We start from the raw sequence: 72,089 nt of genomic DNA, 5'->3' as shown, positions 1-72,089 counted from the left end.
TCGACCAATCCCTTCCTCGGTTAATCGAGCTCTGATTCGTTGATAATCAAAAAAAAAAAAAAAAAAGTTACAAATGTCATAACGCCGGCGTTATGACATTTGTAACAAATTTTTTTAGTCAGCACTGCACTTTTGCAGGCGACACTGTCCTCCATCTGCCTCCTCTGCCAGCTCCCAGCAGGAATATGAAGTTACAGTGTTGTGATGTCATACATCCGCCAGGAACTCGGATTGGTCAGTCGGAGCTGACCAATCAGAGTTCCCGGCAGGGAATATGAAATCACCGCATTGTAACTTCATATTCCCCGCTGGGAGCCGGCCGGCCGGGGGGCGGAGGGCAGTGCCACCTTCACCTCCGTATGATGTACAGACACCATCAGTTAGGGCATAATGTGATCTAAAAGAAGGTTATTTTCCTTACTTTGCTGGTCCAGCATGATTGATGTACAGGGCTCCATGCTGAGAGCCGGTAAGGCCAGGAGGAGGCATGCCGCTGTAAGAGTCGGCCGGCCCCTCCGGATGTTCACCGGCATTACAAGACAGCATAAATATAACTTTTAACAACCGTAGGCAAAGTAAGGAAAAGGACCTTCTCTTATGCCCTAACTGATGGTGCCTGCACCTCCATACCTCATAAGGAGGGGACAGTTTTGCTTTAAATGCTAAGTCAGTGTTTCCCCACCAGGCTGCCTCCAGCTGTTGCAAAACTACAACTTCCAGCATGCCCGGACAGCCAAAGGCGGGGTTGTAGTTTTGAAATTGCTGGAGGCACCCTGGTTGTTAAACACTTTGCCAATTAACCCCTTAAGGACCAAGCCCATTTTGACCTTAAGGACCAGGCCAATTTTATTTTAGCATTTTCGTTTTTTCCTCCTCGCCGTCTTAAAATCGTAATTCTTTTATATTTTCATCCACAGGCTAGTATGAGGACTTGTTTTTTGCGCAACCAGTTGTCCTTTGTAATGATATCACTCATTTTACCATAAAATGTATGGCGCAACCAAAAAAATACTATTTGTGTGGGGAAATGAAAAAGGCTCAGATTAGACTGATAAATAACTAAGCTCCATAGTTCAGAGCTCTACAAATCCCAAGAGCCGAGGCACGTGCTCTCTATCACCCAAAGTGCAAGAAAAGGTGCAAACGTGTCACACTAAAAATAAACGTGCAGAAAGGAAGCGATCTTTCGCTAAACCCTTATCCGACAGGAGAGAGGCCCCCCAACAAACCTACCCTTCACCACCGGGCCAAAAGGCACCTGCAAGGATCCACTTTTCACTGAAGCTACTAAGGAGCCGAAAATGCTCCTGGCTTCAACCTAGGCGTTAGCCAAGGTATCAGCAGAGGATACTGGTGGCATCTTGACCAAAGCCAAGATGCCCAGGGGTTGCAGGGAGGTGAGGAAACTAATGGCCACACACACCTCCCCTAGACCGCCAGAAGGGCTACTGCATCCTGACAATCCTGTGTACAAACAAAAACACGAAACGTGGCACAGTGACAAACAAAAATAATAAATAAGTGGACGAGTGCAGATATACTGCCCGGTCATCAAGACGGATCTATAAAAATTTCCCTGATCCTAGCCAGAAGGCTGGGATACCAAGGGTGAGTGCCAAAAGTGAAGAGTATATGGTTCTGTGCTTTCACTCAGTGAGTTATAACACCCAGTGAGTTTCGTCACGTCAGGGTCACCACTCCCCGAGGCACAGAAGTACCTCGGCTCTACACCCCCCCCAACCTCATGGCGAGACCTGGAGGAAACAGGTCACATCAGGGCAGCTGTCGAGCTGATTCCTCAGAACCAGCCCCGGTATACCTGCCCCCTCCATGCAGCATCCATCCTACATCAATGGCCAGAGACTAAACCACTGATAAGAACAGATACTACACTTGATCTGTTCCAAAAGGCCAAGAAGCCCCCTCCCATAGGCTTGCATTGAGGGGGCAGAGCGTGACTTCACACGGGGACGGCGCCGTGATCGCCAGTCACCGGACCCAGAGCGAACATGCTCCGGGGGCTGATGGTAATGGGGTCCTTAGCGGCTTTAGCGGGCTGATGGTAATGGGGTCCTTAACAGGTAAAACAGGACAACGCGTTTCGGCACTCGCTGGTGCCTTCCTCAGGTCTACAATAATAGGTTTGTGTAGTCCTGGCCAGGGTTCCTGCAGGCGGAAAATCCCGCCTGCAGGAACCCTGGCCAGGACTACACAAACCTATTATTGTGGACCTGAGGAAGGTGCCAGCGAGCGCCGAAATGCGTTGTCCTGTTTTACCTGTTTGACTTCTTTTTGCAATAAAAGTTAGTCCTGCGTTAGTGCCGGCTCAGACCTCTGCTTCATTTGACCGCCGTCGTCACACAGGAGCGCTCTCAACAAACCCTATTTTTTTCACTCTCTACACTGACTTAAATGAGTTAAAGAGGGATAGCATGTGTGGGGACAGTGGCGTAGCTATAGAGGTCGCAAAGGTTGCCATTGCGACCGGGCCCCTTAGCACACGCCCCCTCCCGTAGACTTGCATTTCGGGTCTGGAAGGAGGTGTGTGGGGGTTGTTAATTTCGGGTCCGGAGGGGGAGGTTATATTTGTCGTCCAGAGGCAGAGTTTGTATGTACTGTATGTATGATGTGTGTGTATGTACTGTATGTATGGTGTATGTATGATGTGCATATATGTACTGCATGTATGGTGTATGTATGATGTGCATATATGTACGGTATGTATGGTGTATGTATGATGTGCATATATGTACTGTACGTATGGTGTATGTATGATGTGCATATATGTACTGCATGTATGGTGTATGTATGATGTGCATATATGTACGGTATGTATGGTGTATGTATGATGTGCATATATGTACTGTATGTATGGTGTATGTATGATGTGCATATATGTACTGTATGTATGGTGTATGTATGATGTGCATATATGTACTGTATGTATGGTGTATGTATGATGTGTATATATGTAATGTATGTATGGTGTATGTATGATGTAACAAGATCGTGAAACAGTTGGGCTGCGACCGCCGCAACTTTCCTTTGTTCCGGTACCATCTTATTGCGCATGCCACGTGAAACGCTGCTCTCCGCCATGTCTGTAACTTCCGGCTCTCCTTTGTGCAGACTGAAGAGGTCGCTGTGCAGGGTTCCCTTTATACTGGGCTTCGTCAAAATGGCTGCCGGCCGGAAGGACGTCATTGGTGCAACCCCGACTTCCTGTCCCCCCGGAAACAACAACTGCGATTTCAAGTTCCCTTTCGGCTGTGATACACGCACTTGATAGCACGGGCTTTCTTCGCGCGCTTTTCTGGCAGCGGGTTAACTCTTGCACTGCTGACCGGACCAGAGGATTGTAGCATACATTCACTCCTTACTTTACACATTCCTGCAGCAATAAAATTTTCACCTCCTCCCTTACTTTTCGCGTGTGCTCTCTGCACGCTACACCATACACAATCTTCCATACAATTATATGGTGCTTCGTAACACATGCGTACAGTCTTTCATACTGGGGGAGTACACTTTACTTGGTGGCAACAGCTGGAGGCACATACACGTATCCTGTTTGTGGGATGCCAAAAAGCCATGTGATAGCCTGGGGGATGTAGGGAATGGGGAGTGTAGCTGTGCAGTAATTAAAGGGTGCTTGTTAACCCTTGCTATTCGTGATGCCAGGGTGAGGGGTCCTCAATAACGCTTGTCCTACCGCCACCCTTCCCAAGAGCCATAGGGTGGTAGAGAAGAATAGATTGTCCACAACCGGAGAGTTTTCTGAAACAGTATTAACTTTTACTGAAGGTTTACTGTAAGCTTCAATAACATAACAGTCTTTAAGCATAACAACGGCTCTCCTTGGAGATTGACAAAGGTTGGGACTTTAGCATTTAGAGTCTCTTAGTACTGTGCGTTATTCCACTGGATTTAGTTGCGGTCCAGTAGTCACGCTAGCATTAGCGGGGATTTAGATTTGAACTCACGGTTTTGGTACAGCTGAGGCTGGCAGGTTTTTGAGGCCTAGCGTGTCTTTGAAAGTTGCGTAGAACCGTCCTGTTAGTCCGGCATCCACGAGAGCAGCAACCCAAGAGAGCGATAATTGGACGCAGCTCCCTTATATGGGCAGGGGCTGGACTAGTGCTAATTTGTCCATTCTGATGTCAATCATCATTACAAAGATTTGTGGCTAACACGTGATCCAAGGACCGCCTAAGGTCCTACAACATACCATAGAGGTGACCAGTATGGTCACATGACCGAAGGTCCTGCGACGCCAAACAAGGTAAGTACTATACATTACTATAAAGTATATATAAGTATTAAATATATACACATATATTATCTGTCACGATTCGGCTGGCTGGAGGTGGATCCTCTGTGCCAGAGAGGGATTGGCGTGGACCGTGTTGGTGGACCGGTTCTAAGTTGCTACTGGTATTCACCAGAGCCCGCCGCAAAGCGGGATGGTCTTGCAGCGGCGGTAGCAACCAGGTCGTATCCACCAGCAACGGCTCAACCTCTCTGACTGCTGAAGATAGGCGCGGTACAAGGGAGTAGACAAGAGCAAGGTCGGACGTAGCAGAAGGTCAGGGCAGGCAGCAAGGATCGTAGTCAGGGGCAACGGCAGGAGGTCTGGAACACAGGCTAGGAACACACAAGGAAACGCTTTCACTGGCACAATGGCAACAAGATCCGGCAAGGGAGTGCAGGGGAAGTGATGTATAAATAGGGAGTGCACAGGTGAACACACTAATTAAGCCTGCTGCGCCAATCAGTGGCGCAGTGGCCCTTTAAATTGCAGAGACCCGGCGCACGCGCGCCCTAAGGAGCGGGGCCGCGCGCGCCGGGACAAGACCGACGGGGAGCGAGTCAGGTACGGGAGCCGGGATGCGCATCGTGAGCGGGCGCCTCCCGCATCGCGAATCGCATCCCGGCTGAGAGAGACATTGCAGCGCACCCGGTCAGCAGGTCTGACCTTGGCGCTGCAAATGCTAGGAGGTTGCGAGCGCTCCGGGGAGGAGCGGGGACCCGGAGCGCTCGGCGTAACAGTACCCCCCCCTTGGGTCTCCCCCTCTTCTTGGAGCCTGAGAACCTGAGAATAAGACTTTTGTCTAGGATGTTGTCCTCAGGTTCCCAGGATCTCTCTTCTGGACCACAGCCTTCCCAATCCACCCAAAAATTTTTTTTTCCTCTGAGCGTCTTGGAGGCCAGAATCTCCTTCACGGAGAAGACGTCAGAAGAACCGGATACAGGAGTGGGAGAAACAAGTTTGGGAGAGAAGCGGTTAATGATGAGTGGTTTAAGGAGAGAGACATGGAAGGCATTGGGAATACGAAGAGAAGGAGGAAGAAGGAGTTTGTAAGAGACAGGGTTGATCTGGCACAAGACTTTGAAAGGACCAAGATAGCGTGGTCCCAGTTTGTAACTGGGGACACGAAAGCGGACATATTTAGCAGAGAGCCATACCTTGTCTCCGGGAGCAAAAATGGGGGAGTTCTTCTTTTCTTATCGGCAAATCTTTTCATCTGGGATGAAGCCTGTAAAAGAGAATTTTGGGTCTCTTTCCATATGGTGGAAAGATCACGAGTCACTTCATCCACAGCGGGCAAACCAGAGGGCAAAAGAGTAGGGAGGGGGGGAAGAGGGTGACGGCCGTACACCACGAAAAATGGGGACTTAGCAGAAGATTCGGAGACTCTGAAGTTGTATGAGAATTCGGCCCATGGTAGAAGATCTGCCCAGTCATCCTGGCGGGAGGAAACAAAATGCCGTAAATAGTCACCCAGGACCTGATTAATTCTTTCTACTTGCCCATTGGATTGGGGATGATAAGAAGAAGAGAAGTTTAATTTAATCTTGAGCTGTTTACAGAGGGCCCTCCAGAATTTAGACACGAATTGGACGCCTCTATCTGACACGATATGCGTGGGCAATCCATGAAGGCGAAAAATGTGTACAAAAAATTGCTTTGCCAACTGAGGCGCTGAAGGAAGACCAGGAAGAGGAATAAAATGTGCCATCTTGGAAAATCGATCAACGACCACCCAAACAACTGTGTTGCCACGGGATGAGGGCAAGTCTGTAATAAAGTCCATACCAATCTGTGACCAAGGCTGTTCGGGAACGGGCAGAGGATGAAGGAGACCAGCAGGCTTCTGGCGAGGAGTCTTATCCCGGGCACAGACAGTACAGGCCCGCACAAAATCAACAACATCCGTCTCCAGAGTCGGCCACCAATAAAAACGAGAGATGAGTTGCAAGGATTTTTTGATGCCCGCATGGCCTGCGAGATGGGAGGAGTGTCCCCATTTGAGAATCCCGAGACGCTGACGTGGAGAAACGAAGGTCTTCCCTGGAGGAGTTTGCCTGATGGAGACTGGAGAAGTGGAGATCAGACAGTCCGGAGGAATGATGTGTTGCGGAGAGACTTCTACTTCAGAGGCATCAGAAGAACGAGAGAGGGCATCGGCCCTAATGTTCTTGTCAGCAGGGCGAAAATGAATTTCAAAGTTAAAACGGGCAAAGAACAACGACCACCTGGCCTGGCGAGGGTTCAGTCGTTGGGCAGACTGGAGATAGGAGAGATTCTTGTGATCAGTGTATATGATAACTGGAAATTTTGATCCCTCCAGCAGATGCCTCCATTCCTCAAGCGCCAATTTAATGGCCAGTAGTTCTCGATCCCCGATGGAGTAATTCCTCTCCGCTGGAGAGAAGGTTCTAGAAAAAAAAACACAAGTAACAGCATGCCCGGAAGAATTTTTTTGTAGAAGGACAGCTCCAGCTCCCACTGAGGAGGCATCTACCTCCAATAGGAAGGGTTTAGATGGGTCAGGTCTGGAGAGCACGGGAGCAGAAGAAAAGGCAGACTTGAGATGTTTAAATGCGTCTTCCGCTTGTGGAGACCAGGACTTGGGATTGGCATTTTTCTTGGTTAAAGCCACGATAGGAGCCACAATAGTGGAAAAGTGTGGAATAAATTGTCTGTAATAATTGGCGAACCCCAAAAAACGTTGGATAGCACGGAGTCCGGAGGGGCGTGGCCAATCTAAGACGGCAGAGAGTTTATCTGGGTCCATTTGTAGTCCCTGGCCAGAGACCAAGTATCCTAGGAAAGGAAGAGACTGACATTCAAAGAGACATTTCTCCATTTTGGCATAAAGTTGATTGTCCCGAAGTCTCTGAAGAACCATGCGGACATGCTGGCGGTGTTCTTCTAAGTTGGCAGAAAAAATCAGAATATCGTCCAGATAAACCACAACACAGGAATATAAGAGATCACGAAAAATTTCATTAACAAAGTCTTGGAAGACGGCAGGGGCGTTGCACAGGCCAAAGGGCATGACCACATACTCAAAGTGTCCATCTCTAGTGTTAAATGCAGTCTTCCATTCGTCCCCCTCCCTGATGCGGATGAGATTATAAGCCCCCCTTAAGTCCAGTTTGGTAAAGATGTGGGCACCTTGTAGGCGATCAAAGAGTTCTGAGATAAGAGGTAAGGGGTAGCGTTTTTTTACCGTGATTTTATTAAGTCCGCGGTAGTCAATGCAAGGGCGTAGGGAGCCATCTTTTTTGGACACAAAAAAAAAATCCAGCTCCGGCAGGAGAGGAGGATTTGCGGATAAAGCCCTTTTTTAAATTCTCCTGGATGTACTCTGACATGGCGAGAGTCTCTGGAGCAGACAGGGGTGGAGTAGTACCCGGGAGGAGGTCAATAGGACAGTCATAAGGCCTGTGAGGGGGTAAAGTCTCAGCTTGCTTCTTGCAAAAGACGTCAGCATAGTCCATATAAGCCTTAGGAAGACCGGATACAGGGGGAACCACAGGGTCACGGCAGGGAGTACTGGGAACCGGTTTAAGACAGTCCTTGAGACAAGAAGTACCCCAGTTCTTGATTTCTCCTGTGGACCAATCAAGGGTTGGGGAATGGCGTTGAAGCCATGGTAATCCAAGAAGAATTTCAGAAGTGCAGTTGGAGAGGACCAAAAATTCAATTTTTTCGTGATGAGGTCCGATGCACATTAGGAGAGGTTCCGTGCGGTAACGCACGGTACAGTCCAATCTTTCATTGTTAACAGAATTGATGTAGAGGGGTCTGGCGAGACTGGTCACCGGGATGTTGAACCTGTTGATGAGAGAGGCCAAAATAAAATTTCCTGCAGATCCGGAATCCAGGAAGGCCACAGCAGAGAAGGAGAAGGTAGAGGAAGATATCCGCACAGGCACAGTAAGGCGTGGAGAAGCAGAGTTGACATCAAAAACTGTCTCACCTTTGTGCGGAATCAGCGGACGTCTTTCCAGGCGGGGAGGACGGATAGGACAATCCTTCAAGAAGTGTTCGGTACTGGCACAGTACAGGCACAGATTCTCCATGCGGCGTCGTGTCCTCTCTTGAGGTGTCAAGCGAGACCGGTCAACTTGCATAGCCTCCACGGCGGGAGGCACAGGAACGGATTGCAGAGGACCAGAGGAGAGAGGAGCCGGGGAGAGAAACCGCCTCGTGCGAACAAAGTCCATATCCTGGCGGAGCTCCTGAAGCCTTTCGAAAAAACGCATGTCAATGCGGGTGGCCAGATGAATAAGTTCATGCAGGTTAGCAGGAATTTCTCGTGCGGCCAGCACATCTTTAATGTTGCTGGATAGGCCTTTTTTAAAGGTCGCGCAGAGGGCCTCATTATTCCAGGATAATTCGGAGGCAAGAGTACGGAATTGGATGGCGTACTCGCCAACAGAAGAATTACCCTGGACCAGGTTCAGCAGGGCAGTCTCAGCAGAAGAGGCTCGGGCAGGTTCCTCAAAGACACTTCGAATCTCCGTGAAGAAGGAGTGTACAGAGGCAGTGACAGGGTCATTGCGGTCCCAGAGCGGTGTGGCCCATGACAGAGCTTTCCCAGACAGAAGGCTGACTACGAAAGCCTTAGATCTTTCAGTAGGAAACTGGTCCGACATCATCTCCAAGTGCAGGGAACATTGTGAAAGAAAGCCACGGCAAAACTTAGAGTCCCCATCAAATTTATCCGGCAAGGATAATCGTAGGCCGGAAGCGGCCACTCGCTGCGGAGGAGGTGCAGGAGCTGGCGAAGGAGATTGTTGCTGGAGTTGTGGTAATAGCTGCTGTAGCATCACGGTCAGTTGAGACAGCTGGTGGCCTTGTTGCGCTATCTGTTGCGACTGCTGGGCGACCACCGTGGTGAGGTCGGCGACAACTGGCAGCGGGACTTCAGCGGGATCCATGGCCGGATCTACTGTCACGATTCGGCTGGCTGGAGGTGGATCCTCTGTGCCAGAGAGGGATTGGCGTGGACCGTGTTGGTGGACCGGTTCTAAGTTGCTACTGGTATTCACCAGAGCCAGCCGCAAAGCGGGATGGTCTTGCAGCGGCGGTAGCAGCCAGGTCGTATCCACCAGCAACGGCTCAACCTCTCTGACTGCTGAAGATAGGCGCGGTACAAGGGAGTAGACAAGAGCAAGGTCGGACGTAGCAGAAGGTCAGGGCAGGCAGCAAGGATCGTAGTCAGGGGCAACGGCAGGAGGTCTGGAACACAGGCTAGGAACACACAAGGAAATGCTTTCACTGGCACAATGGCAACAAGATCCTGCAAGGGAGTGCAGGGGAAGTGATGTATAAATAGGGAGTGCACAGGTGAACACACTAATTAAGCCTGCTGCGCCAATCAGTGGCGCAGTGGCCCTTTAAATTGCAGAGACCCGGCGCGCGCGCGCCCTAAGGAGCGGGGCCGCGCGCGCCGGGACAAGACCGACGGGGAGCGAGTCAGGTACGGGAGCCGGGATGCGCATCGCGAGCGGGCGCCTCCCGCATCGCGAATCGCATCCCGGCTGAGAGAGACATTGCAGCGCACCCGGTCAGCAGGTCGGACCGGGGCGCTGCAAATGCGAGGAAGTTGCGAGCGCTCCGGGGAGGAGCGGGGACCCGGAGCGCTCGGCGTAACATTATCATTTGAGATAGACTTGAGGAGAGGTGACTAGGGGCTGTCCCACCTGAGGAACCCTACCTGAACGTAGTTACTCTGACTTTGGGGACCTCTACACTAGGTACGGTATGCAATACGGTATCAGGACACCACACAGTATTATAGCTCCCATAGGGGGCTATAACACTGCACACACTGATCTTTTACGCTGATGCCTGCAAAGCCATAGCTTTGCATGGATCAGCGTTCTAGGGGCTCGATTGCTCAAGGCTGTAGCTCAGGCTTGGAACAATCAAACGCAGATTTTATCGCGATAGTCCCGATCAGCCGTACTGAGCTGCCGGGAAGCGTTTACTTTAATTTTAGATGCGGCGATCAACTTTGATTGCCGCATCTAAAGGGTTAATAGTGCGCGGCAAAACGATCGGTGCCGCACACTTTTAGGCCAGGGTCCCTGCTAATGATAGCCGGGACCGACTCGGTGTGATGCAGGGTCACGGTGTGGCCCCGTTTTAAACACCGGGAGCGGGCATACAGGTACACCCTACGTCCTGAAGGAGTTAATATATTTCACTTTTATTCATGTATATGACATGTGATCTTACCCTGATGATGCTATATATATATATATATATATATTAAGTATATGTAGTAGCTATTATTATTATTTTTCACTGTTTTTGAATATTAATTCTTGTATTGCTTCTGATTTGTGTTTAGCACTGCATGGCACTTTATTTGCATGTACTTGCACTGTTTGGCACCCTGCATGTCACTTTAGCAATGCACTTATTTTAATATTTTACTTTCATTTCCTTATTTTAATGTTTTGTATACACTTATGCACTTTAGTGGTCCCCATTATGTATTTTGGCATCATAATTATATGTTCCAAGCCTGGTTATACTTACCATATTACCATGCTATGTCCGTATCCTATTTCCTTCACTTAATATGGCCACGTCGCGATCATGACAGGATGAGGGCATGCGCGCGATCCTCTGCTGTATGTCGTGATATGTTCCCTAACCCGGTCATTGCTGACTTGCACCAGTTACTCCTACAGCATGATGACCTGGTGGACACGCCACGTCATTTATATACTGGACATGCACAGTACTTCCCAAGATGGCGACCGGGCAACGGAACCTCTGAGCGGTTACAGCTGCAGGTATACAGGTACTTGCTTATTTTTCCTGCTTTCCTATTGGCTGTATGGGTATATAAATAGCTAGACTTTCTTACTTGCCACATATTCCCTGAGGAAGCTCTGTGTGAAGCGGCGTTGGGGTGGCTCTCTGTAGTGGTAAGATGTCCGCTAGATGCATGCTCCTTGTGCTGTGTTTGCCAGCATATGTTCATGGGCCATTGTTATAAGATTTTTTCGGATCACTAATCGGTTGTTTCCTGTTATGTGATCATATATCTTCCTTAGCCCTTTTCTTTGGCTGGCAGTTCAGCATACCATACTATGCTTTCTCGTATAACCTTTTTGTTTGTCCTTTTTGTTTTGGAGTGATTGTGCATTTGCTATTAGTACCTATAGTGTGTATCCCCAGATATCCTTGTATGATTGCTAGTATTTTATGTCCAGCTATTACTTGTTTATGTGTGTACACATTACTGAGTACATGTCATTATAGAAACCTCTCTGCACTAGATATCCACCTTATTTCCCATGATGCCTTTGTAGTCTGTCTGCTACTGTTCCATTTTAAATGATTTTATGATTGTTTTTGTTCACATCAATAAAGATTCTACACTTTTTGCATTATTCTGTCTCAGTGTGTGTTATTTAATATGTTTATGTACACACCGGACATTTACTATTTATTCTGACATTAGAGCCCTCTCCTTTTTTTGGCTTACATAGAATAAAGATAAGTGCTCTGCGTAGAAGCAGAAGCCCCCAAAAGTTAGAAAACAAAGTTTCTTTTCTCCCCAAATTTTTTTTTGCTTCGCCGTAGATTGTGTGGGGAAATTGATTTTTATACAATTATACAATTAAGTAAAATTGGTGGCTCAAAAAAAACAAGTCCTCGCATGAATCTGTAGGGGGAAATCTGAAAGTGTTATGATTTTTAGAAGGTGAGGAGGAAAAAACGAAAGTGCAAAAATGAAAAAACCCTCAGTTCTTAAGGGGTTAAAGGGGTACTCCGGTGATTTTTTTTTAATCAACTGGAGCCAGAACGTTAAACAGATTTGTATATTATCCACAGAAGAAAAAGAAAGCAGAGCACTCGCCAGCGTCCTCTCTTGCAAGCAGCTTTATTTCAGCGTGCAGATTACAACAATCAGGTACAGATCGGGGAAGTGCAGACAGGGGAGTGCAACTGTTAGACGCGGGGGTATCCTCTAGGTGACGGGCCGTTGCGCGCCGAAGCACTTCTGCAGATCGGGAATGATCTGTGAGGTCTGTGACCTCATCATTCCCGGTCTGGAGAAGCGCTTCGGCGCGCAACGGCCCGTCACCTAGAGGATACCCCCGCGTCTCACAGTTGCACTCCCCTGTCTGCTCTTCCCCGATGTGTACCTGATTGTTGTAATCTGCACACCGAAATAAAGCTGCTTGCAAGAGAGGACGCTGGTGAGTGCTCTGCTTTCTTTTTCTTCTGTGGATATATGAGATTCTGTCTCTTTAAGCATGGTAGCACCGTCCTAGTACCTCCAGCTGTTGCAAGGGGAATTACCAGGTGCCCACGGGCTTCCTATCTAGTGGATACAATCTAGTGGTGCCGAGCTATCTTTTATTGGACTGTGTAAGATTTGTATATTACTTCTATTTAAAAACCTTAACCCTTCCAGTACTTATGAGCTGCTGTATGCTCCAAAGGAAGTTCTTTTATTTTTAAATTTCTTTTGTCTGACCTTTGTCTCTCTGCTGACCCCTCTGTCCATGTCAGGAACTGTCCAGAGCAGAAGCAAATCCCCATAGCAAACCTCTCCTGCTCTGGACAGTTCCTGAGACAGACAAAGGTGTCAGCAAAGAGCACTGTGATCAGACAGAAAATAAATTTAAAAAGAACTTCCTGGGGAGCATACCACAGCTGATAAGTAGTGGAAGGTTTAAGATTTTTAAATAGAAGTAATTTACAAATCTCAGTCCGCACAATAGGTTACCCGTCATTGCCCGGCTCAAGCACTCCAATAAATCCAATCGCTTCAACCTGTAGCAATTCCGTTCACACAGTGACTAGGTGGTGCTCACAGTGCCCAAAGAAGGTAGAAAATTTCAAACCAAATATCCAGCAAAAGGAAGAAATACACCGGGCAACTCACCATTAACTGCTTGTGTGTCTTTATTGGATAAAACGGTACATCAGTGCGGCAGACGCTCGTGCAGGGATCCCTGCACGAGCATCTGCCGCACTGATGTACTGTTGTACTGTTTTATCCAATAAAGACACACAAGCAGTTAATGGTGAATTGCCCGGTGTATTTCTTCCTTTTGCTGGATATTTAATGTACAAATCTGTTTAACTTTCTGACACCTATTGATTAAAAAAAAATAGTTTTTCACTTGAGTACTCCTTTAATGGCAGACATCAGAGTGAGTGCTTCTTGTATTCTCAGGCTTTTCTCCTCATGTTCTTAAAAAAGGATGGAGATGTTAGCAGAGAGCACTGAAAAGAAATTCAAAAAGAAAAGAACTTCCTCTGTAATATACAGCAGCTGATAAATACTGGAAGGATTAAGATTTTTTTAATTGAAGTAATTTACAAATCTGTTTAACTTTCTGGCACCAGTGGATTAAGAAAAAAAAAATGTTTTCCACCAGAGTACCCCTTTAACTGCTGAGGTAAAGATGTGACACAATCCTGGGTCATTTAAGCCCCAACTCTGAAATAGCTGGAAGTCCCACCCACCTGTAGACAGGCTCCACCCTTTCTGGGACTATTACAAACTTTGGTTTATATTATTGTTATTTTTCGATAAAACCCATGTCCAGAAAAGTCATGTCTCACAGGATGTCTCTTCTGTTCTGTATAAAGAATAATGTCTGAATTCTCCAGATACAAAAAGAATAGAAGAAACAAAGAGAAGTCTTCATACTTTGTGTAATCACAGGAAGAAAAGCGTAGTGACTCACCCTTGATTGGAAGATAAACGACTGCAGGTATGGCACTCCGTGGGCATCCAAGTGGAGGTAGAAACGGGGAGGCAGAAGATGTGACGGGGGGAATCCGGCGTCGGGCCACAGCCGTATCGCACCGTTTGGTGCTTAGTCAGGCCCCTGCAACGTCATCATGCTCTCTCTGTAGGTTTTTATCAGCCAGCATATCACGTGAATCAGGTAAGTGGGTGTAACCCAAACTTTTAACCCTGTATGTGCTCATAACAAAACTGTGTTAGTGTAAAAATCTAAAGGAGAACAAAGAAACTATCATGTGAGCGGGATCTAGAGGAAGACATAGAACATGATTCCTTTTTTATCATTGAGACCAAGCGGTCCCATTGCGTTTAATCTCAGAATCCACCTGGATTCTTTCAGTAATAAGGTTTGGTGCTTATCTTTACCTGGAAAACTTTTTTCAATTCTTTCTAAACCTCCAAATTTTAAAGCAGTGGTGTCGCCATTATGGGTATTAACTACGTGTTCAATAAACTTAGATGAACCTTTACGGGTGACAAGGGATCTGATGTGTTCTCTAATCCTGTGAAATAGAGGACGTTTTGTTTTTCCTATATAGTAAAAGCCGCAGGTACAGACTATGCAGTAAACCACATAGCTGGACCTGCAGGTAATAGGCTGTTTTAGGAATATGGTATATCCGCCAAGCTTTATAATTTGACTTTGTAGGTTTAAATGACAAAAAGAGCACGATCCACATGTGTAATTACCAACTGATCTGGTATCTGTTAACCAGTTTGACTGAGATGAAATATTAAATTTTTTAGATTTAATATAATCATGAATAGTTTTATTACGAGTATAAGATATTATGGGTTTTTGAGATGTAATATCTATTAAGTCGGGATCAGACTGTAGTATGTACCAATTGGAATGAATGGCTTGTTGAATTTTAATATTCATAGAAGTGTTTTTAAAAATAAAAAAAGTTCTTGAAGAAAGTTTTTGTTTTTGTGGTTTTATTAATGTTTCTCTTGGAATTGCAGCTATGCGTTTTTTGGCTTGTGCTAACACTTCTTGTGGATAGCCTCTATCTGAAAGTCGACCCATCAATTCATTAGTTTGTGTTTCTAATGTTACCGGATTACTGGTGATTTGTTTGAGACGAACCATTTGACTGAACGGTATACTGTTTTTAACTTTCTCTGGGTGTGAAGATGCATAATGTAAAAAAGCATTGCGGGCAGTTTCCTTTCTGAATCCGGCTGTATGAATATGCCCATCTTGTATTGTAATCCTAACATCAAGGAAATCCAATTATTTCCCTCCAAAAACTGATGTGAGGAACATGTTCATGTCGTTGATATCGTTCAAATATAGAACAAATTCCTTAAATTGCTCTGCGGTTCCACAGTGGTTTAAACAATTACAGGGATCCGCGATGGGGACCCCTGTTTCCTGTTCATACGCGTTGGTCCAGAACCGCAGAGCAATTTAAAGAATTTGTTCTATATTTGAACGATATCAACGACATGAACATGTTCCTCACATCAGTTTTTGGAGGAAAAGAATTGGATTTCCTTGATGTTAGGATTACAATACAAGATGGGCATATTCATACAGCCGGATTCAGAAAGGAAACTGCCCGCAATGCTTTTTTACATTATGCATCTTCCCACCCAGAGAAAGTTAAGAACAGTATACCGTTCAGTCAAATGGTTTGTCTCAAACAAATCACCAGTAATCCGGTAACATTAGATAAACAAACTAATGAATTGATGGGTCGACTTTCAGATAGAGGCTATCCAAAAGAAGTGTTCGCACAAGCCAAAAAATGCATAGCTGCAATTCCAAGAGAAACATTAATAAAACCACAAAAACAAAAACTTTCTTCAAGAACTTTTTTTATTTTTAAAAACACTTCTATGAATATTAAAATTCAACAAGCCATTCATTCCAATTCGTACATACTACAGTCTGATCCCGACTTAATAGATATTACATCTCAAAAACCCATAATATCTTATACTCGTAATAAAACTATTCATGATTATATTAAATTTAAAAAATGTAATATTTCATCTCAAACTGGTTAACAGATACCAGATCAGTTGGTAATTACACATGTGGATCGTGCTCTTTTTGTCATTTAAACCTACAAAGTCAAATTATAAAGCTTGGCGGATATACCATATTCCTAAAACAGCCTATTACCTGCAGGTCCAGCTATGTGGTTTACTGCATAGTCTGTACCTGCGGCTTTTACTATATAGGAAAAACAAAACGTCCTCTATTTCACAGGATTAGAGAACACATCAGATCCCTTGTCACCCGTAAAGGTTCATCTAAGTTTATTGAACACGTAGTTAATACCCATAATGGCGACACCACTGCTTTAAAATTTGGAGGTTTAGAAAGAATTGAAAAAAGTTTTCCAGGTAAAGATAAGCACCAAACCTTATTACTGAAAGAATCCAGGTGGATTCTGAGATTAAACGCAATGGGACCGCTTGGTCTCAATGATAAAAAGGAATTAAGTGCATTAGTCTAATCATGTTCTATGTCTTCATCTAGATCCCGCTCACATGATAGTTTCTTTGTTCTCCTTTAGATTTTTTCACTAACACAATTTTGTTATGAGCACATACCGAGTTAAAAGTTTGGGTTACACCCACTTACCTGATTCACGTGATATGCTGGGTGATAAAAACCTACGGAGAGAGCATGATGACATTGCAGGGGCCTGACGAAGCACCAAACAGTGCGATACGGCTGTGGCCCGACGCCTGATTTCCCCCGTCACATCTTCTGCCTCCCCGTTTCTACCTCCACTTGATCTTCGGATGCCCACGGAGTGCCATACCTGAAGTCATCTATCTTCCAATCAAGGGTGAGTCGCTACGCTTTTCTTCCTGTGATTACATTATTCCAAGCGTACTTCTATAGCGTCTAGCACCACCCATAGATACCAGGACCTTTGTTACACCCATTGCCATTACACATCATCACCACTATTTAATTCAAGGTCTGTGCCGGATTTTTCTTTTCTTTGTGGTTAGTCTTCATACTTTATTCTCACATAGAAGAACTTTGGGATACAGTCCATTTAGTCCAAACCCAGTTGGATGTGGAAATAGCAGTAATGGTTTTCAGTATTGTAGCCGGGCATTTCTAGTGCCCCTATAATGGTGATCTCCCCCTGATCTTCAGATTGGGGGTGGAAGAACACAAGTCCCTGCTGGGCAGTACAGTTACTGAGGCGAGCATGTGACGTCCAGCGGGTTTCCTACACACATCCAATGGATTTAATAGGACTCGTGCACAGATTGGTCATCTCCATGTCCTATCTGACCATCAGACAGGAGAAGAACATTACAGAGACACTATAACTTAGAAGACGTCCTGACACATCAGGTCCTACAATGTGCACCGTACACATTTCCTACAGTCTGAACATTCTAATGACTTCTCTCCTCAGTCAGCTCTCACATCTTCCACAACACCAGATTTCTGGGGAAATCATTTACAGGATATTGCACAGGACTATTGATTCTCCCTGTGTGAGTTCTCAGATGTTTCACAAACCTTTCCCACATAGATAGACTGAGATAATCAACAACATTTTATTTCAGTCGAAATAATTTTACATATTTTAAACATGAAAATAACTTCTCCTTTGTCTTAGTTCTTAGATGATCCACAGATTTGATATTTGGTTAACACATTAGCCACATACTATATATGACAATGGCTTCTCTCCTGTGTGACTTCTCGGATGTCAATCAAGATTTTTTTTTATTAACAAAACACTTTGCACATTCAGGACATGAAAATGGTTTCTCTCCTATGGGAATCATCTGGACCAGCAGTTTTTCCGCTTTTGCACTTTCATTTTTTCCTCCTTACCATTAAAAAATCATAGCTCTTTCAATTTTGCACCTAAAAATCCATGATGGCTTATTTTTTGTGCCACAAATTCTACTTTGTAATAACATCAGTCATTTTACCCAAAAATCTACGGCGAAATGGAGAAAAAAATCATTGTGAGACTAAATTGAAAAAAAAAAAAATGCCATTTTGTAATTTTTGGGGGCTTCTGTTTCTATGCAGGGCATTTTTCGGTAAAAATAACACATTATCTTTATTCTGTAGGTCCATACGATTATAATGATGCCCTACTTATATAGGTTTGATTTTGTCGCACTTCTGAAAAAAATCATAACTACATGCAGGAATATTTATACGTTTAAAATTGTCATCTTCTGACCCCTATAACTTTTTTTTATTTTTCCCGCACATGGGGCAGTATGAGGGCAAATTTTTTGCGCCGTGCGTGATGTGAAGTTTTTAGCGTTACCATTTTTGTATTGTTCAGACTTTTTTTTTTTTTTTTCAACTGTAATTTTTATTAAAGATTTTCACAAAAGAAAACAGGAGTCCGCTAAGACTTAGGCAAATCAGAGTCCGGGGCGCAGCCCAGCACAATTACAATAGGGGTAAGTAACAATCCAATATAGAGAGCAGGACAAATAAAACAGTTGTACATCGGTACATGCAGACAAACCATCAACCCAGCAAATATACAGAAGATAAGAAGCCATATAGTGAATTACTCAAAGGAGAGAACTGAAAAATTCTCCAACATGAAGGACCGAGAGAGAAGACAAACAGAAGACAGAAGGAGACAAAGACACCAAAGCACAAACACATTAGGGGAGAAGGAAGGAAGAAAGAGAAGGGAGGGAAGGGGGGGGGGGGGAATAGGGAGAGTTTTCGGTAGCGCCTTAAGGAGGTTGCCTGTCAGAGAAACGATCCCACGGCTCCCAAACTGAAAGGAAGGTGGGGATAGTATTATTCAGAGGGGCTGTGAGGTATTCTAGAGAGCGTATTTCACTAATACGGGAGAGTACGTCTGACTCAGAGGGAGGAAGAGTCCTCTTCCAGCATTTAGCAACTAAGGTCTTAGCCGCCAAAAAAATGTGCATAGCCAGTTTAAACAACCTCTTGGGTAGAGCTGAGTGCGAGAGGTGCAAAAGATAGACCTGAGGGTTAGGAGGGACCGATACTCCAAAAACATCCGAAAGTAAGCGACTCACTAACTCCCAATATCCCGTGATGAGCGGGCAAGACCAAAAAATATGAAACAACGTACCCAAACCCACCCCACATCGCCAGCACTGGGGGGGGGGGGACACTGGGATTCAGTCTATTCAATAACTCCGGTGTATGGTACCAACCCATAATCAGATTGTATTGAGTCTCCTGGTAAGCAGTACATATGGATGCCCTAGAGGCCCTCTCCCATATTATTTTCCACTGAGGAAGGGTAATAGACATATTAAGCGCTTCCTCCCAACGAGACATATACCGGTGGGATACCTGGACATCCCCTATAGGCCGGGTAAGCAAAGAGTAAATATCGGAGAGAAGACCCCACGCCTGAGGTCCACCACGACACACCCTTTCAAAGCCTGTAGGCAAGGACACCACAAGGGAACCGAGCGTGGAGGACATAAAATGCTGTAGCTGTAAATAATGAAAATGCTCAGACGAGGGGAGATCCCAACGAGACTGCAACTGAGAAAAAGGCAAGAGAGTTCGCGACAAGGGATCAACCACATCTGCCCAGCAAAAAAGGCCTCTAGACCCCCACTCCCTCACCATAAGAGAAGTCCGGCCGGGGGGAAAACTAGGATGATAAAGGAAAGATCGAAGAGGGGAGGAGGGAGACAGTAGTTTAAATTTGACAGAGCAGTAACCCCACACATATCTGGAAAATGCCATAGGGCCCAGGAGAGGGGAGAGAGAAGGAGCAGAGGCAGGAAGAGTCCAAAGGAGAGCGTTAGGGTGGACAGGCGCTAACCATAGCTTCTCTAGCTCCATCCAACGGCTATAGGCATGATAGGTAGACCATGCCGCTAGATGGCGTAAGTGGGAAGCCCAATAGTACTTTACCACATCCGGGACCGCCAAACCACGAAACGCCTTCCCGGCCATCATCACGGACATCGGGAGCCGATGTCTTTTCCCATCCCAAATAAATCGAAAAATAGCCGCCTGTAGAGAGCGCAGGGCTGACAGTGGGACCCGAACCGTCAGGGTCTCAAAAAAGTAAAGAAGCTTCGGGAGAATAGTCATTTTCACCGCAGCAATGCGACCAAAAAAAGAGATGTATTGCGAGCGCCATTTTTCCATAAGAGCACGGAGCTCCCGAAAGAGGGGAAGATAGTTGGTGGAATAAAGTGAGGAATAGTTAGAAGAGATCCAGACCCCCAAGTACTTAATAGCAGAGGGAGACCACCGGAAAGAATAGTCAGAGCGTAGAAGAGCAGGTTAACCTTATAGCCGGAAACCACCCCATAGTCATGCAAAACCTTGTAAAGAGAAGGAAGAGACAGTAGAGGGCGAGAAAGTGTAAGAAGAACATCGTCAGCAAACAGACAAACCTTGAATTCCCTATCATGTAAGGAAATACCAGTAATGTCCGGATCACCTCTGATCATAGCGGCTAAGGGTTCAATACATAGCGCAAAGATCAGGGGGGATAACGGGCAACCCTGACGAGTTCCATTAAATAAAGAAAAAATAGGAGATGGCGAGTGAGGAAGCTTGAGTGAGGCTGTAGGAGAGGAATAGAGACCCCGCAGTGCAGTCAAAAACTTCCCCGAAATCCCAAATTTTTGTAAAGTAGCAAAAAGAAACGGCCACCCCAGCCTATCGAAAGCTTTTTCAGCATCTAAACTAAGAATTAAGGCCTGCTCAGATCTCCGATTGATCAAATCAATCAGGTCCACCACCCTCCTTGTGTTGTCTCCACCTTGGCGACAAGGGATAAATCCAACCTGGTCTTTATGAATGAGAGCCGGGAGGAAGGAGCAAAGTCTAACAGCCAATACCTTAGAAAAAAGCTTAAGGTCAGAGTTAAGGAGGGCAATGGGCCGATAGCTGGAGCAATCGTGAGGATCTTTGCCGGGCTTGGGTATAAGGGTGATAAGGGAGTGTAAGAAAGACTGCGGAATCGCCTCCCCGTCCAGAAAGGAATTGAAAAGAGGAATGAGTTTAGGCACCAGCAGAGTGGAGAATGTCTTATAATACAGATATGGGAAACCATCCGGCCCAGGAGAGCGACCAGTCGGGAGAGATTTAAGGACCTCTAAGACCTCCTCTCCCGTAATAGGGGCATTTAGAACATCCCGGTCGGCACCTGAAAGAGAAGGCAATCCACACCGAGAGAGATAGGTGTCTAAGGTGGCTGCCCTCTCCCCCGGGTCGGACGGCAACTGGGAAGGAAGTGAGTAAAGACCAGTGTAATAGTCAACAAAAAGACGGGAGATATCAGCAGGGTGGTAATGGAGAACCCCATTAGGGTCCTTCAAAGCAGAGGGGGATTGAGCAGCAGCCCGGTCACGTAAACGCCTCGCCAGCATTGTGTGAGCCTTATTGCCTTTCTCGTAGAAGCGTTGCTTGGCATAGAGCAATTGCCTCTCAACTCTATGTAGAGCCAGGTCGCCCAATCGTGCCCGGGCCGCAACCAAGCCCCTCACTGTTGAAACAGAAGGAGAAGACAGCAAGCGAGCTTCCAGACGAGCAATCTCCAATCGAAGTTCCCGAGAGCGATTCAGAGCATTACGCTTAAGACCAGCGCCCAAAGCAATGCAATGGCCGCGGATCACAGACTTGTGAGCTTCCCAAAGGATAGCCTGCGAGGACACTGAGCCTTCATTAGTGGCAAAGTAGTCAGTAATACACCGCTGAATCGACTCTCGGGAAGGTAACGTTTTAAGGAGGGAGTCATTCAATCTCCAATGACAAGATCTCAGAGAGGAAGGGGAAGAGGAGAAAGAGAGGAGAACTGGACAGTGGTCAGACCAAGAAATAGGATCCAGAGAGGTATCAGAGAGCATGCGCACCATCGGAAGATTCCCCAAAAAAAAGTCAATACGCGTATGCAACTTGTGTGGGTGCGAATAAAAACTAAAAGAGCGCTCCGTCGGGTGGCCAATCCTCCACAAATCGTAGAGCGAGGAGTTACGGATGAGACGCCGAAAAATTGAGGCAAGACGCAGCTGCGCAGGCACAGGGGGAGCGCCGGTGACTGAATGACGGTCCAAGGAGGGGGAAAAGATGAGGTTAAAATCTCCACCCACTAACCATGCTGACGGGGGATACCTCTGGAGTTTAGTAAGGACCCTACGCAGAAAAGGAACTTGCGAAGTGTTAGGAGCATAGACATTACAAAGCAAAAGGGAGACCCCGCCCAGGGAACCCTCCAGTATGACATACCTCCTCTTAGGATCAAGAAGAGAGGAAGAGACTTGTAATGGGCAGGACCTAGACACCAAAATAGCTACCCCCACCCTCTTCCTATCCATGGTAGCCGAGTAACACTGGGGGAACAGGTGTTGAATGAATTGGAAGGATCCAGAATGGTCAAAGTGCGTCTCCTGAAGGAAAACTATGTCAGCGCGTTGACTAACCAACTCCCTTTGCAACAGGCGTCGCTTAGTAGTGGAATTAAGCCCCTTAACATTCAGGGAGACGCACTTGACCATGGCGGATAACAAGAGGAAAATACACAGCCAATAAGAAGCATACTCACGAAAACAGGCCAAGAGGACAGAAAGGGCATCACAGGATCCACCATGAGAACCGGATAAGAACAGGGATCAGCAACAATTTGTACAGGAACAGGCAACCTAAGGCAGGAAGAAAAGAGGGAGGTGGGGTAGGAAAGGAAAGACAGAAAGGGACCAAAGAAGAAGACACGAAGGGGAAAACATACAATACACAACCAGACAGGACACCACATGACAAAGAGAAAACAACAATAATCAGTGAAATAAACCATTGACCAAAAAGCCAATGCGGAGGCCAGGACCACCGAAGTGGGCCATGGTCCAGAGCATGGGCAGACCATTGCCACAGCCTCAAGAGGGGATATGGAAGGAGGCCAACAAAGAACAACCCCCAAAAAAGTGGGGCACTCCAAGGCCGTGGCAAGTGAATAAATGAAACGAAAACCCATAGGCGACCAAAAAATTCGAAAACACCAAAAAAGCAAAAGTGACTATGAAGAAACAACAGTGCTGGCCCCCCCATAGAAAGACAGTCCACAGTCAGGTGAGGAGTCTAAACATAATCATCCCCATGCAAGCCAGGATATGTAGATAACATCTCAGGGAAAGTCAACCCCACTTGTCGGGGGGGGGGGGGGGGGGCAGTAGAACCAGAGGGGACCAGCAGAGTCCAATATAGAGGAACCATGTAGCGAGACCATCTGCTCAAGGGGGGGGGCTGGTGGGGCTCCCTTGGGAGGAGAGAAGGGGGGTCACGTCGGCCACCAGCCTGTCAGGATCGGACAGGCTGCCACACCGGGGGCAGGGGAGGAGGGGGAGACATCAGGTCCCAGTCCGCCATCTTCGGAGTCGGGAGGTCCAGGGCTGAGCAGAATGCCTGGAGGTCATGAAAGGAGCGAAGAAAAGCAGAGCGTCCCTCCCTGCGTGCCTGCAGGCCAAACGGAAAAGTCCAGCGGTATGGCACATGATGGGAGCGAAGTATTTCCAGGAGAGGTTGCAACAAACGTCTCTTTCTGAGAGTAAGCCAGGACAGATCTTGGTAAAGCTGGACAGGAGCTCCATCAACGTCGAAATTGCGCAGGGATCGAGCTTTAGCCATGATGGCCTCTTTGATCTGGAAATCGTGGACACAGCAGATGACGTCTCGAGGAGCGCCCGTGGCTGACTTGGGGCGGAGCGCTCTGTGTGCTCTGTCAAGTTTAATCCTATGCGATGGCGGTTTACCAAGAATCTTATTAAAGATGGTCTCCAAGGTGCCAAAGAGGTCTTCTTCCCTTGTTGCCTCCGGCAGCCCTCTCAGTCGGATATTATTGCGTCTCCCCCTATTGTCAAGATCCTCAACATGGGCGTGGAGATCACCCAAGAAATCCTTCTGGGAAGCAATGGTGGAGTGAAGTTGGGCTATATATGACCGTGTTTGATCATGGGCATCCTCCAGGTCATCCACCCGATCCGAGACATGCTGGAGATCCCGGCGCATTTCTGAGATCTCAGCCCGGCAGGTCTCCTTGACCTCCACAACCAGGGAGCGAAAGTCCTCCTTCGAAGGAATTTGGGCAAGCAACTGACTCAAATCTGGAATTGCGGCCGACAGCAGTGAGCCCCCGGAGCAGGGTATGCCGGAGCCAGGGAGAGCATCCCAAGAGGGTGAAGGTGGTGCCGCCTCAGGGGTCAGGGGAGGCTGATGCAGATGGCCAGGGGTCCCAGGAGGGGACCGGCGTCCGGATCCCACAGACATCACCGTAGCAGAGTGGGGCCTCTGTGGTCTAGGGGTGCCAAGAGGGGTATAGCAGGCTGCTAGGGGGTCCAGGGGAGGCACAACAGGGAACCCCAGGGGATCAGGGGGAGACCTAGGAGAGGAGCAGATAACAACCCCCTCAAGGATTCCAGAGGAGGGGGAGCCTGAGCAGGGTGAAGTAGCTAAGGAGGCAGCAGGCAGGCTTGTGGTTCCCTGAAGAGGAGCGCTGGCCCCCACCACGGCAGCCCAGGTGATGGCAGCAGGGGGACTGCCAGGAGGAATGGGAGAAGGGTCCACCAGGAGGGGTGGTGATACTGCAGGAGGGAGAGGGTCAGGGAGTGAAGGTGAGCCCTCCACAACCCGCACGGGAGTCAGCGCACTACACAGGGGATCACCGGTGTCACTTACTGCACGTCCCCGGAGCGCACACGTGTCCAGCACAGAGGCGCTTCCTGTCAGCGGAGGGGTCCGGGATCCAGACACCGCAGGAGCAGAAGGTGCGATCGGGACCAGGAGAGAAGGTAAGCTCAGGGTCTCCGATCGTCGTGGGCTATCTTCCTGAGAGGGATCCCGCCCCGCAGGGAGGCGGCAGTTGGAGCGAGATCGCAGGCCTAGAGCAGGGCCTGTAATGGCGGGTCCGGAGTGCAGAGCAGAGGTAGGAGGGAGTCGCCACAGATGCTGTAGGGGTCCAGGGGCCGGAGCAGAGAGCCTGGCAGGTGCGGAGGGTGTTCTAGTACGTCTAGAACGTTTCCCCATGGGGGTGCTGGGTCGCCAATGCGGGTCTGTTAGGTGCTAAACAGGAGCGGGAGCCTCTTCAATGTGCGGCCATTCTCGTCAGCGCCAAGCCACGCCCCCCCTGTATTGTTCAGACTTATTGATCACTTTCTATTCATTTTTTCATGATACAAAAAGTGACCAAAAATACACTATTTTGGACTGTGCGGTTTAATTAATTATATATTTTATTTCCGCATGTGGTGATACCACATATGTTTATTTTTATTTACAGAGTTTTTTTTTTATGGAAAAAGGGGGGTCATTCAAACTTTTTTTTAGGGAAGGGGTTAAATGACCTTTGTTAACTTTTTTTTTGCAGTGCTATAGCTCCCATAGAGGGCTGTAACACTGCACACACTGATCTTTTACATTGATCAATGAGCAAACCGGCAGTGATTTACTTTCACTTTAGATGCAGTGTTCAACTTTGAGGGTTAAAGGGTTAATAGCGCGCGGCACCGCGATCAGTGCTGCGCGCCATTAGCCCCGGGTCCCGGCCGTTGTTAGATGCTGGGCCCGACCCGTTATGACACGGGGCCACGACTCGGCCCCGCGTTATAGAAAGGGAAAGGACTCAGGACGTACTGGTATGTCCTTGGTCCTTAAAGGAGTAGCCCGGCGCGCACTTTTCTCATTTTATCTGGTCAGGGCTGCAAAATAAAAGAAAACAAACTTTCTCTTACCTGCCAACGAGCCCCTGGTGCTCCGGTACACTCCGGTACAGGTGTTCGGTCCCCGGGCTGTATTCTTCTTACTTCCTGTTAGCCCGGCACGTCACACGGAGCTTCGGCCTATCACCAGCTGAGGTGGGACATCGCTGCGGCTGGTGATAGCCCGGCGCGTCACACGGAGCTCAAGGCTAACAGGAAGTAAGAAGAATACAGCCCAGGGACCACCTGTACCGGAGCACCGGGGGCTCGTTTGCAGGTAAGAGAAAGTTTGTTTTCTTTTATTTAGCAGCCCAGACCAGATTAAATGAGAAAAGTGCACGCCGGACTACTCCTTTAAGAGGTTAAAAACATGTGACTTCAGCCTAAAACATTTCCACATTCCAAGCATGAAAAGGGCTTCTCTCCTGTGTGAGTTCTCATATGATGTAAGAGAGTTTGTTTCTGTGTAAAACTCTTCATACATTGCGGACATGAAAATTACTTCTCTTTCGTGTGAGTTCTCATATGTTTTTTAAGATTTGTTTTGTGTGTAAAACACTTCACACATTGCGGACATGAAAATGGCTTCTCTCCTGTGTGAGTTCTTATATGATGCAAAAGAGTTGGTTTCTGTGTAAAACTCTTCAGACATTCTGGACATGAAAATGGTTTCTCTCCTGTGTGATTTCTCATATGTTCCACAAGAGTTGATTTATGACTAAAACTCTTCACACATTCTGGACATGAAAATGGCTTCTCTCCTGTGTGAGTTTTCATATGTTCCACAAGAGTTGATTTATGACTAAAACTCTTCACACATTCTGGACATGAAAATGGCTTCTCTCCTGTGTGAGTTCTCATATGTTCCACAAGACTTGATTTATGACCAAAACACTTCACACATTCTGGACATGAAAATGGCTTCTCTCCTGTGTGAGTTCTCATATGTTTTTTAAGATTTGTCTTGTGTGTAAAACACTTCACACATTGCGGACATGAAAATGGCTTCTCTCCTGTGTGAGTTCTCTTATGATGCAAAAGATTTGTTTTGTGTGTAAAACTCTTCAGACATTCCAGACATGAAAATGGTTTCTCTCCTGTGTGAGTTCTCATATGCCCCACAAGATGTGATTCATGACTAAAACTCTTTACACATTCTGGACAAGAAAATGTCTTCTCTCCTGTGTGAGTTCTCATATGATGCAAAAGATTTGTTTTGTGTGCAAAACTCTTCAGACATTCCGGACATGAAAATGGCTTCTCTCCTGTGTGAGTTCTCAGATGTTCCACAAGACTTGATTTATGACTAAAACTCTTTACACATTCTGAACATGAAAATGGTTTCTCTCCTGTGTGAGTTTTCATATGATCCATGAGACTTGATTTCTGAATAAAACACTTCACACATTCCGGACATGAAAATGGCTTCTCTCCTGTGTGAGTTTTTATATGATTTTCAAGATTTGATTTTTTACTAAAACTCTTTACACATTCCGGGCATGAAAATGGCTTCTCTCCTGTGTGAGATCAATGTTAAAATCAATACAATGAGTAAAACACAATACAGTCAAGATATTTAGATCAAGGGCTCACGAATTTCTAGGTACTTACAGAATATTAAAAAAAACTAACTTTTCTTATGTTTATACAGCCCCCTCCCTCCCTTTTCCGGTATCTTTCTTATACAAGGGGGAGTAAATCTCAGGCTTTGGGGGAGTGAATCTTATGGAGATTTACATTGACCTCACATTCACACTCCCTGAGCTTATGATTCTCACCCCTTCTAAACTAAACTTATTGCCCGGTTGGTATTTGGAGGAAATGTGCAGATTTGTGGTCAGATAATAAAATCTCTATATCTCAGGACAGGTGACTACATTCAGCCCATTTCCCACACATATACATGTATTTACCAGAAGTGTAGTCTGATACAATTTTAAGTCCTGGTAAAAACTTATATACATGAAGGAAATGGCCAATACTTGTCACTAGTTGAATATGTTTGGGCTATTAAAGTTAATAGGGCCATGTCAGTACACACACATATGTGAAAAAGTCCTTACACAGCCAGTACCCACTATTTATAGAGAAGACTCAGCTCCTAAGTCCGCTCCAGAGGCGGCTCTCTAATTAGGCGATTTAGGCGGCCGCCTAAGGCCTTGCGCTAAAAGGGGCCTTGCGACCGCCTAAATCGTGTAATTAGACCTACAACATGTTAAAACAACATAAATCAAGAGGTAAAGGATGGTTGCACATACAGAAAAAGGAGATGAGGATATTACATATGGCACCTACTGGGAATGAATAGACAACCTTGTGATAACAAGGGAAAAAAGACTAAGACACAATTACAAATAAGCAATGTGTCTAATAAGAGAAAAACTGGTGCCAGGATAGATCAAATAAATATACATACGATGTAACAAAAGGGTAAAGGCTGAAAGGCAATAAGGTTATGAGTAACAATGTAAACACCAGCCATGCCACACACCCCACATGCAATACCTCACCCCGAACGCGTTTTCGCTAAGGCTTTGTCAAGGGGCGCCCCTTGACAAAGCCTTAGCGAAAACGCATTTGGGGTGAGGTGAGGTATTGCATCTGGGGTGTGTGGCATGGCTGGTGTTTACATTGTTACTCATAACCTTATTGCCTTTCAGCATTTACCCCTTTGTTACATCGTATGTATATTTATTTGATCTATCCTGGCACCAGTTTTTCAGTTATTAGACACATTGCTTATTTGTAATTGTGTCTTAGTCTTTTTTTCCTTGTTATCACAAGGTTGTCTATTCATTCCCAGTAGGTGCCATATGTAATATCCTCATCTTTTTCTGTATGTGCAACCATCCTTTACCTCTTGATTTATGTTGTTTTAACATGTTGTAGTGTTTTTAGTATTTGTGTAATAAAGATTTACATTCGTTATGACCATTTTCTTTGGCCTTTATTTCGGTGTAGAGGTGTAGTTTTGCAACATCTGAAGGGCCGCAGTTTGGAGACCACTTTGCAGTGGTCTCCATTCTGTGCTTGTCAGGATCCGGACTGGTATGCGGGGAGGACACGGGTGGTGGATCCTCTGCGTCAGTGAGGTGATGGCATGGGCCGTGCCAGGGGAACGGAATCTAAGGGGTTACTGGTTTTCACCAGAGCCCGCAGAAAAGCAGGATGGACTTGCAGCGGCAGGTAACCCCCAGGTCGTTCCACCCGATAGCGACTCAACCTCACTGACAGCTGAGACAGGCGCGGTACACAAGGACAAGGCAAGAGCAAGGTCGGACGTAGCAGAAGGTCTGGGCAGGCAGCAACGGTTAGTAGTCAGGGGCAACGGCAAGGGTCTGGATACACAAGCAATGGAACACACAGAAATGCTTTCTCAGGGCACGAGGCAACAAGATCTGGCAGGGACAGGAAGGGGAAGTGGGTTTTTATGGTGTGGGGAGTGCTTGGAACTAATTGGGCCAGGCACCAATTAATGGTGAACTGGCCCTTTAAATCTGAGAGACCCGGCGTACGCGTGCCCTAGAGAGCGGGGCCGCTCGTGCCGGGACTGAGCAGAAGGAAGGGGCAGTTGAGTGACATGGGATGCGACCCGCGGGCAGGTACGTCACGCCACGGGGATCGCATCCCCGCCGAGGGACAAAGAGCAGCGCTCCCGGTCAGACTCGCTGACCGGGGCGCTGCAAGCAGGAGAGTAACGCCGCAAGCGCTCCGGAGGGGGAAGCGAAGCCTGGTGCGCTCGGCGTTACAGTGCCCTCCCCTTTGGTCTCCCCCTCTTTTTGGAGCACAGGAACCTATGGATGAGCTCCTTGTCGAGGATATTGTCCTAATTGTCCACAATTCTCCCAGTCAACAAGAATTTTTTTTTTACCTCCGACGACCTTGGACGCGAGGATTTCTTTTACTGAGAAGACGTCAGAGGACCCAGTGACAGGAGCAGGAACGGTGACCTTGGGGGAAAAGCGGTTAAAAATACATGAAAGGAGTTAGGAATACGAAGAGAAGGAGGAAGATGAAGCTTGTAGGAGACAGAGTTGATTTGACTTTTGACTCTAAATGGCCCGAGGTAACGAGGACCCAACTTGTAGCTAGGGACACGAAACCGAATATATTTGGCAGAGAGCCACACACTGTCACCAGGGGCAAAGACAGGAGGAGTTCTTCTCTTCTTATTCGCATGTTTCTTCATGCGAGAAGAGGCCAGTCAGAGCGACTTTTGAGTCTCTTTCCAGATAGAGAAGTCCAGGGTCAATTCATCTACGGCAGGAACTCCAGATGAAGTGGGGACGGGGAGGGGGGGGAAGCGGGTGGCGGCCGTACACCACAAAGAACAGAGACTTGGCGGATCACTCAGAGTTTTTGAAATTGTACGAGAATTCAGCCCAGGGTAACAGGTCGACCCAATCATCTTGGCGGGAGGAGACAAAATGTTGCAGGTAGTCACCAAGGATCTGGTTCACTCTCTCCACTTGTCCATTGGACTGCGGGTGGTAGGAGGACGAGAAATTGTACTTGATCTTTAATTGATTACAGAGAGCTCTCCAAAATTTGGACACAAATTGAACGCCTCTATTCGAGACGATATGCGTGGGAAGCCCGTGAAGACGAAAAATCTGCAGAAAAAATTGCTTCGCCAACTGTGGCGCAGAAGGAAGGCCTGGAAGTGGAATAAAGTGAGCCATTTTGGAAAAACGATCAACGACCACCCAGATGACAGTGTTGCCATGGGATACAGGAAGATCAGTGATGAAGTCCATGGCTATGTGGGACCAAGGCTGTTCAGGCACCAGCAGAGGATGGAGAAGACCTGAAGGCTTCTGACGTGGGGTCTTGTCACGTGCACATACTGTACAGGCTCGTACGAAATCGGTCACATCCTTTTCCAAGGAGGACCACCAATAGTGTCTTGCAATCAACTGTAAAGTCTTTTTGATTCCAGCGTGACCAGCCAGAAGGGAGGAATGGCCCCATTTGAGGATCCGGAGGCAAAGACGGGGAGGAATATAAGTCTTTCCTGGAGGGGTAGGCACCAGAGAAGCAGGAGCAGAAGAGATCAGACACTCAGGGGGGATGATGTGCTGAGGAAGGGTCTCGGCGTCAGAGGCATCGGTGGTACGAGATAGAGCATCAGCTCTGACATTCTTGTCTGCGGGACGAAAATGGATTTGAAAGTTGAAACGGGCAAAAAACAAACGACCACCTAGCCTGGCGAGGATTTAGCCGCTGGGCGGACTGGAGATAAGACAGATTTTTGTGATCTGTATAGATGGTGATGGGGTGAAGGGATCCTTCCAAAAGATGTCTCCACTCCTCAAGGGCCAACTTAATCCCCAATAGTTCACGGTCTCCAATGGAATAGTTTTTTCTGGGGGAGAAAAGGTTTTGGAGAAAAATCCGCAAGTTACATTTTTTCCTTTAGCGGATTTTTGAAGGAGAACAGCTCCGGCTCCAACAGTGGAGGCGTCAACCTCGAGGAAGAAGGGCTTCTGAGGATCTGGTCTGGACAAGACTGGAGCAGAGGAGAAGGCGGCTTTGAGGTGGTTAAAGGCTTCCTCCGCCTGTGGCGGCCAGGATTTCGGATTAGCATTTTTCTTAGTCAGTGCTACAATAGGAACAACGATGGTGGAGAAGTGGGGGAATGAATTGACGATAATAATTTGCAAATCCGAGAAATCTTTGGATTGCTCGCAGGCCTGTGGGACGAGGCCAATCCATTACCGCAGAAAGTTTATCAGGGTCCATTTGAAGACCTTGTCCCGATACAATGTATCCCAAGAAGGGAAGACTGCTGCGTTTGAATAGACACTTCTCAATTTTAGCGTAAAGTTGATTTTGGCGTAGTCGCTGGAGCACTTGACGAACATGAAGGCGATGTTCCTCTAGGTTGGAGAAAAAAATGAGGATGTCGTCAAGGTAGACTACCACACAGGAGTACAGCATGTCCCGAAAAATCTCATTACCAAAGTCCTGAAAGACTGCTGGGGCGTTGCATAGACCAAAGGGCATGACTAGGTATTCAAAGTGACCATCTCTGGTATTGAAGGTGGTTTTCCATTCGTCGCCTGCTCGAATACGGATGAGGTTATATGCGCCCCTTAGATCAAGTTTGGTGAAAATCTTGGCACCTCGCAGTTGGTCGAAGAGTTCGGAGATGAGAGGCAGAGGATAGCGATTTTTTACGGTAATTTTATTGAGACCGTGGTAATCAATACAAGGGCGGAGAGATCCATCTTTTTTAGCAACAAGGAAAAATCCAGCTCCAGCTGGAGAAGAAGATTTCCAGATAAAACCTCTTTTCAGGTTTTCTTGTATTTACTCAGACATAGCTTGTGATTCCGGGGCAGAAAGTGGGTAAATCCTACCACGGGGCGGTGTGGTACCAGGGAGCAGGTCGATAGGGCAGTCATAGGGTCTATGTGGAGGGAAGACCTCTGCTTGCTTTTTACAAAAGACGTCCGAAAAGTCCTGATAGGCCTTAGGAAGACCTGTCAATGGAGTAACCATGGAGACTTGGCAGGTAGAAACTGAGTGGAGACATCGCTTGGCAAGAAGATCCCCAGCTCTTAATGTCCCCGGTGACCCAGTCGAGGCTAGGCGAATGACGTTGGAGCCAGGGCAAGCCCAGAAGAATTTCAGAAGTGCAGTTGGGTAGCACAAAAAATTCAATATGTTCATGATGGTGAACTCCAACACTCATGAGTAGCGGTTGAGTCGGTAACGCACGGTGCAGACCAGTCTCTCTCCATTGACGGATGAAATGAAGAGAGGTTTGACAAGACGGGTAACTGGAATGTTAATTGTCACAGTTCATAGATAGACAGCACGGCACTACTTTCCCTTCAGGTGCAGAATGGTGATGACACGGCAGACTAGGACTAAGGATTGCTGGAGGTGGTGCTCTGACTAGCGACAGTGCATGGAATCGCAACAAAGAAGAAGAGAAATAATCGGCAACTCACCGCGGCCAGCTGAGTAAATCTTCTTTTATTTCATACTCACAATAATCTCATATGGGAAGAGGGTAGTGGGGGGACACAGGATGGCGACCAAGCTCCGTTTCGCACGATGTTCGTGCTTCCTCCGGCCATGTTAACCAAACCTTAGACTGTGACTATATACAGGTAAGTGAAGGTGTGCTTCCAATCACTCCCCTGAATCCGGGTCATGTGACCCGATGATCTGGGAAGGAGGGGGAGGTACCTTTCTGTCTAGAAGCAGGCTGCCAAATCAGTCCGATCGTTTAACCCTAAAACTCCTGTCGCGCTGGTTTTAACTATCCATAGAGTTTCAGCACGAAGGAGTTTTTGGTCAATCCGTTCGCCTTTACTGAACTGTACTTTTTCCAGCCCTAGGAAGCGCAGGACCTCTGGGTTGTTCTCATGTGCGTCCTTTACATGGGCTATTAACCGAGTCGCACCCGGTCTCCCCGTCTGTATGGCATAATAATGCTCTCTGATACGAACGCGGAGTTGGCGACTGGTATGTCCTATGTAAAAGAAGCCACATGGGCACAATATAGCATATATGACATTAACAGTTCTACAAGTGATCAGCTCGTTAATAGTATGATATATGGAGCCCAGCCTTATGCTTTTTGTTTCCCAGCAAAACCTACAAAAATTACAACTCTTGCATATAAAATTACCTGTTGGTAGGAAGTCGCCTAGCCATGTTAATTTTGCAGTTTCATTCTTTCTCTGCTTCTTACTTTTATTAAGAATATTCCCTATTGTGGGGTTTCTCCTATAAGTAATACGTGGCTTTCTTTTAGCTACCTCCTTCAGGTCCTCATCTGACTCAAGCAGGAACCAATTTCTTCTAATAGCCCTTTCAACTGTCGAATTCATTGGTGAGTTTTGTAGGACAAATGTGAACCTTTTTTCACTTTTTCTCTGTTCTTTTTCTTTTAGTAGATCTCTTCTATCAATTTTATCTGCTCTTTCTCTACCATTTCTTATTACTCTCTCTGGATACGCTCTCTCTCTTAATCTGTTCTCTAGCTGTTCTGCTTGCTGTACATATGTTGTTTCTTTACTATTATTTCGTTTCAAACGGACAAATTGTCCATACGGGATCCCTTGTTTGACAGTTGTCCTATGAGAGCTATTAAAATGCAGAAGCGTATTACGGGCTACCGGCTTTCTAAATCCTTCTGTGACTATTCTGTCATGTTCTACTATGAGTTTTATGTCTAAGAATTCAAGTGTATTCCCTCCGAATTGACTCGTAAATTGCATATTAACTGTATTACTGTTTAAGTATAGGACGAAGTCCTCAAACATTTCCTGTGGGCCAGACCATATAACCAAAATATCGTCTACATAACGATGGTATATTTTTATGTATTTTAAGAAGGGGTTTCTCTCGTTGTAAACATAATAATTTTCAAAATGGGCCAAAAATATATTGGCGTAAGTACATAAGACGGGGGTCCCCATAGGGGTCCCCGTCTCCTGTTTGTACCATTTTTCATCAACCTGGAAGGTATTATTATTAAGGACAAACTGGAGACCCTCAGTAACGAAGTCCACAACTGGTTGGGAGGTACCCATCTGAAAAAGAGATTCTTTTACAGCCTGTACACCCGCATGGTGTGGAATTCGGGTGTACAGGCTGACGACATCAATAGAGCATAATAGGGATCCCGTATGGACAATTTGTCCGTTTGAAACAAAATTATAATAGTAAAGAAACAACATATGTACAGCAAGCAGAACAGCTAGAGAACAGATTAAGAGAGAGAGCGTATCCAGAGAGAGTAATAAGAAATGGTAGAGAAAGAGCAGATAAAATTGATAGAAGAGATCTAGTAAAAGAAAAAGAACAGAGAAAAAGTGAAAAAAGGTTCACATTTGTCCTACAAAACTCACCAATGAATTCGACAGTTGAAAGGGCTATTAGAAGAAATTGGTTCCTGCTTGAGTCAGATGAGGACCTGAAGGAGGTAGCTAAAAGAAAGCCACGTATTACTTATAGGAGAAACCCCACAATAGGGAATATTCTTAATAAAAGTAAGAAGCAGAGAAAGAATGAAACTGCAAAATTAACATGGCTAGGCGACTTCCTACCAACAGGTAATTTTAAATGCAAGAGTTGTAATTTTTGTAGGTTTTGCTGGGAAACAAAAAGCATAAGGCTGGGCTCCATATATCATACTATTAACGAGCTGATCACTTGTAGAACTGTTAATGTCATATATGCTATATTGTGCCCATGTGGCTTCTTTTACATAGGACATACCAGTCGCCAACTCCGCGTTCGTATCAGAGAGCATTATTATGCCATACGGACGGGGAGACCGGGTGCGACTCTGTTAATAGCCCATGTAAAGGACGCACATGAGAACAACCCAGAGGTCCTGCGCTTCCTAGGGTTGGAAAAAGTACAGTTCAGTAAAGGCGAACGGATTGACCAAAAACTCCTTCGTGCTGAAACTCTATGGATAGTTAAAACCAGCGCGACAGGAGTTTTAGGGTTAAACGATCGGACTGATTTGGCAGCCTGCTTCTAGACAGAAAGGTACCTCCCCCTCCTTCCCAGATCATCGGGTCACATGACCCGGATTCAGGGGAGTGATTGGAAGCACACCTTCACTTACCTGTATATAGTCACAGTCTAAGGTTTGGTTAACATGGCCGGAGGAAGCACGAACATCGTGCGAAACGGAGCTTGGTCGCCATCCTGTGTCCCCCCACTACCCTCTTCCCATTTGAGATTATTGTGAGTATGAAATAAAAGAAGATTTACTCAGCTGGCCGCGGTGAGTTGCCGATTATTTCTCTTCTTCTTTGTTGCGATGGAATGTTAATTGTGTTGACTAGGGAGGAGTCAATGAAACTTCCTGCTGAACCCGAGTCCAAGAAGGTCACAACGGAGAAGGAAGTAGCATTAGCGGGTATAGCAATCAGCACAGGTAAAGTCAATCGTGGAGAGGTAGAATTCACCTAGGCGAGTGGGTGCGTTTTTCAGACGTGGAGGACGAATAGGACAGTCTTTTAGGAAATGTTCGGTGCTAGCACAGTATAGACACAGGTTTTCATTCCTACCGCGAGTCCTCTCTTGATGGGTCAGGCAAGACTGATCCACTTGCATAGCCTCCTCGGCAGGAGGCACAGGAACAGATTGCAAAGGACGTTGGAAGAGAGGAGCCTGGGAGGAAAACCGCCTGGTGTGAACAAGATCCTTTTCCTGACGAAGCTCCTGGCGTCTTTCCGTGAAACGCATGTCGATGCGGGTGGCCAAATGGATGAGTTCAGACAGGTTAGCAGGAATTTCTTGTGTGGCCAGGACATCTTTGATGTGACTGGATAAGCCTTTCTTGAAGGTCGCGCAGAGGGCCTCATTGTTCCAGGATAGCTCAGGGGCGAGGGTGCGGAACTGGATGGCGTATTCGCCCACTGAAGAACTCCCTTGGACAAGATTCAGCAAAGCAGTTTCGGCTGAGGAAGCCCGGGCTGGCTCCTCAAAGACACTACGTACTTCTGAGAAGAAGGAATGGATTATAGCAGTGGCAGGATCGTTGCAGTCCCAAAGCGGTGTGGCCCATGACAAGGCCTTTCCAGACAGGAGGCTGACCACGAATGCCACCTTAGACCGTTCTGTAGGAAATTGGTCTGACATTATCTCCAGGTGTAGGGAACACTGGGACAGGAATCCACGGCACAGTTTAGAGTCCCCATCAAACTTGTCTGGAAGAGACAGGCGGAAACTGGGAGCAGCCACTCGCTGCGGAGGAGATGCAGGAGCTGGCGGAGGAGATGGTTGCTGTTGTTGCGGCAGAAGCTGTTGCAGCATAGCGGTCAACTGAGTCAGCTGTTGTCCTTGTTGCGCGATCTGCTGTGATTGCTGGGCGACCACGGAGGTTAGGTCAGCGACACTGGGCAGCGGAACCTCACCGGGATCCATGGCCGGATCTACTGTCAGGATCCGGACTGGTATGCGGGGAGGACACGGGTGGTGGATCCTCTATGTCAGTGAGGTGATGGCGTGGGCCGTACCAGGGGAACGGAATCTAAGGGGTTACTGGTTTTCACCAGAGCCCGCCGCAAAGCGGGATGGACTTGAGGCGGCAGGTAACCCCCAGGTTGTTCCACCCGATAGCGACTCAACCTCACTGACAGCTGAGACAGGCGCGGTACACAAAGACAAGGCAAAAGCAAGGTCGGACGTAGCAGAAGGTCTGGGCAGTCAGCAACGGTTCGTAGTCAGGGGCAACGGCAAGGGTCTGGATACACAGGCAATGGAACACACAGAAACGCTTTCTCAGGGCACAAGGCAACAAGATCCGGCAGGGACAGGAAGGGGAAGTGGGTTTTTATGGTGTGGGGAGTGCTTGGAACTAATTGGGCCAGGCACCAATTAATGGTGCACTGGCCCTTTAAATCTGAGAGACCCGACGCACATGCGCCCTAGAGAGCGGGGTCGCGCGCGCTCCGGGACTGAGCAGAAGGACGGGGCCAGTGAGTGACACGGGATGCGACCCGCGGGCGGGCACGTCCCGCCACAGGGATCGCATCCCCGCCGAGGGACACAGAGCAGCACTCCCGGTCAGACTCGCTGACCGGGGCGCTGCAAGCAGGAGAGTAACGCCACGAGCGCTCTGGAGGGGAAACGGGGCCCGGAGCGCTCGGCGTTACAGTGCTCTTCCAGATGTTGCAAAACTACAACTCTCAGCATGCCCAGACAGCCCAGGCATGCTGGAAGTTGTAGTTCTGTAACATCTGGCCCTTCAGATGTTGCAGAACTACAACTCCCAGCATGCCTGGACAGTCTGGGCATGCTTGGAGTTGAAGTTTTGCAACAGCTGGAGGAACACGGGTTGAGAAACACTGAGTTAGGAAACAATATTTCCCAACCAGTGTGCCTCCAGTTGTTGCAAAACTACAACTCCCAGCATGCCCAGACAGCCGAAGGGCATGCTGGGAGTTGTAGTTTTGCAACAACTGGAGGAGAACAGTTGGGAGACCACTAAATAGGGGTGTCCAAACTGTAGCCCTACAGATGTTGCAAAACTTCAACTCCAAGCATGCCCAGATTGCCCAGGCATGCTGGGAGTTGTAGTTCGGCAACATCTGAAGGGCCAGATGTTACAAAACTACAACTTCCAGCATTCCTGGACTGTCTGGGCATGCTGGGAGTTGTAGTTTTGCAACATCTGGAATAGCACAGATTGAAGACCACTGCACAGTGGTCCCCAAACTGCGGCCCTCCAGATGTTGCAGAACTACAACTCCCAGCATGCACGGACAGCCAAAGGGCATGCAGGGAGTTGTAGTTTTGCAACAGGTTTGCACAGGGTACATTCACATGGGCGGGTTGACAGCGAGTTTGAGATGCAAGTTTGAGATGCAGCAAATTTTCCACTGCAGCACAAACTCCCAGCGGGAAACTCGCTGTGAATCTGCCCATGTGAATGTACCCTAAAAACACTACAATACACTACACAAAATAAAAAGTAAAACACTACATATACACCCTGTTTGGGAATCACTGATGGAGAATACCCCTATGTCCATCCCTATGCAAATCCCTAATTTAGGCCTCAAATGAGCATGGTGCTCTCTCACTTCGGAGCCCTGTCGTATTTCAAGGCAACAGTTTAGAACCACATATGGGCTATTTCTGTAATCGGGAGAAATTGCCTAACAACTTTTGGGGGGCTTTTTCTCCTTTTACCCTTTCTGAAAAGGTAAAGTTGGGGTCTACACCAGTCTGTTATTGTAAAAAAAAAATATATTTTTTTACAGTAACTTGCTGGTGTTGCCCCATACTTTTTATTTTCACAAAAGGTAAAAGGGAAAAAAAGCCCCCAAAATTTGTAACGCAATTTCTCCTGAGTACGGAAATACCCCATATGTGGACGTAAAATGCTCTGCGGACGCACAACAAGGCTCAGGAGTGAGAGCGCCATGTACATTTGAGCTGATTTGCACAGGGGTGGCTGGTAAGGTACCTTTTTTTCTAAATTTATAGGGGATGTGGGATGCTAAATAGTTTACCACTATAGGGCCAGGAATACACATTTGTGTTCCTGATTCTATAGTGTTCTTTGAATACCCTGTTGACAACTTTATTTCAGTTTTAGGAGACACCAACAAGAATAACTGAGTAATCAGACCCTTTTTTTTTTTTTTTAATCTATACCCAATGTTTGTGTATAGATATTTAGTAGACTAATTTAATTAGAAAATAAGATTTCAAGAGCTGTGAATAGTGAGGTTATGATATATATTAAAAAGTTTGCCTTAAAATATGCAATTTATACAGTTAATTTTAATATCGCCTGCTTACTTTCTTTTTCTTCTTTTTATCGCGCTTGGGGGACCTCAGACTTATTTTCGCCTAAGGCCTCAAAAAGTCTAGAGCCGCCTCTGGTCCGCTCCATGCACCCTTAATACCGCCATATCATTATAGTAAATGATGGGGTAGAAAGGGTTTAATACCCCATCACTGTTTCTTATAGTCAGTTATTGACACATATCTTCCTATATTTTTAAACCCTTTGTATCTCATAGACTCAAAGACAACTAGAACGGCCCTGCTCATTGAATGTGATCAGATTGGATTGACAGGACCGATCCCTCATACACCAATACTGAGGTGTGTGATATGGTTATTGTCACTGAGATACCTCAGGATAGAACCTCTTAGAAAACCTTCAAAGATTTTACCCAGAAGAGAGGTTACACCTAAAGGCCTATAGTGTCCAGACTTATATGTTTGATCCCCTCTTGAATATGAACATCATATTGGATACTTACAAGTCACATGGAACAGATTCTATATAAGAACAAGAAGAACCAGCAGAGATGTAGGATGAAATCCAAGATTCTTTATTCCATTACATTAAAATGACAGAACACAGGTCAGGGAGATAAAGTGACGCGTTTCAGGTGTTCATATCGCCCTTAGTCATACTAAAAACTATCTGTCCACAGCCATGTGTATATAAAGATCACATGATCTCCTACAAATAGGATTGGAAAGCATGTTTACCCTTCACATATATGATCCTAAGAGAGGAAAGTATTATAACATAATTGTATAAGTAAACCTTTTTTTTTTTTGTTTTTTTTGTCATACTAAAAACTATCAAGTCCCGGCCATCTATGACTAAAGATCACATGATCTTCTTTAAGTAGTAACTGAAGAAAATATTAAAGGGGTATTCCAGGCAAAACCTTTCAACTGGCTCCGGAAAGATAAACAGATTTGTAAATGACTTCTATTAAAAAATCTTAATCCTTCCCATAGTTATAAGCTTCTGAAGTTTTCTGTCTAACTGCTCAATGATGAGGTCACGTCCCGGGAGCTGTGCATGATGGGAGAATATCCCCATAGGAACTGCACAGCTCCCGGGACGTGAGTCATCAGCGAGCAGTTAGACAGAAAACAACAACTCAACTTCAGAAGCTAATAACTATTGGAAGGATTAAGATTTTTTAATAGAAGTAATTTACAAATCTGTTTAACTTTCCGGAGCCAGTTGATATATAAAAAAAAGTTTTGGCCTGGAATACCCCTTTAACCCTTTACATACATGATCACAAGAGAAGAAAGGCACAAAGAGTACAGGGAATTGTAATACTCTCCAGACAGAAAAGCATACCAAAACATGTAAGGTACTACAGCACCCAGCAAGCTGAGCAAAAATAGCCAAGATAACAATAAAAAAAGACCAAAAGGTTTACTTATACAATTATAATGTTATACTAACAACCTGTTAGTTTTTGAATTTATGCTGAGAAGCAACCAGATCTAAATACAATATGTAGATGTGCGACAATGTCTGTTTCTTCTACCTGAATTCACATTGTGTTTTCTATCCCCTCCTTTTTTTTGTTTTAACATGTGTCTGCACTCTGCCCCAACCCCTCAGCCCAACCCTATATAAGTAGTAGTTAGCTACACAAGGGCCTTTTCTTTCCTAGCAGCCTCCCAGTCTGACTGGGAGCGCATGGTAAGTGAGATTTTACACCTTGTTCACACTGGTGTGGTGCTGTGCGGCGTCCGTTGCTGCCGTGGCGCCGTGTCTGCGGGGGGGTGCGGCCCATAGACTGGTTTGAGTGACATTGGGGCCGCTCTGCCAGTGGGTCGTTCCCCCTGTGGGCACTGGTGTCGCGGCGGTGGTGGTCGCCGCCCAGTGCTACGCCATTTTATGCTAGGGACGTTAGGGACCCACTCAAATTAGGCGGCCTTGACGTGGCGAGTGGGCTTGTACCTTTTGATCAAAATGTATACTAACAATCTGTTAGTTTTTGAATTTATGCAGAGAAGCAATTAGATCTAAATACAATATGTAGATGTGCGGCCATGTCTGTTTCTTCTACCTGAATTCATAATGTTATAATACTTTCCTCTCTTATGATCATGTATGTGAAGGGTAAACATGCTTTCCAGTCCTATTGGTAGGAGATCATGTGATCTTTATATACACATGGCTGTGGAAGATAGTTTTTAGTATGAACACCTGAAACGCGTCACTTTATCTCCCTGACCTGTGTTCTTCCCTGCGCCCACTCCCTGTCTATGATGCGCGCTATCAATACAATATACATCTCCACCACTAAAAAGCAGGAAGAAATATCTTAAGGAACCTCAGTCTGCAATTTATAATGACAGAATAAAACATAAGATGTATGAAAGGCTCTTACCATTCTCTGATATGGGGTTTTCTAGTCCGCTCATTGTTCCTCCAGAACTTTCCGGCAAAGATTCCATATTATAGACCTGAGGAAAAAACATAAAGGAACCTTAGTTTATCTTCTATCCAGGTGAGTGTTACATCCCCCCTAGAAGGTATGAACCAATCTGCACAAGGATCTCCTCAAGTGGTGATCACATAGGATCAACAATCATCCCAGTCTCTTTCCTACTATTATTGTGGGGTTCAGTGATGGCCGCAGACAGGGCCAGACTGGGACTAAAAAGCCGCCCTGGACACAACCCTACCAGCCCACATACAATATACACATGGCATAAACAACAAATATGAAACAATTACAATATCTTATAATTCCTTCTACTTCCAGTCACCTCAGAGATGTTCTAGTCACCATACATGGACCCTCCACACACTCAGGTCTCTATCTCCAGTCAGTGTCTCCAGTGTCCCAAGTATATTCTCCTGGTAAGTTCCCCCATATGAGCCATGCTGGGGTCTTTTATACCCTTTTCACCATCAGATTGGCCTCCCCTCCCCCACCTACAATATGTAAAGTAAGAATGATGGGGCAAGAACCTGTCCAACCAGTTTTAGCATTCTATGGCCTCCTGGGATCAGCCTTCATTTACACATTGTATTGTAGGGTGGAGACATATTGGTCACACCCCTAATTACATCTGTAAGAGATACCGGGGATACTCCGAGACCTTTTCATATGATAATCAGGGGAAACAATCAGCATTTTCTCTCCTGATGAGTTACATGGCCCCATAGGTCCCACCCAACTTAACTCTAAAATAAATACACAACTGAGCTGGTGGATAAGGTTAATACATTATAATTTAATCAAAAATAGTTCTTCACCAAGAATAAATAGCGACATAATTCTAACCAATCAACCTATAGATCCCTATTAATAGGAATCCAAAAATCCCTAATTTCCCATATATATTCTCTTTATGGTGAACCCACAAGCTTTAATAAAGTAATTGTGCATGAACATATAATGAAAACTCACATGAGCTAAAAATTGGCAGAGCAGCAGCTCAGTGTTTGGACTGATATCTAGCTACTGTATATCAAGGCCAGTATACTCTAGCCTAATCTGATTGACTCTGCTAAAGTGGAGATGCCCGGCGTGCCTGCAGTGCACGCTGAGCAGATTCTGAGCTACTGCTTTGCTTTATATTAAAATTGAGTCCCGCTACATGCCCGCTACCTCTTGATAAAGCTGCAGAGGCAGCGAAACATGTCGAGGGGGGCAGAGTAGGGACTCAATTTTAATATAAAGCAAAGCAGTAGCTCAGAATCTGCTCAGCGTGCACTGCAGGCACGCCGGGCATCTCCACTTTAGCAGAGTCAATCAGATTAGGCTAGAGTATACTGGCCTTGATATACAGTAGCTAGATATCAGTCCAAACACTGAGCTGCTGCTCTGCCAATTTTTAACTCATGTGAGTTTTCATTATATGTTCATGCACAATTACTTTATTAAAGCTTGTGGGTTCACCATAAAGAGAATATACATGGGAAATTAGGGATTTTTGGATTCCTATTAATAGGGATCTATAGGTTGATAAATTAATTTAACCCTCCATATATTGGTCCGAATAGTGAAGAATAATTCTAACCAAAATACCAGATACTTAAAGGAGTACTCCGGTGGAAAACACATTTTTTTAAATCAACTGGTGCCACAAAGTTAACAGAAGAAAATGTAGATAAACCGGCTTCCTAGAACTTCAATTCTTTATTGAATACATTTTAATGGATTAAATAAAGAATTGAAGTTCTGGGAATCTGGTTTATCTACATTTTCTTCTACTGTTCCTGTCTGGGTTCTGGCCCCACTTCTCTCCGTGCTTCCTTGGAAGGATCCTCCAGGATCGGATGATTGATTGTAACACACTGTGAGCTGACTGCTTGCTTTCTTACTTCTGCCACAAAGTTAAACAGATTTATAAATTACTTCTATTTAAAAATCTTAATCCTTCCAGTACTTTTCAGCTGCTATATACTACAGAGGAAGTTGTATTTCTTTCTGGAGTTCTTTTCAGTCTGACCACAGTGCTCTCTGCTGACACCTCTGTCCATAAAACGAACTGTCCAGAGCAGGAGAGATTTTCTATAAGGATTTGCTCGTACTCTGGACAATTCCAGACATAGACAGAGGTGTCAGCAAAGAGCACTGTGGTCAGGCAGACAAGAGGCTATATGCACAGCAGAGGTGAGAGTTATGTTAAACTCATGATGTATGTTAGGGACCCATCCAAAAACGGCCACCTCCACGTGGTGGATGGGGGGGGACACGTTTTGATCAAAAAGTGCGCTGAGAGCCTTAAAAAATTCTGATAAAAAAATTCTGAGATAAAAAAAAATATTTTGAATTTTTTTTTCTTTTTTTTTTATATAATGTGCAGCTGCAATCTTTGTGTTTGTATACTTTGCATTTGCCATAGCAGCATGCACCCGTGTATTAGGAAGTTGTGCTGGCGATTTGTGTTTTTTGTTTTATGTAACTTTGAGGGAATGGCACCCTCTCTAGCCATGCACCCCTCCCCCTTTTCCCAGGAGGGACTTTAAATTGATAATGGATCTAGCATAACACCCAGACAAGAGGCTATATGCACAGCAGATGTGAGAGTTATGTTAAACTCATGATGTATGTTAGGGACCCATCCGAAAACGGCCACCTCCACGTGGTGGATGGGGGGACACGTTTTGATCAAAAAGTGCGCTGAGAGCCTTAAAAAATTCTGATAAAAAAATTCTGAGATAAAAAAAAATATTTTGAATTTTTTTTTCTTTTTTTTTTATATAATGTGCAGCTGCAATCTTTGTGTTTGTATACTTTGCATTTGCCATAGCAGCATGCACCCGTGTATTAGGAAGTTGTGCTGGCGATTTGTGTTTTTTGTTTTATGTAACTTTGAGGGAATGGCACCCTCTCTAGCCATGCACCCCTCCCCCTTTTCCCAGGAGGGACTTTAAATTGATAATGGATCTAGCATAACACCCAGACAAGAGGCTATATGCACAGCAGATGTGAGAGTTATGTTAAACTCATGATGTATGTTAGGGACCCATCCGAAAACGGCCACCTCCACGTGGTGGATGGGGGGACACGTTTTGATCAAAAAGTGCGCTGAGAGCCTTAAAAAATTCTGATAAAAAAATTCTGAGATAAAAAAAAAAAAAAAAAAAATTTATTTTTTTTCTTTTTTTGATATAATGTGGCGCTGCAATCTTTGTGTTTGTAGACTTTGCATTTGCCATAGCAGCATGCACCCGTGTATTAGGAAGTTGTGCTGGCGATTTGTGTTTTTTGTTTCAGGCAGAAAAGAATTCCAGAAAGAAATACAACTTCCTCTGTAATATACAGCAGCTGTTAAGTACTGAAAGGATTAAGATTTCTAAACAAAACTGATTTACAAATCTGTATAACTTTGTGGCACCAGTTGAAAAAAAAAAAATATTATTTCCACTGGAAAACCCCTTGTCGGTGATCGCTGTGATTCGCCAGTCAATTCTGACCAGCGAATCACGGCTTTTCCAGGTCAATAAGGTCACTGGTGACCAGGTGACTCGGAAAATAAAGGTGATTGCTGACACTGGACCAATCACCATTGCCCAGCACGAGTGAGGTGGCACTGGTGCCACCTCGCGATCCCCGTGATTGATCGGCCTAGAGTGGCTGACCAATCTCGGGTCCCGCTGGGCGGGTGATGGGCAGCGGCGATGATCACCTTATAGGCAGCAGGGTCCGGAGGTGACAGCAGTGGTTGAGGATGGGCAGCAGTGGTGGGCAGCGGCAGCAGGTCAAGGGGAGAAGCAGCAGGAGGTAATGCCTGTGTGCCTTCTGCTGTTGCATTAGTGCAACTTCCAGCAAAAAAAAAATGTGCCTCCAGCAGCTGCAAAACTACAACTCCCAGCACGCACTGACAACCAAAGGGCTTGCTAGGAGTTGTAGTTATGCAACAGCTGGAGGCACAACTACAACTCTCAGCCTGCCCTTTGGCTGTCTGTGCATGCTGGGACTTGCAGTTATGCAACAGATTGAGGCACATTTTTTCTATGAAAAAGTGTGCCTCCAGCGGTTGCATAACTACAACTCCCAGCATGCCCTTCGGCTGTCAGTGGAACAGTGGTCTGTGAAAATGAAAATGTTTTATTTCTTATTTGCACAGCCCACTGTTCCAAAGATCTGTAAAAGGCCAGTGTGGGGGGCGGGGCACTTTTCTGGCACCATGGGGGCTTTTTAAATGCACATGGCCCCCGACTTCCATTCCAACCAAATTCTCTCTCCAAAAGCCCAATGTCGCTACTTCTCTTTTGAGCCCTGTAGTGCGCCTGCAGAGCACTTTACGTCCACATATAGGGTATTTCCTTACTTAAATTTGTAAAAATTCTCCTTGTGAAAATGAAAAATTTGGGGTAACAGCAGCATTTTAGTGATAAAAAATAAAACTTTAATGGGAATTCGTCAAACACCTGTGGGGTGTTAAGGCTCACGTTACCCCTTGTCACATTCCTTGAGGGGTGTAGTGGAAACCAGAATAGAACATGGTTAAACCAATCAACGCCACAAGGTAACCACAAATGTGGTAGGTGCGCATACTGTAAACATATGCTCACCGGGAAAAACTTCAAAGTAATCCAAGCAAGGAAGAGATAGAGGAGGCACAGTTCACTAATGTAATATAGATGGAGAAATTACATGGATGCAACTCAAGCAATAAAAAAAATGCATAGGATGGTATAAGTGGTGCACCGATCAGAAAAATGAGTACTAAAAATGATAGTAAATGAGATATGATAATCCCGCACTCACCGTGTCCATCGCTGAATCAATGAAGGCGCATGGAAGGAAAAAAAATTGGGCTACAAATTTTAGGGGTACTTTTCTCCTATTGCCTCTTGTGAAAATAAAAAATTTGGGATAACACCAGCATTTTAGTAAAAAATAAAAAGGAAAATTTTTCATTTCCATGTCAAACTTTAAAGGAAATTCGTCAAACACCTGTGGGGTGTTAAGGCTCACTATACCCCTTGTTACGTTCCTTGAGGGGAGTAGTTTCCCAAATGGTGTGCCATGTGTTTTTTTTTTTTTGCTGTTCTTGCTCAAAAATGCAACATGCCCCCCAAAAACCATTTCAGCAAAATTCTCTGTCCAAAAGCCAAATTTATCTCCTTCTCTTCTGAGCCCTGTAGTGCGCTCACGGAGCACTTTACATCCACATATGGGGTTACAAATTTTGGGGGCTTTTTTTCCTATTACCTTCTGGGAAAATGAAAAAATTGGGATAACACCAGCATTTTAGTGGGGAAAAAATACGCTTTTCATTTTCACATCACAAAAATTCATCAAATACCTGTGAGGTGTTAAGGCTCACTGTACCCCTTGTTACGTTCCTTGAGGGGTTAAGTTTCTCAAATGGTGTGCCATGTGGGAGGTTCTTTGCTGTTCTGGCACCATGGGGGCTTCCTAAATGGCCCCCAAAAACCATTTCAGCAAAATTCTCTCTTCAAATTCTCTCTTCAAAACCCCAATGTGGCTCCTTTCCTTCTGAGCCCCCCGTAGATAACTTTATATCGCCATATGAGGTATTTCAATTCTTGAAATTGGGTACAAATTTTGGGGGACTTTTCCTCATTTTACCCCTTGCAAAAATGAACAAATGGTACTACAAGACCAAGACCTAAAGGGTTAACCTTTCCGAATGTCCTTTTGAATTCTTTGAGGGGTGCAGTTTCTATAGTGGGTTATTTATGGAGGATTTCTTACAGAAGGGCAACTCAAATCCATGTCAAACTGAACTGGTCACAAAAAAATACAGATTTTGAATTTTTTGTGAACATTTGGAAAATTGCTGCTATACTTAGAAGGCCTCTAATGTCTTCAAAAAGGAAAAACATGAAAACATTATGATGCCAACATAAAGTAGACGTATTGTATATGTGAATTAATATATCATTTATTTTGGTATGCGCAATTTCCTTAAAAATTTTCATGACATTTTTGTATTTTTCACAAGGAAATGATGCAATGATCAACGATCATTAAATCTTAAATTAGAATATGTCATGAAAAAACAATCACGGAATCAAATTCATTAGTAAAAGCATCCCAGAGTCATTAATGCATTAAGTGACACAGGTCAGGTTTGCAAAAAATGGCTGTGTCCTTAAGGTCAAAGGGGTTAAGCCATTAAGGGGTTAAACCAAATCAGTAATAATAAAATTCCAGAACTGTAATAATAAACATGTCCACACATGACTTCCCTTCTCCTAATCTTCACCACAGGCTGACTGAGCTGGAGACACCAGAGTCCTGTATTTAGGGGGAAAAACCTGTTCCCGTCGTTGGGCCTGTAGCCAATCAGAATGCTGTTGGGGGGCAGAAGCATCGCTGGGCAGAAGATCTCGGTTGCTGGGCAGAATCTGGACATCCAATCAGAACCAGGAATCCATCTCTTATCAGAACAGCTGTTGCTGGGCAGAATAACTAAGTACAGAAACAACCTGTGGGGAAAAGGTGGGGGAGGGGGAGAGCACAACAACATGTATACTGGAAACCATGATGTCTTGCGTCCCTCCACCTCCAGACATGACACCATACACAGAACTCTCCATCTTTATCTCACATAGATGTAATTCTCCAAATTATATCACATACAACCTATTATAAGGATTTCACAGACCAAACCTCCATATTTCCTGCACATATAAAGAAGGTTTATGACACAAAGAGGAACGAGACCTCAACATGACAGAAAATGACAATACATGAGGACGACTCTAGGTGAATAAATGTAAAAATATTTAATATACAATGATAGCTCATGCAAGGGTATACAAGATGGCTGACAAGAGTCAAACCTAAAATGGATGCCATGACCTTTAAAACAGTTAAGCTATAGCTGAATACTATAGATAGATATTGCTTAGCTAGAGCTATGCATACTATTCTAGGATAGTCACGGTTGAACCTACAGGCCTACCATATTTGTACAGGGAAGTAATGTCCAATCGGATTACAAGTTAAGCAGGACATAATGTTTACACTCTTAAGGTAAATATATATATATATATATATATATATATATATATATATATATATATATTCAAGCCAACCCACTAGAAGGAGATATATAGAGACAAGTATATTTATGGATATAAGACTTAGTATAACCACGCCCACATATGTAAAGAACACACCCATAAGTGTGGAATATAAGAAGACTGCATCACCAGGGGGCAGCTTCATTCATTAAGTAACAAGGAAGCAAGACTGATGGAGGAAGCCAAGCCAAGCTAAAGAGGAAGGAGGCGGAGCCAAAACCAGTCTGAAGAAGGAGGAAGCCATCTTAGATGAACTTTCCATGATGGATCCAGTCCACACAAACCTGTTGGTGAGACGGTTCTAAGAACATACCTACACCTCCCACTGTCATTATTGTAACATTTATGCAACTGTTATTTATACAAGATTTACTAATTTGTTCTGTCTGCCATATTTGTCTATGAGCCTATAATAAATGTATAATTGTTTACTTAATTAGAGTAAATAATTTATTTCTCTCTAATGGTGACCGTGTCACACAATATGACCGGTATAATTATCTAACAGTATTCCATGGATTACAGTAGGCAGTGCCGTCCTGAACCTCACTGAGATATGAAGGGGGGGGGGTCTACTATTCACAATATATGACACTGACCTGAAAACACAACTTTTATTTCTTCAAAATAAAAAAAATAAAGAGATTTTTTCAAATTAAGTTTTACTACTTTTAAGCCGTTGGTAATCCTCAGATTTTATGATTTTTTGCACACATTCAAGGCCCCCAGTGCCAGAGGCAGCAAAACAACCCAAAACATCACTGACCTCCACCATATTTCACTGTAGGTACTGTGTTCTTTTCTTTGTAGGCCTCATTCCGTTATCGGTAAACAGTAGAATGATGTGCTTTACCAAAAAGATCTATCTTGGTCTCATCTGTCCACAAGACAGAAGGATTTTGGCTTAATCTAGTTCATTTTGATTTTTATATTGCCCACACTTGTTACTTGCCCTAGGTGAGTTTAACCCCTTAAGGACGCAGGACGTAAATGTACGTCCTGGTGAGGTGGTACTTAACGCACCAGGACGTACATTTACGTCCTATGCATAACCGCGGGCATCGGAGCGATGCCCGTGTCATGCGCGGCTGATCCCGGCTGCTGAACGCAGCCAGGGACCCGCCGGCAATGGCCAACGCCCGCGATCTCGCGGGCGTCCGCCATTAACCCCTCAGGTGCCGGGATCAATACAGATCCCGGCATCTGCGGCAGTGCGCGATTTGAATGAATGATCGGATCGCCCGCAGCGCTGCTGCGGGGATCCGATCATTCATAACGCCGCACGGAGGTCCCCTTACCTTCCTCCGTCCGGCTCCCGGCGTCTCCTGCTCTGGTCTGTGATCGAGCAGACCAGAGCAGGAGATGACCGAAAACACTGATCTGTTCTATGTCCTATACATAGAACAGATCAGTATTAGCAATCATGGTATTGCTATGAATAGTCCCCTACGGGGACTATTCAAGTGTAAAAAATTTTTTTTTTAAATGTAAAAGTAAAAGTAAAAAAAAGTGAAAAATCCCCTCCCCCAATAAAAAAGTAAAACGTCCGTTTTTTCCTATTTTACCCCCAAAAAGCGTAAAAAAAATTTTTTATAGACATATTTGGTATCGCCGCGTGCGTAAATGTCCGAACTATTAAAATAAAATGTTAATGATCCCGTACGGTGAACGGCGTGAACGGGAAAAAAAAAAGTCCAAAATTCCTACTTTTTTAATACATTTTATTAAAAAAAAATTATAAAAAAATGTATTAAAAGTTTTTTATATGCAAATGTGGTATCAAAAAAAAGTACAGATCATGGCGCAAAAAATGAGCCCCCATACCGCCGCTTATAGGGAAAAATAAAAAAGTTAGAGGTCATCAAAATAAAGGGATTATAAACGTACTTATTTGGTTAAAAAGTTTGTGATTTTTTTTAAGCGCAACAATAATATAAAAGTATGTAATAATGGGTATTATTTTAATCGTATTGACCCTCAGAATAAAGAACACACGTCATTTTTACCATAAATTGTACGGCGTGAAAACGAAACCTTCCAAAATTAGCAAAATTGCGTTTTTCGTTTTAATTTCCCCACAAAAATAGTGTTTTTTGGTTGCGCCATACATTTTATGATATAATGAGTGATGTCATTACAAAGGACAACTGGTCGCGCAAAAAACAAGCCCTCATACTAGTCTGTGGATGAAAATATAAAAGAGTTATGATTTTTAGAAGGCGAGGAGGAAAAAATGAAAACGTAAAAATTAAATTGTCCTTAAGGCCAAAATGGGCTGAGTCCTTAAGGGGTTAAAGGAGCATCACATGCTTGAAACAATCTTCTTTTTCCACAATTTTGAAAGGGTGCCAATAATTGTGTCAAGCCCATTTTTGGAGTTTGGTGACATTATGTCCAATTACCTTTTTTCCCTCCCTTTTTTGGTTTAGTTCCAATACAAACAAAGGGAATAAACATGTGTATAGCAAAACATGTGTTACTGCAATCTTTTCTGTGAGAAATACTTCATTTTCTTGAAAAATTTCAGGGGTGACAACATTTACGGCAATGACTGTATATTTCTATATAATGAAAAAATATAAGGGGGAGATTTATCAAAACCTGTCCAGAGGAAAGTTGCTGAGTTGCCCATAGCAACCTATCAGATCGCTTCTTTCATTTTGCAGATTCCTTGTCAAAAATGAAAGAAGCAATCTGATTGGTTGCTATGGGCAACTCAGCAACTTTCCTCTGGACAGGATTTGATAAATTTCCCCCATAATATCTTACAATTCCTTCTACTTCCAGTCACCTCAGAGATGTTCTAGTCACCATACATGGACCCTCCGCACACTGAGGTCTCTATCTCCAGTCAGTGTCTCCAGTGTCCCAAGTATATTCTCCTGGTAAGTTCCCCCCATATGAGCCATGCTGGGGTCTTTTATACCCTCCTCCACCTACAATATGTAACCTAAACTACAGGAAGATATATGACAGAGCCCCTTATAATAGAGGGGACACACAGAATTACCCCTCCCCCTTTATTTTAGTCATGGTTGTCATTAAACATTTATTGGTTCGGTCCAGTCTCCCCCCTCCTTTATTCTATTCCTCAGGTGGTCTTACCCCAGTTGTTGCTGGGCAGATTCTCCAGCCAGAGGCTCTGTTGCCGGGCAGAAAAGATCCAGTGATTGCAGCTGATTGGATGAACATTTAGGGGATGTTAAGATGTCAGGAATTCTGGATAGATGCAGAATTCCGCTTCCGGATTAACCCCTTAACGACAAAGAACGTAAATGTACGTCCTGGTGCGATGGTACTTAACACAACAGGACGTACACGTATGTCCTGTACATGACTGCGAGCACAGGCGAGGTGCTTGCGTCATGCACAGCAGGTCCCAGCTGCTATCAGCAGCCAGGAACGCAACGGTAATGGATAGGAGATAAGATGTCTTAGCGCTGGAGTACCCCTTTAAGAAGGTTACACTACAGAGATAGATAGATATATACAATGGTCTCAAAACTGTAGCAAAACTACAACTCCTAGCATGCCCAAACAGCTGTTTGCTGTCTGGGCATGCTGGGATTTGTAGTTTTGCAACATCTGGAGGGCCACAGTTTGGAGATCACTGTGCAGTGGTCTATAAACTGTAGCCCTCCAGATGTTGCAAAACTGCAAATCCCAGCATGCCCAAACAGCAAACCGCTGTCTCGGCATGCTGGGAGCTGTAGTTGCGTACCTCCAGCTGTTGCATAACTACATCTCCCAGCATGCCCTTCAGTGATCAGTACATGCTGGGAGTTGTAGTTTTGCAACAGCTGGAGGCACACTGGTTGGAAAATATTGAGTTAGGTAACAGAACCTAACTGAAGGTTTTCCAACCAGTGTGCCTCCAGCTTTTGCAAAAGTACAACTCCCAGCATGCCCTTCAGTGATCAGTACATGCTGGGAGTTGTAGTTTTGAAACAGCTGGAGGATTGTACAGGGTACATTCACAAGGGCAGGTTTACAGTAAGTTCCTGCTTCAAGTTTGGGCTGAGGCAAATTTTTCGCCGCAGTGCAAACTCCTAGGGGAAAACTCACCGTAACCCGCCAGTGCGAATGTACCCTAAAAACACTACACTACACTAACACATAATAAAGGGTAAAACACTACATAAACACCCCCTTACACTGTCTCCCCAATAAAAATGAAAAACTTATTGTACGGCAGTGTTTCCAAAACGGAGCCTCCAGCTGTTGCAAAACAACAACTCCCAGCATTTCTGTACAGCCACTGACTGTCCAGGCATGCTGGGAGTTTAGCAACAGCTGGAGACACCCTGTTTGGGAATCACTGGCATAGAATACCCCTATGTCCACCCCTATGCAATACCTAATTTAGTCCTCAATTGCGCATGGTGCTCTCTCACTCTCGGAGCCCTGTCGTATTTCAAGGAAACAGTTTAGGGTCACATATGGGGTATCTCAGTACTCGGGAGAAATTGCACTACAAATTTTTGGGGGGCTTTTTCTCCTTTTACACCTTATGAAAAGGAAAAGTTGGGGCTACACCAACCTGTTAATGTAAAAAAATAAAAATGTAACACTAACATGCTGGTGTTGCCCCATACTTTTTATTTTTACAAGCGGTTTGTAACAAAATTTGTAACACAATTTCTCCTGAGTACGGAAATACCCCATATGTGGGCGTAAAATGCTCTGCGAGCGCACAACAAGGCTCAAGAGTGAGAGTGCACTATGTACATTTGAGGCCTAAATTGGTGATTTGCACAGGGGTAGCTGATTTTACAGCTGTTCTGCCATAAACGCAAAAAAAGAAATACCCACATGTGACCCCATTTTGGAAACTACACCGCTCATGGAACATGACAAGGGGTATAGTGAGCCTTAACACCCCACAGGTGTTTGACAAATTTTCATTAAAGTTGGATGGGAAAATAAAAAAAAAAATTTTTTTTTACTAAAATGCTGGTGTTCCTCTAAATTTTTCATTTTCACAAGGGAAAATAGGAAAAAAAAGCCCCCCAAAATTTGTAACCCAATTTCTTCTGAGTAAGAAAATACCCCATATGATGGATGTAAAGTGCTCTGTGGGCGAACTACAATGCTCAGAAGAGAAGGAGCGCCATTGGGCTTTTGAAGAGAAAATTTGTCCGGAATTTAAGGCCACGTGTGTTTTCAAAGCCCCCATAGTGTCAGAACAATGGACCCCCCCCCCCACGTGACCCCATTTTGGTAACTACACCCCTCATATAATGTAATAAGGGGTACAGTGAGCATTTACGCCCCACAGGTGGAACAGTGGTCCGTGAAAATTAAACATTTTATTTTTCCTTTGCACAGCCCACTGTTCCAAAGAACTGTCAAACGCCAGAGGGGTGTAAATACTCACTGCACCCCTTATTAAATTCTGTGAGGGGTGTAGTTTCCAAAATGTGGTCACATGTGGGGGGGTCCACTGTTCTGGCACCACGGGGGCTTTGTAAACGCACATTGCCCGTGACTTCCATTCCAAACAAATTCTCTTTCCAAAAGCTCAATGGCACATTGTAGTTCACCCGCAGAGCATTTTACAGCCTAACATGGGGTATTTCCATATTCAGAAGAGATGGTGTAACAAATTTTGGGGGGCATTTTCTCCCATTACCCTTTGAAAAAAAAAATTTTCCCCAAATTTACCATTTTTACATTTACACATCAGATTTTAACAAAAAGTCGTCAAACACCTGTGGGGTGTTAAGGCTCACTGGACCCCTCGTTATGTGCCTTGAGGGGTGTAGTTTCCAAAATGGTATGCTATGTGGGGTTTTCTGCTGTTCTGGCACCATAGGGGCTTTCTAAATGTGACATGCCCCCCAAAAACCATTTCAGCAAAATTCACTCTCCAAAATCCCATTGTCGCTCCTTCTCTTCTGAGCCCTCCTCTACTGCGCCCGCCGAACATTTGACATACACATATGAGGTATTTCCTTACTCAAGAGAAATTGGGTTACAAATTTGGGGGGGGCTTTTTCTCCTATTACCACTTGTAAAAATTTAAAAAACTGGGTCTACAAGAACATGAAAAAAAATGAAGATTTTGAATTTTCTCCTTCACTTTGCTGCTATTCCTGTGAAACACCTAAAGGGTTAACACACTTACTGTATGTCATTTTGGATACTTTGAGGGGTGCAGTTTTTATAATTGGGTCATTTGTGGGGTATATCTAATATGAAGACCCTTCAAATCCACTTCAAAACTGAACTGGTCCCTGAATAATTCCGATTTAGAAAATTTTGTAACAATTGGAAAATTGCTGCTGAACGTTGAAGCCCTCTGGTGTCTTCCAAAAGTTAAAACATCTCAACTTTATGATACAAACATAAAAGTAGACATATTGTATATGGGAATCAATATATAATATATTTGGAATATCCATTTCCTTACAAGCAGAGAGCAAAAAAAAAAAAAAAATGCAACATTTTCAATTTTTTCATAACATTTTTGCATTTTTCACCAAGAAATGATGCAAGTATCAACAAAATTTTACCACTAACAAAGTAGAATATGTCACGAAAAAATAATCTCTTAATGCTTAAAGTGACAGTGGTCAGACGTTGAAAAAATGGCTGGGTCCTTAAGGGGTTAATATCCATAAAAAGAGATTATCTCAATTTGCTTACACCTGGAGTAATGGTGAAATCTACATTTAGATCCCTCGGTTTCAATGATCCTAATTCATAAATCCAATAAAGTTCTAGTTTTTTGAGTACTCTAACTCTGTCTCCTCCTTTCTTTAATGCGGGTACACGATCAGTAATCAGTTTAGAAGACAGGGTTGAACCTGCTCTGACAAGAATCACCAATAATTTTGAGAAAAGGGGTTACCCTAGGGAACTTATGCATCGGAGTAGGACACGTGTACCGACAACAAAAAGGGAGGATTTGCTGAAGCCTAAGCTTAACTCCTTCAGGACGAAGGGTGTACCTGTACGCCCCTCGCCCGATCCCGGTGTTTAAAATAGGGTCACACCGTGACCCCGCATCACACCGGTTCGGTCCCGGCTGCTAACAATAGCTGAGACCCTGGGCTAATATCGTGCAGCACCAATCGTCGTACCGCACGCTATTAACCCTTTAGACGCGGCGATCAAAGTTGATTGCCGCATCTAAAAATGAAAGTAAACGCTTCCCGGCAGCTCAGTCGGGCTGATAGGGACTATCGCGATAAAATCACGATGTCCCGATCAGCTAGGACGCGAGCGGAGGCCCCCTTACCTTGATCCATAGCGTCCGATCGGTGTTTGGTTGCTCCAAGCCTGAGCTACAGGCTTGAGCAATCGAGCCCCTATTACGCTGATCCATGCAAATCTATGGCTTTGCAGTGATCAGGGTAACAGATCAGTGTGTGCAGTGTTATTGGTCCCTATGGGGACTATAACACTGCAAAAAACAAAAGTGTAAAATAAAAAGTTAACCCCTTCCCTAATAAAAGTTTGAATCACCCCCCTTTTCCCATAAAAAAAAACCTGTAAATAAAAATAAACATATGTGGTATCGCCGTGTGCGTAAATGCTAGAACTATAAAAATATATCGTTGATCAAACTGCACGGTCAATGGCGTATGCGCAAAAAAATTCCAAAGTCCAAAATAGCGTATTTTTGGTCACTTTTTATATCATGAAAAAATTTATAAAAAGCGATCAAAAAGTCCGATCAATACAAAAATGGTACCGCTAAAAACTTCAGATCACGTCGCAAAAAATGAGCCCTCATACCTTCCCATACGCGGAAAAATAAAAAAAGTTATAGGGGTTAGAAGATGAGAATTTTTAACGTATTTTCCTGCATGTAGTTATGATTTTTTTCCGAAGTGCGACAAAATCAAACCTATATAAGTAGGGGATCATTTTAACCGTATGGACCTACAGAATAAAGATAAGGTGTAATTTTTACCAAAACATGCACTGCATAGAAACGGAAGCCACCAAAAGTTACACAATTACATTTTCTCTTCAATTTTGTTGCACAATTCATTTTTTTTCCGTTTTACCATGGATTTTTTGGTAAAATTACTAATGTCAAGGCAAAGTAGAATTGGTGGTGCAAAAAATAAGCCATAATATGGAATTTTATGTGCAAAATTTAAAGCGTTATGATTTTTAGAAGGTGATGAGGAAAACCCTGCGTCCTTAAGGGGTTAAAGGGGTTCTCTGGTGCTTTGACATCTTATCCCCTATCCAAAGGTCGCTGGGGACCCCCGGGATCTTGCACGCGGCACCCCGTTTGTAATCAGTTCCCGGAGCGTGTTCGCTCTGGGTCCGATTACCGACGACCACAGGGCCAGCGGCGTGTGACGTTGCGCCTCCGCCCAGTGTGATGTCACGCTCCGCCCCTCAATGCAAGCCTATGGGAGGGGGCGTGACAGTTATCATGCCCCCTCCCGTAGGCTTGCATTGAGGGGCGGAGCGTGACGTCACACGGGGGCAGAGGCATGACATCACACGCCACCGGGCCTGTGGTCGTCAATAATCAGACCCGGAGGGAACACGCTCCTGTGACTAATTACAAACGGGGTGCCGCGCGCATGATCCCGGGGGTCCCCAGCGGCGGGACTCCCATGATCAGGCATCTTATCCCCTATCCTTTGGATAGGGGATAAGATGTCTAAGCATCGGAGAACCCCTTTAAGGATGACTTGCCTAGAATTACATTTGTATCTACCTACAATTACAATTCAGGACCTGTAGCAAATATCCTGAATAAACACTGGTCTATTCTACAAGAATCATTTACTACCATCACTGAATTTAAATGTAAACCATTGATGTCCTACAAATGACCGCCAAATTTAAAGGATAGGTTAGTACGGGGGCGGATGTGTCTTTAAAAAGAAAAGGTGGTACACAAAAATACCTAACAGTGGCTAATAAGGGGTCATACCCCTGCAGGAATTGCGTCAGTTGTGCGTATATGGACAAGGGACCGAGCTTTAAACACCCGACCACGGGGAGGGAATACGGTATCAAGTTTTACTGTGTCTCCTCCTTCGTTGGCTACATACTTACTTGTCCATGTCAACTTATCTATGTTGGTGAAACCACCCTTGAGTTCTAGGTGAGGTTGAACCAACATAGATATAGTATCCGAAAAAAAAACACCTTGACCTGTCTGTATCAAAGCATTTTTGTGAGGAAGTCACGGCGAAAAAGACCTCAGATGTAAAATTACTGATCGTGTACCCGCATTAAAGAAAGGAGGAGACAGAGAGTACTCAAAAAACGAGAACTTTATTGGATTTATGAATTAGGATCATTGAAACCGAGGGGTCTAAATGTAGATTTCACCATTACTCCAGGTGTAAGCAAATTGAGATAATCTCTTTTTATGGATATTAAATAAGTTATTAGGATGTTATTTTTGTGTATGGGTCCCCTATAAATATACCTTCTAGTTCTACATTGCTTCTCAATAGAGTTTTCCTTAACGTGATGAAGTGTCTAATAACTGTTTATTTCTTCCATAGATCAAGCAGAGGTTGGAGAACGTCTTACAATCACCGCGTATCCCACGTGAGAATTGGATATCTACAAATATACTCACTCATTATATTGTTATTCTTCAGACTATAATGTTTCTATCTATAAATGTGTTAAAAAAAAATTCTAAATTCTTTTTATAATTAAGGTATGGCTTATGGGCTTTCCTTTACCTTCACCAAGATGACCCCCGCTAGCGCCATTTCGCTTTGCGCGGTTGCGCCGATCACGTGGTGCGAGGAGCAGACGCTTGTGGGCGCTCCTTTCCCTTCACCAAGATGGCTGCCGCTAGCGCGATGTCGCTTTTATGGATCGACCAATATCGATTTTTTTTAGGGCCGATACCGATAATCTGTGGCCTTTCAGGCCGATAGCCGATAACTTATACCGGAATATGGGTATAAGTTATCGGCTATTTCTCCACCCCCCCAGGCCCCGAAAAAGCCGCTGCAGATCATTGATTAAACATTAAATCAATGAACTGCAGTGGCTTTTGCTGGGCCAGGCCAGAGACCGCCGCCGCCACCCGCTTCTCTCCCCCTGCCTGTCCGGGGGTCCTCCCAACCACCGCCGCTGACCCCCACCCCGCACCTCACCGCACGCCGCCACCACAGCCGCTGCCGCATTGCCTCCCCCACCCCAGCTGCCCCACTGCCTCCCCCATCCCCGGTTTAATAATTACCTGTTCCCGGGATCCGGGGCCCGTGCTACTTCTGACTTCCGTCCTGCGCTGTCACTCTGCGCACTGACGGTGACGTCGCGTGAGGACGTCACTCATCATTGCGCTGCGCAACGCACAGCGTAACATAGGACGCAGCAGGAGCCAGAAGCAGCGCGGGCCCCAGACCCCTGGAACAGGTAATTATAAAACCGGGGATGGGGGAGGCAATGAGGCAGCGGCGGTGGGGGCGGCTTGCGGTGTGGTGCGGTGCATTATCGGAATATCGGCAAGGTAATTGCCGATACCGATAACGTCCAAAATCATGAATATCGGCCGATAATATCGGCGAAACAGATAATCGGTCGATCCCTAGTCGCTCTGCGCCGATCACGTGGTGTGGGGAGCAGATGCGCTATTGGCCATACAGGTTTCCAAGCCAACACACTGTGTTTGGCAAGCATGGAGACGCCGCAATGGCGGTGAGTGTGACGTTCCTCCTCCTCTTTTCATTGTTTTTATTCCTACACCTGTTTACACCGATTATGTAATTACACTGTCCTATGCATTTTGCACATGTACATAACTTTTATATGAAGATCAGCACCTTAATCACATTGAGCACAGCATAATGCACTTTATATAAACTATATTGTAATATACTACTATTCTGCTTTTGTATTGTTTATAACTTAATTATTGTATCACTTGATTGTTAAATTGATTACTTGTTTTCACATAAATATGTGGCACTTCTCACTGTTTGAATGCTTGAGAAAGCCGGTGAGAGACCGGTGAAACGTTGTATCACTTTTTTGCATGGGACAATAAACAACTCTTGAACTGTCCCTGGAGTGCTGCGGATTTTCTGTGTATGTATCGTCTGGGCAGAACGTGACCGGGTCTGTTGCGCTGGCACCCACTTTACATTTTTGCATTTTTTTGGGTTGTGCTGCCAACTACAAACTTGTAGAAAGATATGAGAGATAGATAGATATGAGAGAGAGATAGATATGAGAGAGAGATAGATAGATATGAATTCGGGTAGAAAAACAGACATGGTGCACATCTACAATCTTGTATAATGATCCAATTGCTTCTCAGCATAATATCAAAAACTAACAGGTTGTTATTATACATTTTTGATCAAAAAGTACAAGCCCACTCGCCACGTCAAGGCCGCCTATTTAGAGTGGGTCCCTAACGTCCCTAGCATAAAATGGCGCAGCACCGAGCGGCGACCACCACCGCCGCAACACCAGTGCCCACAGGGGGAACGACCCACTGGCAGAGCGGCCCCTATGCCACTCAAACCAGTCTATGGGTTGCACCCCCCGACAGACACGGCGCCACGGCAGCAACGGACACCGCACAGCACCACACCAGTGTGAACAAGGTTCATTATACAAGATTGTAGATGTGCACCATGTCTGTTTTTCCACCCGAATTCCCATAGATAGATATGAGATAGATATGAGATAGCTAGATAGATATGAGATAGATAGATATGAGATAGATAGATAGATATGAGATAGATAGATAGATATGAGATAGATAGATAGATATGAGATAGATAGATAGATATGAGATATTAGATAGATATGAGATAGATAGATATTAGATAGATATGAGATAGATAGATATGAGATAGATAGATATGAGATAGATAGATATGAGATAGATATGAGATAGATAGATATGAGATAGATAGATATGAGATAGATAGATATGAGATAGAGATATGAGATAGATAGATATGAGATAGATAGATATGAGATAGATAGATATGAGATAGATAGATAGATAGATATGAGATAGATAGATAGATATGAGATAGATATGAGATAGATAGATATGAGATAGATAGATATGAGATAGATAGATATGAGATAGATAGATATGAGATAGATAGATATGAGATAGATAGATATGAGATAGATAGATAGATATGAGATAGATAGATAGATATGAGATAGATAGATAGATATGAGATAGATAGATATGAGATAGATAGATATTAGATAGATATATATGAGATAGATATGAGATAGATAGATATGAGAGAGATAGATATGAGAGAGATAGATATGAGAGAGATAGATATGAGAGAGATAGATATGAGAGAGATAGATATGAGATAGATATGAGATAGATAGATATTATATATTCATAAATACAAGTGTACGGTGTCCATTTTAGGACAGCATCACCCATCAGCTGTATCTCCGTCAGTTGTCAGGAAAAACAGTGTCCCGCCTCCTCCCTCAGACAAATCACCGTCAGTTTTCAGCCGTACCTCCCTCATCCTTCAGCGTCCCGCCTCCTCCCTCCTCCATCAGCCAGAACCTTTGTCACCCTAAACTCTGTCACGAAAATGAAAGTGCTGAGTCAGCTCCACAGACACTGTGATTGGTTGATGGGAGGGTGTGTGCAGTTCTGCTCCACTGTTTCAGCACACTTCTTTACAAACCCTAATCTCTCATGTACCCAGCTTTTCCCAATTCCTGCAAAACCTAGTTATGTACTCAGCTTTTCCCGATCCCTGCAAAACCTACAGTTATGTACCCAGCTTTTCCAGATTCCTGCAAATCTTACACTCATGTACCCAGCTTTTCCAGATTCCTGCAAATTTCACTCATGTACCCAGCTTTGGCTGGGTTCACACTACGTTTTGTCCCATACGGGAGCGCATACGGCAGGAGGGAGCTAAAACCTCGCGCTCCCGTATGTGACCGTATGCGCTCCCGTATGTCATTCATTTCAATGAGCCGACCGGAGTGAAACGTTCGGTCCGGTCGGCTCATTTTTGCGCCGTATGCGCTTTTACAACCGGACCTAAAACTGTGGTCAACCATTTATACACTTATTCCTCCGCCATTCACTCATATAACTTGTTATTCCACAATTGGCCCCACCAGGTCTCTGTGGGGAAAACATATAGGTGCAGCATCTGTCTATTCCCTGCACTTGTCCTGCTCCAGGACCGGATCCAGGACTGTGGACCAACCAGGTCATCCCAGAGATGTCCCTAATTAAAGGGGCTTATTCTAGGTCCTGGGGGTACATACGGGAGCGCGAGGTTTTAGCTCCCTCCTGCCGTATGCGCTCCCGTATGGGACAAAACGTAGTGTGAACCCACCCTTTTCCAGATTCCTGCAAATCCTTCACTCTCATGTACTTAGTTTTTCCCGATTTGCAGGAATGTGGAAAAGCTAGGCACATGAGTGTAATTTGCAGGAATGTGGAAAAGCTGGGTACATGATTGTAAGATTTGCAGGAATCTGGAAAAGCTCAGCTTTTCCAGATTCCTGCAAAACCTACAGTTATGTACTCAGCTTTTCCTGATGCCTGAAAAACCTACAGTTATGTACTCAGCTTTTCCAGATTCCTGCAAAACCTACAGTTATGTACTCAGCTTTTCCTGATGCCTGAAAAACCTACAGTTATGTACTCAGCTTTTCCAGATTCGTGCAAATCTTACACTCATGTACCCAGCTTTTCCAGATTCCTGCAAATCGGGAAAAGCTGAGTACATGAGAGTGTAGGATTTGAAGGAATCTGGAAAAGCTGGGTACATTAGTGTAAGATTTGCAGGAATCTGGAAAGCTGGGTACATAACTATGTTTTGCAGGAATCGGGAAAAGTTGAGAGCGTAGGTTTGTTTTGCAGGAATCGGTCAAAGCTGGGTACATGAGAGATTAGGGTTTGTAGAGAAGTGTGCTGAAACAGTAGAGCGGGACTGCACACCCTCCCATCAACCAATCACAGTGTCTGTGGAGCTGACTCAGCACTTTCATTTTCGTCTGAGGCGTGACAGAGTTTAGGATGACAAAGGTTCTGGCTGACGCCTCACGGAGGAGGGATGAGGCGGGACGGCGTTTTGGCTGACGGAGGAGGGAGGTACATCTGACGACTGATGCGGTCCTAAAATGGACCCCGTACAAGTGACATCATGACATTAATTTGCATAGTGTTGTGTAGAATAAATGACATCACAATACATAATAGTGTAATACAAATCTCCCAATCAGGGGGATAATACTATATACAAAGCAGATGTAGTGTTATTGTAGACAGATAGAAAGTGCAGGCGGGGGGTATACAGGTATAAAGGAGGGCTCCGCTCTGAGGACATCCCACTCACCCTATGTCCTCCTATTCCACAGCCATCAGGGGTATAGACAAGTGTGCAGAGAAGATTCCGGACTCTGCTATTAGGATTGTTACTGAACACTTCCTGTCACATGATCTCTGTTTGATCATGTGACTCCTGCACAGACTCAGTGACTCAGTGAATCTAGAGTTCCCATAGTAACTGTGGGCAGGAGAAGAAGAAGAAACTTCCCTCCGCCCTCTCCAGCGCTGTATACTAGAACCATTTATACACTTATTCCTCCGCCATTCACTCATATAACTTGTTATTCCACAATTGGCCCCACCAGGTCTCTGTGGGGAACACATATAAGTGCAGCATCTGTCTATTCCCTGACCGGATCCAGGACTGTGGACCAACCAGGTCATCCCAGAGATGTCCCTAATTAAAGGGGCTTATTCTAGGTCCTGGGGGTATAGTTGGGGATGGCCCATAGGGCTCCTCTTCTTCACATCCAATCCCTTATATCCTCAGTGGGTCATATGTACATTATAGTGTATCGGTCACATGTAGTCAGTCTGGGTTACTCCAGTCACTGTCTGTTACCTATTGTGTTTATTATATTGTAATGAAGTAATATATATGTCACACTTTCTCCAATATTCATGTATTCATATAGGTGAGTAGAATATCCCCAGCGCAGGTCCTCCCCCTTTATACCTGTATAGCCCCCCCGCCTGGGACAAGTGGTTCGGGGCTCGGGGAGTCTGACCGGCGGCCATTGTGAAGAGCGTCAGCGGAGACTGTGGGCGGCAAGTTGCAAAACTACATCTCCCAGCATGCCCAGATAGCCTTTGGCTGCCTGAGCATGCTGGGAGTTGTAGTTTTGCAACATCTGGAGGGCCACAGTTTTGAGACCACTGTGCAGTGGTCTCCAAACTGTGGTCCTCCAGATTTTGCAAAACTACAGCTCTCAGCATGCCCAGACAGTCCAGGCATACTGGGAGTTGTAGTTCTGTAACATATGGTCCTTCAGATTTTGCCAAACTACAAATCCAATTATGCCAGGACATACAGGGAGTTGAAGTATTGCAACATCTGGAGGGCCACAGTTTGGAGACCACTACACAGTGGTCTCCAAACTGTGCCGTTCCAGCTGTTGCATAACTACAACTCCCACCATACCCTACGGCTGTCAGTACATGTTGGGAGTTGTGGTTTAGCAACAGCTGGAGTCACACTGTTACCTAACTCAGTGTTTCCCCACCAGTGTGCCTTCAGTTGTAAAAAAGCTACAACTCCCAGCATGCATGGTCTGCCAGTGCATGCTGGGCATTGTAGTTTTGCATTGTAGAGCCATTGTTGAGAGCCATTGACTGTCCAGGCATTCTGGGAGTTTCGCAACAGCTGGAGGCACCCTGTTTGGGAAACACTGTCGTAGAGTATTTTTGGTGGAGGAGGCAAGCGCCATGCTTGTATCCGGGTCCGCCCCCATGCAAATCCCTAATTTAGGCCTCAAATGCGCATGGAGCTCTCACCCTCCGGAGCCCTGTCATATTTCATGACAACAGTTTAGGGCCACATATGGGGTATTTCCGTACTTGGGAGAAATTGTGATACATATTTGGGGGCTTTTTCTATTTTTACCCTTCATGAAAAGGAAAAGTTGGGGGCAAAACCAGCATGTTAGTTTGGAGTTAGTTAGGTGTTGCCCCCCATACTTATAATTTTTACAAGAGGTTAAAAAAAAAAAAAAAAAAAAAAAAAAAAAAGTTATTTTTCATTTGCACGGCCCAGTTTTTCAAAGATCTGTCAAACGCCAGTGGGGTGTAAATGCTCACTGCACCCCTTATTACATTTTGTAAGGGGTGTAGTTTCCGAAATGGGGTCACATGCGTGGGGGTATCTGCTGTTCTGGCAGCATGGGGTCTTTGTAAACGCACTTGGCCCCCGACTTCGATTCCAACCAAATTCTCTCTCCAATATCCCAATGGTGCTCCTTCCTTTCTGAGCCCTGTAGTGCGCCCGCAGAGCACTTTACATCCACATATGAGGTATTTCCATAGCCCCATTTTTTTCATTTTTACAAGGGGTAAAAGGAGATAAAAACACCCACATAACCTAATTTCTCTCAAGTAATGAAATACCTAATATGTGGATGTAAAGTGCTCTGTGGGCGCACTACAATCCTCAGCAGCAAAGGAGCGACATTGGGCTTTTGGAGAGCGATTCTGCTGAAATGGTTTTTGTCGCATTTAGGAAGCCCCCAGGGTGCCAGAACAGCAAAAAAAATATTTAAAAAAATATAAAAAACAAAACCACATGTCGCACTATTTGGGAAATTACACCCTTCAAGGAATGTAACAAGGGGTACAGGGAGCCTTAACATCCCAGATGTGTTTGACAAATTTTCATTAAAGTTGGACGTGAAAATGAAAAATTTAATTTTTTTCACTAAAATGCTGGTGTTACCCCAAATTTTTTACTTTTACAAAAATGCTCACTGTACCCCTTGTAACATTCCTCGAGGGGTGTAGTTTCAAAAATGGGGTCACGTGGAATTTTTTTATTTTGCATTTATGCCAGAAATGCTGCAACTATCAGCCACCCCTGTGCAAATCACCAATTTAGGCCTCAAATGTACATGGTGCACTCTCACTCCTGAGCCTTGTTGTGCGCCCGCAAATCGCTTTGCGTCCACATATGGGGTATATCCGTACTTGGGAGAAATTGTTTCACAAATTTGGTGGGGGCCTTTGCTCCTTTTTTCCCATACGAAAAAGAAAAGTTGGGGCTACACCAGCATGTTAGTATAAAAAAAAAAAAAAAAAAAAATTTACACTAACATGCTGGTGTTGCCCCATGCACTTAATTTTCATAAGAGGTAAAAGGAGAAAAAGCCCCCCAAAATTTGTAGTGCAATTTCTCCTGAGTACAGAAATACCCCATATGTGGACGCAAAGCGATCTGCGGGCGCACAACAGGGCTCAGGAGTGAGAGGGCGCCATGTGCATTTGAGGCCTAAATTGGTGATTCGCACTTGGGTGGCTGATAGTTGCAGCAATTATGACATAAATAAGAAAAAAGAAAAAAAAAAAACAACCACATGTGACCCCATTTTGGAAACTACACCCCTCAATGGATGGAACAAGGGGTGCAGTGAGCATTTACTGGGGTTTGACAGATTTGTGGAACAGTGAGCTGTGCATACCATTCCAAAAATTAGGTTTTTATTTTCATGGACCACTGTTCTAAAAATGTTTCAGACACCTGTGGGGAGTAAATGTTCACTGCACCGCTTATTACTTCATCGAGGGGTTCATTTTAAAAAATGGGGTCACATGTGGGTGTTTTTTTTTTGCGAATCACCAATATAGGCCTCAAATATACATAGTGCTCCCACTCCTGAGCCTTGTTGTGCGCCCGCAGAGCACTTTACGTCCACATATGGGGTATTTCAGTACTCGGGAAAAATTGCGTTACAAAATTTGGGGGTCTTTTTCTCCTTTTACCTCTTGTGAAAATTGAAAGTATGGGGCTACACCAGCAGAAAATATATTTTTTCTACACTAACATGCTGGTGTAGCCCCCAACTTTTCTTTTTCATAAGGGATAAAAGGAGAAAAATCCCCCCAAAATTTGTAACACAATTTCTTCCGAGTACTGAAATACCCCATATGAAATACAACAGGGCTTCTCAGTGAGAGAGCGCCATACACATTTGAGGCCTAAATAAGGGATTTGCATACCCTATGGCAGTGCTTTCTAAACAGGGAGCCTCCAGCTGTTACAAAACCACAACTCCCAGCATGCCCGGACGGTGAATGGCTGTCTGTGAATGTTGGGAATTGTTATTTTGCAACATCTGGAGGCACCCTGTTTTGGAAACACTGCCCTACAAGAGATTTTTTTTTATTTTTATGAAGGGGGGGGGGGTAACTATGTAAGGATGTAATGGTGTTTATATGTATTGTTTTACTCTTTATTTTGTGTAAGTGTTGTGTAGTTTAATAGTGTAGTGCAGTGTAGTGTAGTATAGTGTAGTGGTGTTGTGTAGTGCAGTGTAGTGTAGTAGTATATTGTAGTGCAGTGCAGTGTAGTATAGTGCAGTATAGGTGTAGTGTAGTGCAGTGTAGGTGTAGTGTAGGTGTAGTGTAGTGCAGTACAGTGTAGTGCAGTACAGTGTAGTGTAGTATAGGTGTAGTAGTGTAGTGTAGTGCAGTGTAGGTGTAGTGTAGTAGTTTAGTGCAGTGCAGTGTAGGTGTAGTAGTGTGTAGTGTAGTAGTTTAGTGTAGTGTAGGTGTAGTAGTGTAGTGCAGTGTACTGTAGGTGTAGTGTAGTGCAGCGTAGTATAGTGTAGTACAGTGTAGTGTAGTAGTGTAGTGCAATATAAGTGTAGTGTAGTAGTTTAGTGCAGTGCAGTGTAGTGTAGGTGTAGTAGTGTAGTGCAGTGTACTGTAGGTATAGTGTAGTGTAGTACAGTGTAGTGTAGTGCAGTGTAGGTGTAGTGCAGTGTAGGTGTAGTGTAGTGCAGTGCAGTGTAGTGTAGTACAGTGTAGTGTAGGTGTAATGTAGTGTTGTAGTGTAGTGCAGTGTAGGTATAGTGTAGTGTAGTGCAGTGTAATAATGTAGTGCAGTGTAGTAGTAGTATAGTGCAGTGCAGTGTAGTGCAGTGTAGTGTAGTAGTGTAGTGCAGTGCAGTGTAGTGTTGGTGTAGTAGTGTAGTGCAGTGTAGGTGTAGTGCAGTGTAGTGTAGTACAGTGTAGTGTAGGTGTAGTGTAGTGTAATGCAGTGCAGTATAGGTGTAGTAGTGTAGTGCAGTGCAGTGTTGGTTTAGTAGTGTAGTGCAGTGTAGTGTTGGTTTATTAGTGTAGTGCAGTGTAGGTGTGGTGTAGTGTAGTGTAGTGCAGTGCAGTATAGGTGTAGTGTAGTACAGTGTAGTATAGTACAGTAATGTAGTGCAGTGTAGTGTAGTGCAGTGTAGGTGTAGTGTAGTGCAGTACGGTGTAGTGTTGTTTTAGTAGTGTAGTGCAGTGTAGGTGTAGTGTAGTACAGTGTAGTGTAGGTGTAGTGTAGTGCAGTATAGGTGTAGTATAGTACAGTGTAGTGTAGTGCAGTAATGTAGTGCAGTGTAGGTGTAGTGTAGTAGTGTAGAGCAGTGCAGTGTAGTGTTGGTTTAGTAGTGTAGTGCAGTGTAGGTGTAGTGTAGTGCAGTGTAGTGTAGTATAGTATAGTACAGTGTAGTGTAGGTGTAGTGTAGTGCAGTGCAGTATAGGTGTAGTGTAGTATAGTGTAGTGTAGTGCAGTGTAGTGTAGTGCAGTGTAGGTGTAGTGTAGTGTAGTAGTGTAGTGCAGTGCAGGTGTAGTATAGTGTAGTGCAGTGTAGTGTAGTACAGTGTAGTGTAGGTGTAGTGCAGTGCAGTATAGGTGTAGTGTAGTACAGTGTAGTGTAGTGCAGTAATGTAGTGCAGTGTAGTGTAGTGCAGTGAAGGTGTAATGTAGTGCAGTGTAGGTGTAGTGTAGTGCAGTGCAGTATAGGTGTAGTGTAGTAGTGTAGTGCAGTGTAGTGTAGTGCAGTGTAGGTGTAATGTAGTGCAGTGTAGGTGTAGTGTAGTATAGTACAGTGTAGTGTAGTGCAGTGCAGTGTAGGTGTAGTGTAGTAGTGTAGTGCATTGTAGTGTAGTAGTGTAGTGCAGTGTAGTGTAGTGTAGTCTAGTGCAGTTAATGGAGATAGAATGGAAAACACACTCACCACTTTCTTGATCGGATAACAGTGTCTTTATTGCAGCGTGTATATCATAAAATCTTCAGACTCTGGCTTCTGGTACAAACGTGCACAGGGAGCTGGAGATGGACACAGGCAGGGGGCGTGCAGGGGGTGGCAACTAGTTTCACGCACCTGGGCACTTCCTCTGGCTCGCACTGACGCTTACACGTTGCAATAAAGACACTGTTATCCGATCAAGAAAGTGGTGAGTGCGTTTTCCATTCTATCTCCATTGTGCCATATCTGACTACTATTATCTTTGGGAATACTGCACCTCCACTTGGAGAACCGTTAAAAGGATGCTTCATTGGTACGTCTGAAACCGTATTGACACCATCTACTGCAGTCCCTATATTTGCGGTGCCGGACATACATCCTCCAGTATATTTAGTCTAGTGCAGTGTTTGGTGCTTTTACTGTATGTACACATGGCCGGGTTTACAACAAGTTTCCCGCTACAAATTTAAGCCACGACAGATTTTCCACAACTCAAACTTGGAGCAGGAAACTTACTGTAGACCCACCTACCATCGCCACCGCCCAGCCGGAGCCGCTGGTCTCTGCCAACCATTAACGAGGATTGTGAGGTGGCACCAATGCCACCCCCCTCCTGCTGGGAGAGGGTGATTGGTGCTGTCTTGAACAGCACCAATCACCCTTATTTTCCGGTTCACCAGTGACCCGAATGGCCTGGAAAAGCAGTGAATCAGGAGTACGTCCTGTCCATTCCCGGCCCCCCGCCACTAGCCGGAGGGTAGCCGGTGCCCGATGCCTGCTGAAATCGTTCAGCAGGCATCGCGGCATATCGCCCAGGGGGGTCATTATGCCCCCCCCATGTCGGCGATGGCCGCAGATCGCTGGACAATTCAGTCCAGCGATCTGCGGCGATTCCGGGTCAATCGGGTTTCCAGTGACCCGGTGACCCGGAATTACTGGCTGATCGGGGCCGTCAGAGACGGCCCCGAACAGCCATAACCAGCAGGAGTGAGGTGGCACTGGTGCCACCTCACGATCGCCCTGATTCGTCGACCGGTTTACCGGCCGACCAATCAGGGCGCCTGCTGCGGGTGTCACTCCCGCAACCCGCTCCGCCCCTCTTCCGGAGGACGTGAGCGGGTGCGGGAAGAAGACCCCGGGTGCTGGGGACCCCGATCCCCAGCGTCAATGTTGGGATCGGAGCCTCAGGAGCAGCGACGGCGGCGGCGAGGGACTGACCTGATGTGGCGTGGAGCAGCAGCAGGAGGTGAGTGACAGCCTCCTGCCGTTGCTTAGCAACAGCCTCCAGCATGCAAAAAGGGCAAAAGCAGGAGGCAGACCACCACAACTCCCAGCATTCCCTTATGGGCATGCTGGGACTTGTAGTTTAGCAACAGCTGGAGGCACATTTTTTCTATGGAAAAGTATACCTTCAGCTGTTGTATAACTACAACTCCCAGCTTGCACAATCAGCTAAAGTGCATGCTGGGAGTTGTAGTGGTGCATCTGCTGGTTGCATAACTACAACTCCCAGCATGCCCATTGGCTGTCGGTGACTGCTGAGAGTTGTAGTTTTGCAACAGCTGAAGGCACACTGAGTTAAGTAGCAAACCAGTGTGTCTCCAGCTGTTGCATAACTACAATCCCCAGCATCCCCAGCCAAAGTAGTATGCCTCCGGCTGTTGCATAACTACAAGACCCAGCATGCCCTTCCGCTGTCCATACATGCTGGGGGTTGTAGCTTTTGCAACAGCTGAAGGCACACTGGTTGCAAAACACTGAGTTTGTTACCAAACTCGGTGTTTCACAACCAGTGTGCATCCAGCTGTTGCAAAACTACAACTCCCAGCATGCACTGATAGACCGTACATGCTGGGAGTTGTAGTTTTGCAACAGCTGGATGTTTCTCCCCCCCCCCCAATGTGAATGTACAGGGTACACTCACATGGGCGGAGGTTTACAGTAAGTATCCGGCTGCAAGTTTGAGCTGCGGCAAATTTTCTGCCGCAGCTCAAACTGCCAGCGAGAAACTACTGTGAACCCCCGTCCATGCGACTGTACCCTAAAAACACTACACTACACTAACAAAAAAATAAAATAAAAAGTAAAAAACACTACATATACACATACCCCTACACAGCCCCCCTCCCCTCCCCAATAAAAATGAAAAACGTCTGGTACGCCACTGTTTCCAAAACGGAGCCTCCAGCTGTTGCAAAACAACTACTCCCAGTATTACCAGATAGCCACTGACTGTCCAGGCATGCTGGGAGTTTTACAACAGCTGGAGGCCCCCTGTTTGGGAATCACTGGCGTAGAATACCCCTATGTCTACCCCTATGCAAGTCCTTAATTTAGGCCTCAAATGCGCATGGCGCTCTCACTTTGGAGCCCTGTCGTATTTCAAGGCAACAGTTTAGGGCCACATATGGGGTATCGCCGTACTCGGGAGAAATTGTGTTACAAATTTTGGGGGGGTATTTTCTGCTATTACCCTTTTTAAAAATGTAAAATTTTTGGGAAAACAAGCATTTTAGGTAAAAAAATTTTTTTTTTTTACATATACAAAAGTCGTGAAACACCTGTGGGGTATAAAGGTTCACATTACCCCTTCTTACGTTCCCCAAGGGGTCTAGTTTCCAAAATAGTATGCCATGTGTTTTTTTTTTTTCTGTTCTGGCACCATAGGGGCTTCCTAAATGCGGCATGCAAATGCGGCCAGAGCAAAATTTGCTTTCAAAAAGCCAAATGTGACTCCTTCTCTTCTGAGACCTGTAGTGCACCAGCAGAGCGCTTTTCACCCCCATATTGGGTGTTTTCTGAATCGGGAGAAATTGGGCTTCAAATTTTGGGGGGTATTTTCTGCTATTACCCTTTTTAACCCCTTAAGGACCGGAGGTTTTTCCGTTTTTGCATTTTCGTTTTTTGCTCCTTGCCTTTAAAAAATCATAACTCTTTCAAATTTACACCTAAAAATCCAGTCATTTTGCCCAAAAATCTATGGTGAAGCGGGAAAAAAAATCATTGTGCGACAAAATTGAAAAAAAAAACGCTGTTTTGTAACTTTTGGGGGCTTCCGTTTCTACGTAGTACATTTTTCGGTAAAAATGACACCTGATATGTATTCTGTAGATCCATACGATTAAAATGATACCCTACTTATATAGGATTGATTTTGTCGGACTTCTGGAAAAAATCATAACTACATGCAGGAAAATTAGTACGTTTAAAATTGTCATCTTCTGACCCCTATAACTTTTTTATTTTTCCGTGTATGGGGCGGTATGAGTGCTCATTTTTTGCGCCGTGATCTGAAGTTTTTAACGGTACCATTTTTGCATTGATAGGACTTTTTATTCATTTTTAAATGATATAAAAAGTGACCAAAAATGCACTATTTTGGACTTTGGAATTTTTTTGCGCGCACGCCATTGACCGAGCGGTTTAATTAATGATATATTTTTATAATTCGGACATTTCCGCACGCGGTGATACCACATATGTTTATTTTTATTTTTATTTACACTGTGTTTTTTTTTTTATTGGAAAAGGGGGGTGAT

The 72,089-nt window shown here is 45.0% G+C and overlaps 1 protein-coding gene across 1 annotated transcript; it reads right to left on the bottom strand.

Moving 5' to 3' along the window:
• Nucleotides 1–26,055: 26,055 nt before the first annotated feature.
• On the bottom strand, nt 26,056–62,947 carry LOC130357254 (gastrula zinc finger protein XlCGF57.1-like). The gene is made up of 3 exons (XM_056559870.1): nt 62,838–62,947; nt 41,399–41,474; nt 26,056–27,262 (listed from the first exon to the last, which is right to left on the bottom strand). The coding sequence occupies exons 2-3, from the start codon at nt 41,463–41,465 to the stop codon at nt 26,244–26,246; spliced, it is 1,086 nt and encodes a 361-aa protein (XP_056415845.1). The 5' UTR covers nt 41,466–41,474; nt 62,838–62,947; the 3' UTR covers nt 26,056–26,243.
• Nucleotides 62,948–72,089: the final 9,142 nt, after the last annotated feature.

The sequence above is a fragment of the Hyla sarda genome, chromosome 2 (assembly GCF_029499605.1).
Source record: "Hyla sarda isolate aHylSar1 chromosome 2, aHylSar1.hap1, whole genome shotgun sequence".
NCBI lineage: Eukaryota > Metazoa > Chordata > Amphibia > Anura > Hylidae > Hyla > Hyla sarda.
The sequence above is the reverse complement of the archived record's forward strand: the minus strand, read 5'-3'. Positions and strand labels throughout refer to the sequence as shown.

What these genes read in the sequence shown, in the direction of transcription:
- LOC130357254 (XM_056559870.1), bottom strand. Translation starts at nt 41,465, where the DNA reads ATGGAATCTTTGCCGGAAAGTTCTGGAGGAACAATGAGCGGACTAGAA. An exon ending in AAACCCCATATCAGAGAATG is followed by an intron (nt 27,263 to 41,398) that starts GTAAGAGCCTTT and finishes GATCTCACACAG; the next exon opens with GAGAGAAGCCATTTTCATGC.